Here is a 61,726-nt window from a genome sequence, read left to right as displayed (position 1 = left end):
TACCAGGAACACTGATAGTGCTGTGGGGATGTACAGACTCCACACACGGCTTCCTTTATTCCGAATACTTCTGTATATTCCATTCTGGTGAACATCGGACTGCCCGTGAGCCAGCAGTGTGTCCCAGTGCCCAAGAAGGGCAGTGGAACCCTGGTGTGCATTAGGAAGGGCACTGCCAGAGAGAGATGTTCCTGCCTCTCTACTGGTGAGGCCACATCTGGAATGCTGTGTGCAGTTCTGGGCTCTTCAGGACAAAAGAGACAAGGAGTTCCTGCAGCAGGTCCAGGGGTGGGCTGCAAAGATGATTAAGGGAATGGAGCACCTCTTTGAATACAATTTAAAGCATAACTGTAGTGTCTAATATAGTGACAGGACAAAGGGGAGTGGATTCAAATGAGAAGATAGTAGGTTTAGATTAGATATTAGGAAAAATTTATCACCCTTTGCTAAGGGAAATAAGGCACTGGAACATGTAGCCTGAAGAAGTTGTGGATGTCCCATCCCTGAAAGTGTTCCAGGCCAGGTTGGATGGGGCTCTGAGCAATCTGGTGCACTGGAAGGTGTCCCTGCCCATTGCATGGAGGCTGGAACTAGATGATCTTTAAGGTTCCTTCCAATCCAAATCATTCTATAATTCCAGCTAAAAGGCTCGTGTAGGGAAATACCCAGAACACACAGAGGTTCTGCTGGAATGTATCATTTACTTCAGGATGGTGATAGCTTCAGGAGGTCATTGCCTCTGCGGTGGTTAGCAAATTTCCTTAAGTTAACCATTGGAAAAATGTTTTTGGAAAGAAGATGATGGATAAAGAACCATCTGCTTTTTTTGCGATTTGTTTTGACCACTAAAATAAAAATCCCATTGCAGTTAATAAAAAGTGATGTTTTGGCCCTGTGATGGATGTGAGCACTCCAGTGTCAAGTGAACGCCATGATTACGGAGCACCTTTAAATGCCACCCTTCTGGGTTTTTTTGTTGGTTTTTTTTTTTTTTTTTTTTTTTTTTTTGACTGTGCAGCTGCCAACATCTGTCTTTAAAGCAGATGCTCCCGCCTGTTCCCCTGGGAGCTCCGTGGAGTCCACATGTCCATCAGCACAGCCACACGAGGATGCGATGCCGTGTTTCTATCGGAAAGGAAGGTGTAGCCAGGTGGGGTTCGGCTTCTCCCAGGCAACCAGTGACAGGATGAGAGCACATAGGCTGTGCCAGGGGAAGTTAGGTTAGACATTAGGAATTCCTTCACGGAAAAGGTGACTGAACATCGGAACGGGCTGCCCAGGGAGGTGGTGTAGTCACCGCCCAGGAGGTATTCAGGGAAGGACTGGATTTGGCACTCAGTGCCGTGATGAAGTTGGCGGTGGTGAAGTTGGACTCGATGATCTGAGAGCTCTTTTCCAACCTGATTCCGTTTGGGGCTGGCCTCTTCCCAACACTCCCGGCGCCGTGGCTGGAGCAGGAGCCTGTAAGAGCGCTGGCTGGCTGGCAGATGGATGAGATCCGCGCTTCCCGCTCCTCAAGCACGCGAGCAGCGACAGGACATGGACTTTTCGGCAAGGGAGGGAGGCGGGAAGCGCTTCCCTCGTACGCCAGGACATCTCGCTCCCGGCGCGGGAGCGTGAGAAGCCGAGAGCGCCGCGGCCCCGGCGCTGACCGAGCCGGCGGCGGCAGGGCCCGGGCTGCGGGAGCCGCGGGCAGGCACCGGGGCCGCTCGCAGCTCCGCGTCTCCGTCCCGAGGGCGTCTGTACAGTCCAGCTGCTCCCGGGAAGGGAATTCCAGTAAAAGGCTTTATTCTATGGAGCGGAATGTGCGGCCAGCTCCCTTCGATAGCTCAGCTGGTAGAGCGGAGGACTGTAGAGGCGCGGCCCGCGGGAATCCTTAGGTCGCTGGTTCGATTCCGGCTCGAAGGAGGCGCTCGGTTTTGCCGCGCGGGGGCGGCCCCGCCGTTACTTTTTCTCTCTTTTGCCGTCGGGAGCCGCCGCCGTTGCCGCGGGCGCGGGGGCGGCTCGCGGGTGCTCGCGGCGGGGCGTTGCGGGGCCGCCCCGCTCCCCCCGTCCCGGGCCCGTCACACCACCCGCCCGCCGGCGCGAGGCCCCGCCCCCTCCCGCCCGGCGCGCGGAGCCGCGTGCGGCCGGCGGCGGCCAATGGGGCGTCAGTCCGCCTGCGCAGATTCAAACGGCGGCTCGCGGGGGGGAGGCTGCGCGCGAGATTCGGGCGGCACCGGCCGAGCGCGCCGCGAGCGCCGGCGGCTGAGCCCGAGCGGCGGTGGCGGCGGCCGGTGCGCGGCGGGGGCCGGGCGGGCACAGGGCAGCGCAGCGCAGCGGCCCGGGCACGAAGGGAAGGAGGGCGGCGGGCGCCGCCGGAGCCCGCGGCAGCTCTGACAGCATCGGAGAGCGAGGCGCAGTAGGGGCGAGAAAGGGGCCGCTGCGCGCCCCGTCCTTGCGGGCAGCGGCCAGGCCGAGCCATGCCTGACGCGCCGGGGCCGGGCCGGGGCTGAGGGCGGCCGCCGGGGCGCTGCGGGCACAGCGGGGAGCAGCGGGCCCTGGGAGGATCCCTGCCCGGCCGGAGGCGTTGCGTGCCCCGCTACGTCCCTGCCCTGCCGTGAGAGAGGGAGCCCGGGCGGCTCGGGGGCTCCGTGCTGCGCCCCGCGGCCGTGGCGGCCCCCCCTATGGTGCGCGCCGAGGATGGCGGAGAGACGGCGCAGGTGAGTGCGGAGCGGGGCGCGCTGCGCTTTCTGCCCCCTTCCCCTCCCGGGCAGCGCTGCCTTCCAGGTGCCCCCCAGCGCCCCGGGATCCCGGCCAGGTGCTCTCTCCGCGCCCCGGGATTCCGGCCAGGTGCCGCCCCGCCCCTCACCGCCGCTCTCGGCCTCCTTCCACCGCCCCAGCCTCGGCTGTCACTGCCCACCTCCCTCCCCCTCCGGCACCCTCGCAGGTATCTCTTCTCCCGGACTTCTGGGCACCACCTCTCGCGTACAAATCCCGCCTTTCCCCTGGCAGCTGCTGTCACTTCTGTGCTTTCGCTCAGGTCGTCTTTGTTGTAGCTTACCTGGGCGGCGGAGCTTGTCAGTAACAACTGCGTTGTCTCCGCAGTCGCTTTCCGTGCTGGTTGTTTTCCTTTCGGTGGAGTAACACTTTTTCCTTTTCACCTCCCAAGTGGCTTTGGCACAGTCTTGGTGTAAGGTTTGGGCCTGTTGATTCTTTCAATACGTTCAATGCACCTACTTTTTCTTATCTGACATATTCTTTGACTGAAGGTATCACAATCTAGCCTGAAATATTCCTGCGAGATAATGTTTTGCACTAGAGCTCCAGGAGCTGCCCTAGATGGCTTTCACACATCTTTTGTTATATTGATATGAAAATGGGTGTGTCTTTGCTTTGTATTCAGAAGGTGGGTCTTGGCGAACTGTTTTGTCGCTGTAATTATTCTTGTCTTAAATCGGTTTTTGGAAATTTATAAAGAGATGTAAGAGGTTAGGATTGAGAAGGGAAAGGATACTCGGTGAGTTATCTATGGCATCTGGGGTTTGTTGTGAATGCATACTTTTCATGGAATTGGGGGTAGTTTCAAAGTTGCACGTTAAAGCTGCTGCTGTGTTTTCCTCCGATGTGGAAAATTGTAAGAGAATACTTTTCTGCAAAACTGCAACTAAAACAAGAAAGCGATGCTTTGGTGTGTTGTAGTTGTGTAAGCCACAAAGGGCTCTGCTTGCAGAGGCTGACTGCTGAAGCTGTCTGTGCTTTGCTGTCTCCAAGAACAGCTCAGAGAGAGCATGTTTCTTGGCACTCCTAATCGGCATTTTGTAGTTTAAGGGACTTTCACCTGTGGTATTACACATAGTAGTTTCGTTCTTGTCAAGCTTTAGCTTGTATTATCCCGTGGCTGTGGAGTGCTTTGATTTAATGATTGAAAGCACAGTGGGTTGTGGATAACAGAGGAAGGTTTGGTTAGAGATCGGTAGCCCGAGGCGGATGTTGTGTCAGTGTCTGATGGTATCTCCAAAACTAAATCTTTGAACCTGTGAGTTAACATAAAAGTGACTTCAAGACTTTTCAATTAGGTGTAAAGCAAGGAGAAAGTGTCATTGTTTTGCACCAAATGGTATTAAGTTTAATCTTGTATTCGTTTGATGTTAAACTGCTCTTGGTTGTTGCATTTGCAAGCATGATTTTTTTTTTCTTTTAATGGTCCTCAACTCAGAATTGCAAGGACAGCTAGCACAGAAAATACGTACTTTACTGTCACAGATGTCTTATTTGATGAAACTTGGTGGCTGCCTTCCACTTTGGTGCAGTAGCTGTTTCATAACTGCAAAATAATTGTCAAATGAACTGTAGCAATCCCATGTGTTCAAAAATCTTGTCTTTTTAATTGAAAACTTTATGTAGTGGTCCCAACCATTAATCTGGACTTGATTTATAGTCAATCATAGCACAAGTGTAAACAAGACTCAGGACTGGTGGTGGTTCAGGTGGAGTAGACTGCTTGCTCACAAACTAGTTTGCCATGCAGTGGGTTAGGAGGTGTTGACAAAGGACTTTACAAGAAGGCCTGATTTTAGTTATAAGTGAACTGTATGGCCTGTTTGATATGAAATGGTATTATGAGAAGTGTGTTTTGGTATTACAATCCTAAGATCCCTGAAATTTCTCAAATAACTGTGGATGAAAGAAAAAAGAGGAGCTGGTAGGGTGGTAGAAAAACCTGTTGCTTCTGAGTTTAAGTTATCTTTTTACAAGTCTTAAGCCACTTAATGCAAACCTCTTAAAGTCATTGTGTTTGCAGCTCTTTTAATTTTTGGAAAAGTATGGTGAAGAACTTGCTGTTGACCTTCCCACAAGTTTGCTGCCTTGTCTTTCAGTAACTCAGCAAAGTTTTAATTTGTTTATGTTTTACTGCTGCATCATGAAGCTAAGTAGGGCAAATGCAGACGTAGTGTAGGATGTAGAAGCAAGTGTGCAGGAGTTGGATACTTACTATCCTGTGGTAATGCCTTTGAATAAAATATGTACTTGTTGGCTAACAGACTTAATGGGAAATAACAAATAATGTGTAAGCAGTTTATCAGCATGCTGTGCTGATCATTGCATGTTCTGGAGAGATCGTCCATCAAATCTGTTCTTGACACCAGCACAGGTTAATTTCATTACTGGGGAAGGGGTTTTTTATACTTTTAATTGAAAAATTGAAGTAATTGTCAAGGATGAGCAGAAATATTATTTTTTTAAACCTGAATTTATGATACTTTCGTCGTGCTTTGTGCAAATAATAAAATAGAGAAAAAAATTCACTCTGAGACCGCTTTTAATTTAGGCAGCATATTTGGATGTCAGTCCCTTCTTTGTGCCTTTGCTGTAATTAATGCAGGGGCACTGCAGCTCTTGTTGGTAGACGTAGGTTTCCACATGTTTGAATTTATGCTGACGTGAGCCACTGACACAGAAGTTTAAGCGATGATTCCGTGGAGCACTTGCCTGTGCCGCCTGCTTGGAAGGCTTTGTTTATGCAGTTTGGAGTTCGGCATTTGTCCAGTAGATGGAGCGGGATCTACGCGGAGCCGCAGAGGTACCTGGCTGCCCTGCCCCTCCGGCTCTGCGCTCTGAGGATCAGCGCTGATGCCGCAGTTGGGAACGTATCTGTCTTCAAAGATTTGTATCCAATTCCTGTAACACTGAGGCAAGGCTTTTAGTCAAGTCAGGAACCCACTTAAAATCTCAATCTGAGATTTACTTTTTGACATTCTTGTTGTGTTTGCTTCAGTTACGGAGGTGGATCATGAATGTGTTTTGCAGTTTAGCAAACCAATCTATAAGCTCATTCATGTAAAATAAAGATTTAAAAATCTATTAGAAATACATGAGTCTTTAAAGTAGTTTTTACTTCAAATTTGAGTCGTGACTTGGAATAAGTTATCTATCCACTGTGTGGCCTTGAAATTAAAATTAATTCAGTACTTTGACATGGTGAACTGCTAGAGGCAGACCTTGTGATCATGCAGATTCCATGTCATTTTAGAACAATATGTGCAGCTTGGAAAAAGCTACAAGTAATTAGAAAAAACTGCTGTTCAGCAGTATTTTAAACTGTATTTTGGTTCTCTTCACTCTTCTGTTGTACTTTGCAGTGAGGAAGACGATGACTTTCAATATATGGATCATGACTATGAAGTACCACAGCAAAAAGGTTTGAAGAAGATATGTAGCAAGGTGAAATGGACCCGTGAAGAGGTAACACTTTTTTTTTTTTTTTTGCTTTAGTCTGATCCTTACCTGATCTTCTTAGCTCATGAAATATGTTATTATTTAGTATTGTATTGGGGTAGCATGTAAAATTTATTGGCTGAGGTTATGTCTTAACAGGATGAAAGGCTAAAGAAGCTGGTGGAACAAAATGGTACAGATGATTGGGCTTTCATTGCTAGTCATCTACAAGTAAGTTGAATCTCTGTTTCAGTTAAGTTCTCTTAATATTTATTTACTTTGGTCATATGTCTAGTTTGAAAATGAAGTGAAATAGGATCAGAAGCACATAATAAAAGCTATTTTAGAGGAGGCTTCTAAAATAGACTTGAGATCTAGCTCAAACCTTGAAGAACCTTATTGGCTCAGTCTTCAGTGAAAGTTTGAAATGATCAAAAATACATTCTGTTCACACTTGCTATTTGTTTTCATTATGGAATATTTTCCTTTATCTTACTGGTTCCATTACTCATGGTGGCTAGATCCACAAGCAGTTAGCAGAGTGGGTTGCATCTGAAAGATTGCCTGAAAGGAGGGGGATGAATTTCTTAACCACCATAGTTAAGGGGGCATGTGTTTTATTTATTTATTTATTTGTGTGTGTTTGTTGGGATTTTTTGTTTGGGTTTGAGATTTTTTTTTTTTTTTTGCAGTGATGACTGCTTGCTTCTCCAAGTTAACAGTAGAAAGTACTTACAACTAGAATTGATGTTTTTTTTTTCTCTTCTGAACAAATGTAAAATGTCTGCTGTAAAAACAAGGTAGAATATAAGGCTGGATATTCAAATATTAGAAATCAAAAAATTACACCTCATCCTACCTTTGAGGTTCCCACAATATTGTGTGGGATGATGTATGAAATTCCATTGTAAGCTAGAAAAGGACTTGAATTCTAAATGCTGAACAACTATAACTTTGCATTGTTCTCATCATATTTTTGTGCAACTGTGATGCTTCTGATTTTTTTCCAAGTGGCAAAATATAGATATCAGGTAATAAGCTCAAAACTTGTAAATTTAAGTCATGTGTAAGCAAATACATATTGCATATGTGTACATTGTTCCCTTATAAAAATTAGTGAAATAAGTGGATGACAGAGGAGAATAAAAAAAAATTTATATTAGGCTGCTTAAAAATACATTTGGTGATACTGATATGCAGGTGTAGTATGGAGTTGCATTTAACAAATCAAACAGTTTAATAAAAAATTCTCCAGCTAAAAACAAATAGTTCTGGTGGCAAAAGTCCTGTTGTTCAGCTGGGCCCAAGTGAGGCTGAAAAAACATTCCCCAGGAAAAGAGGAAGAAGGCATAATCAGGTGCCTACTGCAGAATCAAAGATGTTGGAAGGAATTTCTGCAGGTCATCTGGTTCACAGCCCCTGCTTAAGCAAGATCAGCTGGAGCAGGATGGCCAGGACAGTGTTTGGGTTTGATTATCTCCACAGATGGAGCATTCACAGCCTGTTTAGGCAACCTATTGCAACAGCCAAATAATAAAGGCTGGCATAATTCACACTTACCTTGTTACTGGTGGTCTTTTACGAGGAAAACCAAGGGTATCTTGAATTGTAAAGGCCCTCAAACTGTTATTCTTTCAAACCCTCATTTCTTTGTTGGAATATGTACAGGTAAACCTTCGCTTCATTCTGTCTGAACAAAGTGAAGATGGCTTCAAGATTACTCTCAAGAGAGAGAATGTAGCTTGTAATTGCTTTTGATTTTTTTTGTGGCTAAGGCAGACTGAAACGATTATATTGTTTCATTCCATCATTTGTTTGCTCTTCTCTCCAAATTGTATTATGATTTCAGAAATTTCTGGAAGATAAAAGCACTAAAAGGCCACAATTTAAAATGTTTTTTGTCAAAATGGTAACAGCTATTCTATATTGAGTCTGTCTTTTACAGCTTGTCTTTAACAGGAAATGATGATGTTTTGTAAAAAACTGTAGCGTGCTTTTTATTGTACAGTTATTAGTTATTACTTATATTTATTACATTATATATTATATATATAGTTTATTATTTATTATAGTTATAACTTACAGCTTGAAGGTAGTGTGCACAGTGTGATTTTGGGTGTTAGTGTTCTAGGTGGTTTTTTTGGTCCTGCAGACTGTTACTTCGTTAACTTCATTTTAGCATGGTAACACCTTTACTTGGCAGACAAGACCAGCAAAGCCTTGCAATGGATATTTGCTATCCAACAGCTTGCACTGAAGCAACAATCATGTCCCAGTGTTAAAAAAAGTATGCTGTCCTGGGGCAGGCTCTTACCTGCATATTTCTAAGCATTGGACCAACCCTTTCATATAGACAGTTTCTAGAAGGCTAAGTGAAGGTTATTTCTCTTTCATAACTGGGAACAATATTTCAAAAGATCCTTAGTGAAGCTACAGAAAAGCACCATCTGTCCTGACCAGCAAAAGCAATGTTGTTTAATTAGTATGTGTTAACTAAATTTGATCTAAATCTGTTTTTCTTAACACTCTAGTAAAGAGCTGAGAATACATTCATTTGGGATTTAGCAAAAAGTATATTCTTTTATTTGAAAGAAAAAGTATTTCCTTAAAAATTTTCTCCCTTTTTAAAGTTATAGATAAAGTAAAAAATAGATCATCCACAAAGTTCAGAGAATGTGTGGAGTAATGAGGACAAAAATAATAAAAATTTTTCTTTAAAGAAGAGTAAGTTCTGAATTTGATTATAAAGTTAGCACATTGAAGTAATTAGATTAGAGCTTCATGCAAGGTTGTTTTTTTTCCGGAGAAGAGTTTTTTATAAGCAAATGGAATAAGAAATAATAAGGGAGAATTTAACTATTATACTTAGAACAAATTTCTAAATAAGTCTTTTAATTTGAAATAAGCTAATAATTCATTCTAGAATATATTTACAGATTTATGTATTCAATAGTTTTAACATCTACACTGGTCTTCTACAACTGTTTCAGAATCGTTCAGATTTTCAGTGCCAGCATCGGTGGCAGAAGGTACTAAACCCAGAATTGATTAAAGGTCCCTGGACTAAAGAAGAAGATCAGAGGGTAACAAAAACTAATTGATACTCTGCTCTTTAACAAAATTGGCATATGACTGCTAAGAATATGTACTTTTTAAAGTTCCATTCCCATACAGTTGATATTTGATGCATCTTGTGACATGGATGCTTTTATTACATTATGATGTATGAGAAGAAAAAAATTCTGTCTTAAGTAGATATAATGTTTGGTCTGCTCAAGCATTTAATTTCCCATTAGTAAGATTGCTGGCTGAATTACTCTAGTTTACCAAGTAGAGGGGGAATCTCTTAGTAGCACTGAAGATCAAAGGTCTTGTTTACATCTTTTGTTCCTCAAACCCACTAGACTTGAAGGGATTGGGAATAAGGGAAGTTATTTCATAACATACTGTTACAACCCTGAGATCAGCTGATTTGGTTAGAGCATAGTGCTAATAATGCCAAGGTTGTGAGAGTGATCCCTGTATGGGCCACTGGACTAGATGATCCTTCTTGTTTCTTTTCAGCTCAGAATATTCTGTGAAAACATTTCTTTGTGTAAAGAAGATATCAATGTTTTAGGCCCCTTTTTTTTACCTTGTTGTTGTTAATCTGTAGTGTAGCCATTTGCCTGCACAGCCTGGGCTGCTTGGTAGGGAGATGCAAATACAGTTTTCCTGTGGTATTTCAAATTGGTTTCTTGTTCCTACTGTTTAAAACTGTTCTAAGATGTTTTAAACTACTGTTTGTCAATTTATGAATTTGGTCTTCCTGATCTATTTTCTTACACTTCTCATTAGTCTTTTAAGAAAAAGCTTCTACTTTGTAAAAACTCCCAACCTCCATTCCATTTTCAGGTGTAGAGGTGTGGTCTTTCCTCATATGAATATTATTGAAAACAGTCAAATGAAATGTCTTTATCAATTTCTATTTTGGTCTTTCCTGATGTCAGCTTACACAGTCCGTGGTAGAAAGGAAACTTCCAAATGAATGTTTTCATCAGTATACACTTATATTCTAAACACAGAGAATTTGGAGTTAGTAATTTTTTGATTTCTTGAAAAATCATTTTTAAACCCCCAAGTTACTGTCTGCCTCCTTAGGCCTAATATCAGTTGACTGTTATAATGCTATTCTAAAATGTGAGTTTATCAGTGTTCTCAGCCTTTGCTTAAGTAAATCAGATTTTGAAATTATAATGTGCTTTCATCTCTATTCCAGGTTATTGAATTAGTTCAGAAGTATGGTCCAAAGCGCTGGTCTCTAATTGCAAAACACCTGAAAGGAAGAATAGGCAAGCAGTGCAGAGAAAGATGGCATAACCATCTCAATCCTGAGGTTAAAAAATCTTCGTGGACAGAAGAAGAGGACAGAATAATCTATGAGGCTCACAAGCGTCTGGGAAACCGATGGGCTGAAATAGCAAAACTTCTTCCTGGAAGGTGTTTTTCAATTCTATTTGTGTTAAATGTTGGAATATGAAAAGTGCTCATCTCAGTACCTTTTCAAATCTTAACTTGTTAGTCAGAGAACATCTGTTGAGACTTATATCAAAACAGTTACCTTGATAGATGCTAAAAATCTTTCACATTTGATTTGTATTCTTAAAAATATGTAAAACCCATGGAAAGAGCTCTAAGGGTTTGAAGGTATCTTCAAATTCCTCCTGATCACTTAAAAAACCTCTGTAATAGAGCTGAACTGAATTACCTGCAAGTAGTAGTAGAAAAATTATTTGATATCAAACTTGATCCCAAAGTGCCTTCATTAATATGCATTTGAGGGTGACTGTCCTGATTTAAGATCTGATTTTCTTTTTTTTTTTTTTTTTTTTGTATAGCACTTGTTGAACTGAACAAAAAAAAAAAAGAATAACGTTCAAAAGTCCAGGCTTAGGAGCCATGCATTGCAAAGTTAGTTGGTTATCATGAAGTCTCTAAGTTAAGAATGAATTGTATTCATTGTTTGCCTTATGTTTCTTTCAAGTTTTGTTGCCAATTTCTGTGGTTGTGGAAAACAAAATTTTACTATGTGAGGAGTTTAATGAAATAATTCTTTTATCTTGTACTGTTAATAGAAATGCAGTATTAAGCTGTCCCTTTCTGAGTTCAATTTATGTGTTTGAGAGGTGACTGTCTAGCTGTGCCTAAGGCATGTCAGCATTTGTTATCTTGGTGTAATGAGGGATGTGTGGTTAAAAATTTTGTGTTTTGCTTAAATGCACAATCTGTGGCTCACAGTAAATCCTTTGGAGGAATGAGAAGAGAATGGGCTGCATCTAAATAGAATTTCAGAGAGGGAAGATGAGTTTGACAGATGAGTTCCTATTTACTAGCTTGTTTGTTGTCAATAAATCTGGCACTCTTAGCTAAAGACTGCTAAAGATCATAGACCTAGAAGATTTGTAGAGTCCAATAATAGGTGGGATGAAAAAGGGGAATACTTCTTGGAATCAACCTTAAGAATGGGACTTTAACCAATTTTTGTTACTGTGTCCCTCTACCTAAAGCTAGGAATAATAATGCTAATATTTTAGGCAGTAAGGCAGTTTTAGCCTACTCTTGACTTAATGTTTGGTGTTGAGTGATTTCAGCCTGCTTGTTGAAGTGCATGCCTGTTTTATGCTATCCATGAACAAGGTCATGAAGAGGTAGTAGGATGTTCTTCCACGAATTTGCAGATGAAATGCAGGGTGGGGCTTGCAGGCTGTCAATTTTAGAAGAGATGTCTTCCTGTGGCAAACAGCAGCCTAAGTGCCTCTATTATGCTGTGGGATAGTGAGGTGATTGTCTTAGCTACATGTACTGCAAATTTATAGCAGAGGGGTAAGTGTGTGTTCACTACATTATTCCAAGTATTTAAGAAAAAAGATTCCCCCTATGATTACAGTCTGAACCAAGGTTTTTTCCTTTTCTTCTTTTAATTTCTGGTACACTTGAAGTTTAGTAGAAGTAAGTTCTGAAAAGAGTAGCTTTCTAGTCATTATGCTAAAACCCTACTGATAACAGAACTTTGTCTAAGCTGCTAGAGCTTTCTGGATTTGTGGCTTCAGATTAACTACTGTAGAAACCCTTAAATTGTGTCATATATTAGATTTTGAGATCTGGAAACCAGATGTTTTATACTTTCGTTTTAGGACTGATAATTCAATTAAAAATCACTGGAATTCAACAATGCGAAGAAAGGTGGAACAGGAAGGATATTTGCAAAGTGTTATAAAGTCTGAAAGTGCTAGTTCTGCTGAACTTCAACCCCAACCTTGTCTGACTATGGAACACTTGCACACTCAGAATCAATTTTATGTGCCTGTTCAGACACATGTAAGTTCAAAATTTAGAATATTAAGTATTTCCCAGTTTCAAATAATTGATTTAGTTTGGAACAAGAAACAGATCTGAAAGATTGAAGATCTGTTGTGTATTTTTGTGATTTTATGGCAACTCGGGTTTTGTAAACCATAGTTTATGTATAATAAACTAGAGATAATTTTGTAGCCTCCTTTTCTTGAGGGTTTCTAAATTTTTTTATGCTTTCTTAGATTCCAGCATATCAATATGCCTCACCAGAAAGCAGCTGTCTAGAACATGCTCCATCTTCTTCCAACATAGTTCAGGTAAATTGTTAACAGCCTTCATAAATTAAAGAGAATTTGCTGCATAATATTATTCAGTAAAACTAAAAGATGTGTATCTACAAAATGTCTGTTAGTCTTTATCATTCACCTAAATTTATATAGATTCCTCTGCAAGTATGCTTGCAAGTGTAATTGGTTGTTTAGGTAGGAAAAATGAAGCCCTCTTTGTATATCCCAGAAACATGTTTGTGCTTATTTCTGATAGACATATGGCTTAAAGCGTAGTCTACTTGTTAAATCTCCAGGCTAAATTGTGACTTATATTAGTATTACCTATCTTATGAGAGATTGAAAGACAAGACTTTACTATCTACAGATATGTAATAAATGTAACTACCTGGAAATCCCAATTTACTGTGACTTACACTTCTGGCTCATTAGATCTTCTTTCATTAGATTTTCTTTCTTTCTTACTGATAAACATCTTTCAGTTAGTTGAAGATGCTCTTTTGTATAATTCTAAATACTGAAGAATTAAGAAATGTTAAAACAAATAGAAATTGGATATATTATTTCTTTTTGCTTTTTTGGGCTCGCTTGGAATATATCTTCTCATGTGATGCAGAATGAATTATAGATCTTGGTTTCTAATATGGCATCTTGGAATAATTCTTGTGAATTTGGAATTAGTAAAAGAAGTGATTTGACACAAGGAATAATACATGTTTTGTTTGTGTTAGAGGAATTCTGTAGAACTTTCTACCTAAACTGAAGTTTCCCCACGCAGGTCATCTGTTTCATGTTGCATTTTCTTCCCTGATAATGGTATAAGAATACAAGTCACAAAAAAGCCTCAAATGGCTTTTGGCAGTCTGGATTGCTCTACACAAAAAAGTATAAGATACTTTCTGCTCCTTTCTGCTCTAAACTGGTGATAGCATATATCCTCACCTACATTTACAGCAATAATGGAAAGTATTGAGGAGTTGAACAAGCAAATTTATCAAAACCAAATTATTTTTTTTTTCTGATAGTAGTGGTTGCTTGTATAAATGCTGTGTCAGCAAATGCTGATTTGAAACACTTTCTTGCATGCTTAGTGTGGATAAATAATACAAAATTGTAGAAGGCATGTAAAAACAAGCACATAAACTGGTGTGACAGCACTTGGTTCTATTAAGGATAGAATGTAGTGACTTGAGTTTAGAAAGTACTTTAGCACTCTGATAATTTACTGACCATGTTAGAATCCAATTAAAATACCACTTTACACACCACTTTAACATCAGATCCATCTCCTGATAATTGGAGTTGTTTCACTTGTGGGTGACTTCTGTACTACAATATATGATACGACCTGTACAGTTCTGTTCCCTCTCTGTGTGGATTAGTGTTAAAAATACAGCTGTGTTATAATACAGAATCTTTACTGTGAAGAGGTGGTGGAAGTGAAAAATAGTAATGGCTTCTTTCTTAAATTTTTCAGCAGCCATTTATTGATGATGATCCTGATAAAGAAAAGAAAATAAAGGAACTTGAATTGCTACTTATGTCAGCAGAGAATGAAATCAGAAGAAAACAAATGTCTTCTGTAAGGATTGCAGATTTCTCTAAATATTTGGATATGCATTACTGAGGTTAATCCTCAGAAATTCAGTCATGGTTGTGTGGTTTAGTGTGGTGTTTTTTTCACCTGACCCTCTAAAACCAAATCTATGGCTGTTGCATTGAAAAACAAAAATCTATATATTAGAACTGAGACAACTTATTTTTAGTGCAGTTTTCTAAGCTGTGAATGCAGCAGCAAGATGACCAGCAATTTGGCAGTTCCTAAGACCTCTTATTTTAATCCTCTTTCAGGAGGTGACACATTTGTTACTATTGCCATTCACATTTATGGATCACCAATGTTGATCATCTGCTTAGTAAAGAAAGGTGAAAAATACATGGGGTTTGCCCCATTTGATTTCAAAATGTCCTGTAGATTGTATTTTCCTCAAATTTCAGTGTGAGTGCTTGCAATACTTAATATCCACATTTGAACATGACAAACACTAAATAAATATGCACTGTGCACAATTTGTGTGTGAATTCAGTGGAATTTCCCTAATTCTGTGGAATTAGGGTGACTTAAAGATGAGTCACTGATTTCCTCAGAGGGCTGTGCTTATCAGACACCTAACTAACCCAACCATACTGATCACTAGTTTAGGTTACAGGTGAACTTCAGATTTTATGTGGTGGTTTGTCCCTGGCATTCTATTGAAACAGTGCAGTTCTACTTATCTAGTAGAATCTGGTTTGTTTCTAGAGTTCCAGCAAAAATTAAAATTTGTTTCTTGGGTACTAAGCAGTCTACTGAAATGGGGTAACATTTTAGAAGTTTACTTGACTATTAAAATCTGCATTAATAAAATCCAGATCAAACAAGTAGTATTTCACACTCTAGAAACATTTTCTTATTTTAAAATTAGAAGTTCGGTGTTCTGTATTGAAGATAACTTAATAATATACTGGTGTCCAGGTACGCAGGAAACTTGCATCAGAGATGGCTTCCAATACAGCCCATAATTACCTAAGTTGTGTGTATAAGATATGAATGTGAGGTAAGATAAAAATCTTAAACAATTTGAGAATGTTGAGCATAATAATGTAAAGAGAAGACTAACTTCTTTAATTGAAACAGATAATTAGTATTTGAAAATGCCAAAATTAATAGTTATGCTTAGTGTTTCCATGCACTACTTTTTTTCCACCTTGCAGTCACATAATTGAGTCTTTTCAGCCTCTAAGTTGAAAAAGATTAACGTGTTTCTTCTTCATAACTTTTTAGCAAGCTGGAAGCTTGTCTTGTTGGTCTGGAAATTTTATCATGGAGGATTGTATGCCTAATACACTAAGTAGCCTTGAGGAACAAACAAGTAATTTCTACAGCATGGATGAGACCCGCATCACACCTGTTCAGCAGAATTCACCACCTAAGTATTTGGGTGTAGAAGCAAATAGAATGTTAACACCTCTACAAACCATTCCAGAATTTGCAGAGACACTAGATCTTATGGAAATTGTAAGTTTGTATTCCTTGTTCAAAAGAAGTGTTTCATTAGGAATGTCAACTTACACTGTGTGTGTAAAGTACTCTTAAAATTACCTTATTTTCTATTTGTCTATAATGTCTTCCTTATCAAGTGCTTTATTACCTGTTGTAGAAGAATTGTGTTTTAAAATATCCAGTGTTTTATGATTGCATGACAGACACAGGGAGAATAATTCAGTATATGGCTTGTGGAGGTAGAGGGCTGATAGATTGGGTTGGACACTCTGAAGTAATCTTGGATAAGCCTGCTTGTGTTTTGCATCTTGCCCATAGGATCCGGTAGCATGGAGTGATACCTGTTTTGAGCTTTCCGAGGCTGTTGTATCCCCTGTCAAGCCAGCTCCAGTAAAACTAATGCGGCTTCAACACAGTGAAGGGGCTGCCGACTGCCAGTATAATGTCGGCGTTATGCTTGATGGCAAAAACCACAGCAGCGTCAGTGGGGATGAGGAAACAGTTTTTTCAGCAACCTCAAACTTAACTAAGTTCAGCAATCCACCTGCTATCCTGAGAAAGAAGAAGAGATTGCGTGTTGGGCAGTCCCCGGTTACTGACCTGAACGATGGCTCATGTAACGACGGCGTCAACGTTGCGCTGAAGCGGACACCAGTGAAAACACTACCATTTTCTCCATCACAGGTGAGTGCATTTTTAAATATGGCTAAACATGAAGACTGTCGTGGGTGGGTTATAAATTGTAAGTAGTACATTGTAGCCTAAATAAATGTCAAAAAACTTCTTAAAACATCTGTATAACGGTAAATCTATTAAAAATGTATCATTAAACAACCTTTTGTTTTGAAGACTGATGGGGAGGGCAGCAGCAGCAGTGGCAGCCTCTGTCTCAGCTCACACTTTCTCATGCAAATAATTGTTGATAGAGACCTTTTGTGTCTGTGACCTAATTAAGTAGTAGGGGGTTTAAGAAGAAAATCAAGGTTTCAGCAATAAGTGTAAGTCAAGAATACAGTATTGGGATTTGTCAGTAAAAGTCTTTCAGATATATGTATATAATTTGGGGATCTTTGCTGTTAAGGGCAATGGTGAGATTTTGAAAAATGTTCCTTTTTCTTTTTTCCCTTCTTGTGCTTAGTTTTTCAACACTTGCTCTGGAAATGAACAATTTAACTTTGAAAATCCTGCATTTACGTCGACTCCAATCTGTGGGCAGAAAGTTCTTATTACGACTCCTCTACACAAGGAAATGACACCACAGGATCAAAAGGAAAATGTAGGGTAGGTTTATTACATTAAGAATCTGGTGGGGTTATTAAATTAAAGTTTAATAGACGTGGGGTAATGCTATGGTGATCTCAGTACTTTCAGATTAATGGTGGTGATATCTGTTGTGTAAATGAAGGTATTTTAAAACGTTTCTTAGATTAATTTTATTACATTGCTAATGATAAAATATTAAAATGCTTTTCTATGCTTGAATAGTTTTAGAAGTCCCACAATGAGAAGATCTCTTTTGGGTTCAACACCAAGGACACCAACTCCTTTTAAAAATGCTTTGGCTGCTCAGGAAAAAAAGTATGGTCCTCTCAGACTTATGGTATGTGATGATACTGTTTGTTTTCTTCTTTGCTGAAGTTTAAATGCCCTCTTGGTTTTCAGGTACTGTAAGCCTCAGGGTGATCTTAGAAAGCATTTTCTTATCCTAGAGAACAACTAGAATGTGAATCAAAACCTCTTTGGATGTGGTTGTTACACTGCACTGAAGGATAGAAGTCTAAAGGCATTCTCTTCTTGAATAGCAATTTGGTACATATAATCATTTGATTCACAGTACTCTTAAATGCATCAGTTTCATGCTTGTGAATTGTTTTAAATTTGTCTAGCTTTGCTAACACTATATCTCTTAAAAGGTGGTTGCATAATTGCCTGAAATTTTTATTTTAATACTTTAGGATTCTGGTTTTTCCAAAGATAAATTTTAAGTCAGAGAATGAATGGGTATGGGTTCTATAGCTGGGTAATCTGGTAAGAGCAGGCTGCTGTAGATGAATATGACTGACCTTATTATTTTAAACAACTTTCACATTGCACTTGAAAAACTGCATTATCTTTGAATCCTCTGGACTATGTAAGAGCCAAGTTGTTCTTTGGTTTTGGTTCTTCTACAGTACTAGGACTGAAACTAGATGTTTACCACAGTGTGATAATCTTGAGTGGTGTTTGCTGTTTTCTTAATCCTAAATCCCAAAATTGTAGAATAGCAGTTCATGATCCTCTCATTCTACTGGCTATCACACTTATTTTGGTTTTGTTGACTATGGATAATGTTACCTTTTTTTGTTAGTTTGTTCCAAATGAATTAAATTTTTGTTCTCTTCCTAACCTACCTAAGGTATGTTAATGCATAATAACTTTTGGAATTCAGGAGACATATGCTTTTCAAATTCTGAAAAGATTCCAACCAATATATATTGACTGCTTCTTTTCTGCAAACACAGAAGGTAGCTCAGACTTTGCCACAGGGCTTGGCACCATCTGTGTTACCCTATAGATTCACAGTCCCTCACTATGCAAATGGAGTGGTTTGGCATTCCTGTTTCTGTCCACTATTAACCTCCTGTTCAAAATCAAATTTTGAGGGCTTAAGGGAATTCTTCTCCTGTTGGTACACAAAGGAGCCATCTGTATGGCTTCTGTGAAATTCTGTACTGTACTTAGAACTATCAATGTCTTATTCAAAGATTTGTGTTAAAATTGGTATAAATTCTTTTCACAACAACAGTTACACATTTCTAGTACAGTTTTTACTATGTTTTTATGTGTGTGTATATACATACATGTGTTTATGTAAGTATTTAGTATATATGAATTATTTGTATCCCTTTTATCAGCGAATAGCCATTTGCTAACAAGTAGCTGGTTTTCTTCAATGCTACCTTGCATTTTTGGGGCATTGTGTGCATATATATGTTTTATCGGGATAAAAATAATGTGGAGTAAAATGAACTTAAAATGATGTTCATAGCCCTGAAATGTAGCCCTGTGGTTTTTAACTACAGTACCTTAGGTGCTTTCTTGCTGGATTTTGCAAGATTTCTTTTCTAGCCTACATTAGCTGAAAGTAGAATGTTGTGAGAACTGGTCACTAATAGACTTCCTGTATTTTCTTCTTCAATTTTAATTAATGTTTAGTCACAACCACTTGCCTTCTCGGAGGAAGACATTAGGGAAGTTTTGAAAGAGGAAACTGGAACAGATATATTTCCCAAGGATGAAGATGACACTTTGTATAAAAACTGCAAGCAGGAGGTAATATGACAATAATAATTTCAAATAGGGAATAACTGATTTTAAATAATATTTTACAATTTTTCTCTGAAAAATGTTTATTTCAGCACAACTTTTCTAAAAAAGTGAGAAAATCACTGGTCCTAGATTCACAGGAAAAGGAAGAGGTTGGAGCCCAGCGCTTGACAGAAGATAATAGTTTAGATGTACAGGTAAGAATTAAACTAAACTAACTTAAGAGCATAATTGGCAGCAATATTAATATGGGACTGTGTATTTTTTGTTCTGCCCACTGAAATAATTTTTTGGATTAAAGTTGCTAGATTACTATATCTGGAACATGAAAAATACTTTCAGTTTGAAATACTGTTTTAATACTGGGCTTGAATTCGTGCATGAATTTTTCCTTTCAGCCCTTCAGAGTAGGTTAAATGTGAATGCTTTACAGGTTTGTAGCAAAGCTGTTTCCATGCTGGTTACCTATAAACTTTAGCATACACAGCATGCTGAAGCTTTCTGTAACATACCAGGAAGATGACATTTGCTCCTGTGCTGTGCATGCTCGAGAGTCTGGCAAACATGTTCTGAAAATACCTAATTGCATATTAGGCAGCATGTTTTTCCTGTTTCACATAGTAGGGGAATACTTTTAAGAAATACCAAGCATGTAAAAGATTAAATTTGTGTGTTTCTTCTGCCTAAAGGAATTTGAATACTTCTGTCTCAAGAACCAAGACATGAAGAAATCAGATATGAGGCTATTTTGATCCTTACTTCCTTTATAAAGAAGCTTAATGTTTTTTCAGTTGAGTAATTGAATAGCTTAGTCTTGTAGGAAAGCTTCTTTCTAATGAGTTCTTAATGCATGTATGTGTTTAATGCTCAAAAGAGTAAATGTCTGTGATTCTTATTAGGTTTAAGGCTATATACAGGAGCCAAGGTCCTTAAAAAGACTGTGTAAGGTGCTTAGGTCATACTCCTTTCTAACTGGTTTTCTAAATTCCCTTCTGAAGTGCCTCTTAGACTCTGTGCCAAGCCTTGGTATCTTTCTCCTGGGTATTGGGCCCTCTGCCACCTAGTGGGAATTGCCAGCTTCCCCAGGGAACATCTCTTGGGAGGAGCAGCAGTGCTCCAGCCATTCCAGTCATGACCAAAATACCTGCTCTTCTCTTAGTGGTGTCTGGTTATGACACATTGTGTATCACTGAGTCCAGGTTAAGATTCATCATGTTGAGGTCTGTTAAAGGCTAAGGGCTGGGGAAAAGTTGATTTTCCTTCATTTTTGTAAGGAATGCTGGTGCAACAAGAATATTCATTCCTAGCAGAGAGATTGGTTTATTTTTCATTTTTACCACTATCTTTAAGCAGAGATTGTGTGTCCATGTGATGGTAATTTAGTGATAAGGTTGAGGTAGAATAAATACTTAGAAGGTTGATTAATGCAGTTTAAAGGGATGTTTTTGTAAGCAAGCAAATATTTATGCCAGTGTTACTGTGATCTAATTTTTGGTCTCTAAGATTGACATATATCTGTCTTCCACTTTTGTATACTGAAGCTGGATTAATTTCTTTTTATTGCCGTAGGCATTACCAATATATAAAATTCTTCTTAAATGATCCATCCAGTGCTTATTTCAGTTTTTAAAGCAGTTCCTCCCCCTTAATATGATGTGATATTACTTTTTTGACTCTGGTCTGCTTGCCCTTACTTTCACAAGAGTTGTCCTAGAGGTCAAAGTGAATTTTTTTTTTCTTTAAAACTATTCTATAGTTGCCACTTTATCAAATCTGGTTTTTAACAAAGTGTATCAGAGTGGTGTGGCTTTAGAGTAAAGAAACTGTCTACTCAGTGATACCTAAACCATGCTAGCAGCTGCTTGTTGTACTATGCTTGGTACTGACTGTGGATCCCAGTATGGACCAGGCTAGTTCTTCATATACTGTTCACTGCATTTTCTTTTCAGATTCATTCCTAGGGTCTTTCTGATAGTATTTGCTTTATTTACATTTTGGCTTCTCTGACCACAGCAGCTGAAGTCTTTCTGTATTAATTACTAATTATTATTCCTGTTCCCTACTCTCTTTTTTGTCAATAGTCAAAAAATGCATATACTACATCTTTGTTAATGACACCGTTGTTGGAAATACAGGACAACAGATGTAACCTGACACCAGAAAAACAGGATACAAATCCAACAAACAAAGCAAATGCAGTAATTAAGAAGAAACTGAATGCATGTGCTACAAAAAATGTCAAAATGGAGAAAGCTCTTCAGGTCTGGATGCAAAGAATTCTGTTAGTGGGTTAACAAAGAAATTTTGTATTGTTTTCTCTTGCACTAACGTCTGGAATTGTTGAAACCAGTGATCCAGTTTCAGTGTTTCCATGATTCTTATTTCTTGTAAATTGGTAATTTTTCCGCAGTGTTTATTCATAGCTAAGTTCTTTAAATACAATCCTGGTGTTTCACACATTGTTTCAGTGAGGCAAGCTGATGTTTCACTAAGATGTAGATTGTGTGGGGGGAAGGAATAAAAAACAGGGTAGGGGAGACCTACAGAACAGGCTTGGGTGCCCAAGACTAGGAGTTAGAAAACTTGACCTGGTGTAAACTACACTTCTTTAGGACTTTAGTTTCTCGGATTTCTCTGGTGCTTACTCTTCATAATAAGCCCGGTGGGATTCATTAAGCAGAGTTCATCCACAGTTTCTGTTTGGTAATTGTTCTTGTAACATCTGTATATTTTCCATACTGGTAAAACCATGCAACCTAGTTTTTCCTCTGTCCTGATCACCAGATATAAGAAGAGATTCTTTGGCCTAACTTTGGACCAATTCCAGTTTGTCCCACAGGGAGTTAATGTATGAAGTATTTTTATCTTCTCAGAATACCTACCACTCTGTATTAAAACATTTAGAAAAAGCCCAAAAGTCAAGACACTTGGAGCCTGATCATCCACATTCTACTTAATTGCTGTAACCATGATGTTTTTAAGTAGAGGGACAACAGTAATACTTTCTGATCTTTTCTTATGAGGAAGAAGAACAAGTCATTTAACTGATATTAAAATTAAAAAATAAAAAAATTGCTGTGAATTGCAGCAAAGGTGAATACATCTATCTGACCCAGAAGCGTGGTCTTTGGAATACTTAATAAAAGAGCTTAGTCATAGTATACTCAAAAATATTTTCATTGAACCATCTTTTTTCCTTTTTCCCAAGAGAAATTCCCTATCAGTTTTGTGTCCTCTCTAACCCCAAGTCCCTTCCATGAATCAAGTTCTGCTAAATTTACAGAGAAACTCAGACAGCTAATTTTCTTTGTCAATCAATATGTGGAACTGATCCTTGGGATCAGTTTCTAGCTCGATGTGGGAGGGGGAGTATCTTGCATCCATCATCATGCTACAATCAGCCAATGTCAGCTCCAATTTGGAGCTGAATCAGCTTGAGATCCAGTGCATCATGTGAAGATGTAGGCTTTGCTTCATGAAAAAAGCAGGACTAGGAGCTTAAATATTCTTCTGTTCATAGTTGTTATTCCCAATTCCTTTGCCATTTCTAGGATCTTCCCAAAAATCTGACCATTGTTCCATAGTTGCCACTTGGTTCAGTAAAGTTCTCCACAGTCTTCTTTTCCAGCTCCCAAATCATTTTACCTTCCTTGGTGTCTCCAGACAGCTGTCAGTAATGTGTTTTTTCTGCCTGTTGAACTTAGCACATCTAAAGAGGAAGATACTCAAAGAAGTGATAACTGAATTAGCTTCACTTTCATGTATTAATTGTTGAACTGGTTAGACTCTTCATTTTGTGTGTTAGAACTTGAAGCATAACTCGGCTGCTCTGCTTTGGAGCTGGATTAAGGGGTGGTGAGGGAGCTTTGTCACAAGCTTTAGGTATTGTACTGTAGAACTAAATCCTTCTCAGTAAAATATACCATTTCTAGGCTTTAATAATTTATTATTCCTCTGAAACTTTGTATGATAATTGCTCAAGTATTTTAGTTTCTTAAAAGAACCTTTTTAACAGAAGTTTATTTTGCGCAGCCAAATCGTGACTGGGAGGCAGTTGTTTATGGAAAAACAGAAGACCAGCTTATCATGACTGAACAAGCAAGAAGGTATCTGAGCACATACACAGCTACCAACAGCAGTTCGAGGTCTCTGATACTGTGATGGTCACTGCAGCTGACAACCATCTCTTTCCATTGGAACTGAAACAATGTTGGAGGCATTTCTCCTGCAATACTTGGGAATTAAGTCTTTGAGAGAGTCTGCCAAGGGAAACCTTAAAGCTACCTTAAAGCTTCCTTTCTTCTTTTGACTGACAAAGAACAGACATGAAGCTCTTGCATGCTTTATGAAAGGATACTGCAAACAGTTCTGCAATGAATTTTTTAGATATTAAAAAAGTAAACCCCTAAAATATAAAGAAGGGTAAAATACATTGCAGTACTGACAACATACAGTTTTTAGGTCTATTTTTCATATTTATTCTTTTGACTTGCATCGCTTTTTTATCTGTTAGAGCATTTTCAACATAGAGTAGGTTTATAGGTTGTTACTGGTTTCCAAATGAGCAACATACATGACAGAATGTGCTTTTGCTTATGTAGCATTTTTCTAGTATATAAAGAAACACAATGGAAAGGAGTACAAAGGAAGGATAGAAAGTTGCACTACTAATTTTTTTTGGTATGCTGCAAAACAATGAAATTAACTACAGTGTTAAATATATTTATTTGCAAATGGTACTAGAAGTAGGCAGAGGGGGGTGAATTAAGTTTAGTGTAAAGCATCAGTATTTTCTTCATAAATCTCAAAATGAGATGATTGTTGAATGTATTGTACAGTATGTAGGAACAAGCAAAATTTTGTAAATTGGAAAGGAGTCTGTTTTTATAATTTATTTCCATTTCAAAGCTTAAATGTAGATATTTATATGTATGCAGGTTGTCTAGAGGCCAATGTTGTTTCCTGTTAAAACAGCTAAAATGAAAAAAGGACAAGTTTAAAATATATTCAATAGCAGAAGAAGAATTACAGTGGTGAAGTGTAAAAATCTATACTGTATGTTACATCTACATAAAGATTGCACTATAGCCCTAAAATCATGTTGGTCTACAACATAATTACAAGGTATTCCTGTATTATACAGCAACTGTTCCTGTACCTTGTTTAAATATATTTAGAAAGAAATGGTGGGGTCTTACTTGTGACTGAGGAGTACTTTGTCCTGCATAGGAACTAAAAACTAATGCATTTTCACTATATATATTTTATTCTTTTTTTTTTTTTTTTTTTTTTTTAAAGAAACTTGGCACCTTGGATCTCAAAACAATTGTATCTGCACTTAACTTTGACCATTATATACTGACTAAATGTTTGAAGAGCAAAGAGAACATTCTTTTATTTATGAAAAAATCTTTGTCCTTATTTAAAGGTATACAGGTCACAACACTTGCTTTAGTTGCCTATTTTAGGTATTTGCACTTATTTTATGTCTTTATTTTTGATTTTGAAGGAATGTTTTGGTTTGCTTTTGTTGTAGAGATTTTTATGTAGTTAATTTCGAGCAAGTTATAATGGAGTGCTCTCAACAGATACTGACAAGTAAATAGAATTGTACACTGTAGTTTTAGTTATTTATAATTCAAACACTCTTCCTCTCCACTCCCGGGTGTGCTGCTACAGTTCGTGGCAGAATCGGCTTGCTGCTATGAGAGATGGAAAGAGCGAGCATCATATGCACTGTATGTAAAATTACATGATGTCAGGTTCTCTAGTTAACTTTATGAGATCAACCAGTACTATGCAGGGTGTGGAAAGTTGTTCCTAACACTTTAATATCAAAGATGGTAGGGAAGAATTAATTAATGGAGAATTTTCACATGATGAGCGGCACAAGGAAGGTAATGGGTTCTTAAACTTTTTTTAAAGCATCTCAAAGCTTATACAATCCTTGTTTTTATGAGCTTTTTGGTATTGGCTCTCATAGTAGTAGGCTCAAACATTTTTAGCAGTTTTTAATTCACATCAAAATTTTAAGGGGGACGGGAATCCTATTATAAACAAGGGATCAGAAAATGCCCATCATGCCAGGATTATTCCTCACCTAACAAAATTTAGAGGAGTCAATTGGAATTCTTGGCAGTACTAGATTTAGGTGTATATGACCAGAATGGATTTAACAGCAACATATAATGCTGGAGACAGCATTTAATTCGTAAAAAATGAAGCCAGACATTAAGACAGAATTACTAGAATCTGGATGGTATATTGAAGTAGAAATGGTATCATCAAAGCTACCTATACCAAGTTTAAGCATAGATTTATGGTAAGTAGTAATAATTTGTGTTGGTATTGGTTGGATCGTTTAGTTAACTCCTACTTTGTTGCTTTAGCAGGAAGGTTTTAATCTTTCATATGTCAGGCATCTTATTACTTTTTGAATGTTGTGTGCATTTGCATTTCTTTCAGTTTATAGGTAAATTGTACATGCAGCAGCCAAACTTGCATGAAACCTAATACATATTACACCATATTTTTGTTCTGAGGTTTGACATAACGTGCAACAAATGCCTTGTTTATCTTAGTTTTTGTTGTACCACAAACTTTTATGTAAGAGAATCTCACAATACAGACCACGTTAATGTCAGAAATAAAGCATCTACATACCAGGTTGCTGTAAGTGTCTTTTGTTTGAAAACTGTAACACTCAGTGCTCATTAAAGCAGCATCTATGTATGTGTGCCTGTGGAACTGCAAGAGGCCTGTGTTTTCTGGACTGGTAATCAGTGGGTTACACAGCAGGGAGTCCCTGGCAGTACCTGCTTCAATCCCATATGCATGTAAGCCTCCTTGTATCTAGTTCAGTTTCTATTTGTCTCTCAAAGCTGTAACAAATTTTTATGTGTAGAAGACAATTTGAGGAATGAATGCTGATCTTTTGTTACATTCCTTTCATTTGTAGGGTAGAAGTATTTTAGTATGTGTGCCTGAGGTTTGGGAGGTAAATGCAAGTGTAAGCTGTGTGGTGTGATTTTATTTTTTTTCCTCTCCTAAGTGGTTCTCACATAGATGTATTAATCTGAGTTAGTGTTAGACTTAAACTCTCTTATTTGGATACAAACATGGGTATTCAATGCAAAATTTCCATTTCCCAGTTTTGTGACAGTATAAATGACAAGGTAATGTGTTGAAGGAAAAGGACAAGAGGGACTTCACAAACCACTTCTTCAGAAACAGGTCCTGGTAATTTGTATCGTTTAGCTTCAAGCTGTAAGAACAAACTCTTAGCTGTTATGGGGGCTTTTCTGGGGATTTGGCTGTCATAGCCACTGTATAATTAACCTGCAGACATGCTCATGTTTGCACATATGAAGTGTTCCATCACTTGGGACAAGTGTGGTGGACTGACTGGAGCTTTTGTTTGTCATGGCTGGATGCTGCTGTCTGAAATGGGGGCGAAGTGTAGGTAGATGAAAGTAAAGTCCAATGATGTAGCAAGTTAATTTTTCTGTGTTGTCTTTCCTCAGAGAAACAAAGTAGAGCAAATGGACAGCCAGTAAGGCAGGTTTGGCAGGAACTACAAGCTTAAGTTTTATTATATGAGAACTCTTGAAGCTTTTCTTATGGGTCTGACTTTTACTTGGAAGAAATGTTCTTTAAAGAATTGATTGGTAAGAATAGTCCTAGTTCCTACTGCTGTTAATCAGATTTTACGTGAGAATGACTCTACTAGATTTGTACCAAACTAGAATTGATCCAATGCTGTGAGTGAATCAAGCTTTGTGAAATAAGGGTTTTAACACTGAATATTAGTGGACCAAGGTTGCACCATACTTACGACTGAGAACTTAATGCCAACAAGAAAAGTTTTGAAACTGAAATAGGTTTTTGCATTTCATTTTTTGACAAATACTCTGATAAATATTCAATACATAGAAAATACATGGATGTCTTCTAATGCTAGAGCTCATTTAATTTTTTTCATAAGTTTCCTTGACGTTGGATAAGCTGAAGCTTTACAGGCTTAAATGCTTACTTTCATGAGGAAGCTGTGGATTACTGTTTCTGAGCCAGCAGAGCCAAAAGATTGGTCCCTCTTAAAACTGCAGCATACTGGTGTGTGTGGCTTCCCCTGGAGACAGCCAGCTTATCCCTCGAGTGGGTTGGATTCCTGCCCTGCAGCTGAAGGGAACAATGGGATCCTTGTAGTTCTGCTACTATGATGTGTTGGAAGAGCAGGTAAGCTTTGGGCATTCATACACAATCTTACATTTTTCAAAAATCCAAATGCGCATACTGTATCACCTTAATGAAAAAACCACAGTAGTGCAGCTTCTGTTTGCATCTGGAGTAAGAGATGTGCAATGTGGCATTCTTCAGTTTCAGCTTCTGTTGGTGGTGTGGTTTTCTTAACTTCATTTTCTCTTCTGCTTTATTGCTGTGTGTGTTTTTTGTGAGGTAGAGAACTGAGACTTCTGATAGTGCCCACTCTATCACCCCAGTGATGCAGTTGCTATTGCAATGGGATTTCTGTCTACCTGCTATTACGTTTTACAGAAATTTTGTAATTTGGGTTTATTTTTAGAGTCCTCTGGATTATTTACCTGACCTCTGATTTCCTGTGTCATCACACTTTCTGATTACAGAGAGGATTCTGATGGCCTCAGTGCCAGCAAGATGGGAATGGGTTGTGTTGGCTGGCAGTGATGGACACATGTGACTGTCCTGTATCAGTCTGAGGGGAAGGGGTTCTTTTCTTTTTTGGAGAGGGAGAGTTCTGCTTACTTAGCATCTACTTGCTTGCCCACTATTGGGCAGTTCCTTGGTCATAGTTACTCCTTGTAAAAGTGATGTTTGGTGGTTGCACAACCATCAGAGTTTCAGAGCACCACTTGGACTGTTGTCCACCCTGCTTTAAAATGGTCTGTTTTGACCAGAGGTTGAGGAATATTTGCTCAGCTTTCTGAGGATGTCAAGTTCTTACACCAGCAGGCATTAAATAAAAACCAAAAAATTATCAATGGGACATACCCATTGATGGAGCAGATGAAGAAAAGTCAGAGAAAAGTGCTTATTGAAGACTTCTAAGCAAAGTATCTCAAAGCTTTTGCAGGAGCTGTCTGAACAGCACGAACTGTGCCAGCACGTTAGGTGGAAAGACGGCTTTGTACACCAGAGCGGCTGGATCTGTGCTTCCATGTGTGTGCAAGGATGAGCTGGCCTGCGCTCATCTCAAAGCTGAGTGGTGTGCGGGCAGACAGCGTCCTTGTTCGCCTGCTTCTCACGCTGGCAATCTGGTGTTTGTGGCAACTCGTGTCCGGCAGGACTCGCCCCGGCGCCGGGGCTGGGGCTGCGCAGCGAAGGCGAGGCGTGAGTGTGCCGAGCGGGGCGAATAGCCCGATAAACCCGCCGCCGGCGATTTACAAATGAATGGCACGTTCTCCTCAGCCATACGGAAACAGGGGATCAGCGCTGTCTGCAGGGCCCGTGTCACCAGAAGTAGGCCAGTTTGTGCGTCGTCCTGCGCTGGCAAACGGCCAGGCTTTGTGTGCTCCAGACACCAGATGGGAAGCAATTATGAGTGTGACAAGCGGGTCATCTGGCAGACACTCTGTGGACCTGCTGCTGCATAATTTTTGGCGGGAAGAGGAGAGAGTTTTTCTTTTCTTTCCCCTGCCCCCCGCCCTTTTTTTTTTTTTTTTTTTTTTTTGATTGTTAACACAGCATCTCCTTTAGCAAACTTTCAGTGACTGGGTATGGCGCATCCTGTGTTTGCTGAGCTGATGCTCCTTTTGTGCCTTGTGGTGAGCACTCTGGAGTGCAAGCATTTTCCCCTGGGCCAACAGTAAGGATGGTTATGCCTGTGTTTGTACATTGTGTAGTTTGCAAATACTGGCCTGCAGTGCTGGCACGGGTGTTTTAGCCACTTGGCCAGCCAAGCTGGGGCAGAAGAGTTCCAGCGCAGAATAGGAGAATGAAGGAGCCTGGAAGTTCCTGCAGCATGGACCTGGTGGTCCAACTGAGAGAGAAATTTCTAATCTCCCTGTAGGGCCAGGTGGAGGGGGTGGACCTTTTGGCAGCTGGGGCCAACATGGTTTGTCCTTTGACCATAGTCACTGGCCTGTGAAAGGGGAGTTTTGTGACCACGGACAAATCAGCTTAGCTGGCTCCAGCTGAGTGTGACAATGAAGCCCCTGGGCTAAGAGCCTGTTGCTAATTGCATTGGGCAAATGTGCAAAACATATTACATCTTCCATTGCTTTTGTCTGGCTGGCTGGGGGAAAATGGCAAACATGGCCTGGGTCACCCAAGGTCACCCTTTTCAGGGCGCTGTGGAGGCAGCAAAAGGGGCTCCAGTGGTCCTGGCCCCAGACAAGAGAGCCATGGCTGGCTGGCAGCAGATGAATCTCTGCCCACAGAGCTCCTGAGGAGCTTGGTGACAATGTGTGACATCTGACTCCCTCAGCAATGGCTCAGGAGCAAACATGGGTAGTAACAGCACCTCAGGGGGAATTTCGCTTCACCTGAAATGCTCCCATCTCATATATATAGTGAATGGTCCTCAACCATGTATCTGTAAATTGCTGCACAATTTGAATCCTCTGGAAATCATATTCAGTAGAGCTTTTAGGGCCAGAGCCAAAGTTAGTTCATGACAGACACTGTCAGCAGTTCTATGGATGGTCCTGTGCAGGGCTGAAAGTCAAAATCCATGATCCTGGTGGGACCCTTTCTACTCAGCATATTCTGTGGTTCTATAATGTTTCCTGCTGGTAAACATTTGCCCAGGAGTCATCAGGAGCTGTGTTAATAAACCAGTCTGGCCCTGCATGGGTTAGTGCTGTGTTCCTTACCCTTGGGATAAGACAGGAGTAAGTATCCATGTTTCTCTCCTTTTCAGGTTTAAATGAGCAGGTAGCAGCAAGATGAGAAATGTTGCCCTGAAGACAATTAGTGATTGCAAGCACAATTTCAGGGAAGAAGCACCTGCAGCCTCTAATTCTGCTCAGCTTTCCCAAGGTTTGGTGCCAGGCTCTGTGGAAAGGGAGGTGCGAGCACCCCAGTTCCAGCTCAGCTCCCTGCCCCTTAGCAGCTCAGCTCTGCAGGTGGACAAGAACTGGATCTGGCTGTCAGCAGCAGTCCTTGTCTACCTCATCCTTTTATGTCCTTTAACTCCTTTGAACTAGAGACTGCTTGCATTCATAGCAAAGGCATGCTCTGCAAAGGTGTTTGGAACCAGCTCTGCTTAAACAGTCAAAAATGCAAATAATTAAAAATATTGAAAAAATTCACCATGGTTGTGCAATGTCTGACTATGGCAGGATGGGAGAAAAAGATAATGCTGATTTAGTTAAAATCTGTAGAGCTAAGTTAGCAGGACCACCTCAGTTGCCAGTACATCTGTGTGTCTACTGAGTGTTGATATTAGATGCCATGAAGTTTGGAGCTGAACCCACCTGCACACTCCCCTAAAGTTCAGGTTGTGGCTGGACCAAAGCACTTGTCATTGTACCCTGGTAAGTTCCCCTCCCACCCCCCCCGGCCATTAGGCTTTATTTTTATTTTTTAAATTTAATTTTAAAATATTTATTTTGTTTTTAATATAAAATCTAAGAGATCCTCTGGGAGATGTTTTTATGTGTAATGAGTGGGTAGAGAATATTTTCAGGCAGAGTTGTTTGCAATTTTTTGTCTCACAAAGAGTGTGATGGCAGGATAGAAGTGACTACATTGTATCATGATGCTCACGGACCACAGTTTTTCTTCTGTGCATAACCCAGAACAATAAGTCTTTCTTTACAGAACATGAATGAAGCTATTGGCTACTGATTTACTTAAGCAATATGACAGCTGCAAAGCAGGCGGAACATAGATCTCGGAGGGAAGAAAGAACTTCAGATACCTCAATAGCTTTACTCTGCAGCAGTGACCTTCATTTGCTGGGTTAGGTGCTGCACTTGTTTCCTTGCTGTGATCTCATACCCAGCAGCAGTCAGCTGGTGATGCTGAAAACTCTGTTTGGGTTTGAGTGGGAAAGGAGGGGTTTGGTTCTGAAAGTCTGTGAGGGTTTGAAATGAATGGGGGAGGTGAGGGATGCAGGCACTGCCCCAACTCTATGCTGCTCACTCTGTCCCTGCAGTCCTCTGGGGCACACAGGGCTCTTACAGACCTGGCCTGGAGCCTGTGCAGTGGGAAACTCGTAAATATTTAATTTTTACTTTGAAAAGGTGGTTTAAATACACACCTGGATGCCTTATAGTACTAGAAGGTGTAGATGCATTTGTGGGAATATTTTCTTATCACATTGCACTGTGTAAAATGTTTTCTGTGAGGAATTTTAATTACCAGACCATGCATTGGACCCAGCTGGCGTTTGTGCCACGTAAATAAAACATAGAGACTCAGAGGTGGCTGTTCATGAGGGTGCAGACACAAGGGCTGTTTTTGGTGTGCTGTCCCTGCCTTGCAGTATGTGGCACACGAGCACCCCCGGTGCTGCCCATGGGTCAGTGCACAGCCAGTCTGGGCTGGTGGTGACAGGCAGCCTCTCACTCAGCTGTGTTTAGCCTCAGGTGACACGTGTCCAGCTGTCCTGAATGTTTATGGAGCAGCAATACAATAACTTTGCACAACACTCTTTCCAACATATGATGGAAGTACTTTCATTTCCCAGCGTGTGACATCATCTAGGACTCTGTGCCTGCACTGGTTATCCAGATGTAGGAACCTGGATAATAGCAGTGTGCATTTAGCTGCTTAGATGACTTTGTGCTGTTTCCTCTTGGGAAATGAAAGGAAATAAAGCAGCTGCTTTTGCAGTGGGTGATAGTTTGTGGTAGGGCTGCTGGCTGGGAGAGGGTGAAGCCGGATGTCCCCTGGCTCAGTGCAGGACACCACTGCACTGTCACTTGGGAGCAGGTGCTGAGCCACAGGGGAAAGTGTGAACGTGTCAGTGAGTGGTTTTGTACAACACCTCCCTCTATGCAGCAGGTGTGAGGCAAGATCTCCTTGATCATGTGAAGTGTTTCTCTGTAAGGCAGCTCTTGTGTCCTGTGTACAGAGGGCTGCTGCAGGGCTCATGCATGTGCTACTTTCCCTCTGAAATAATCTGCTTAAACTAACAGCCCTCCAGCTGGGAGCACAACTAGATGCTGAGGAGGTGACTTGGGAGTTTTCCTTCTGTTGTGGGTTCTGTGGCAGAAGTACTAAAGGGGTTTTGGTACTGACCTGATGATTTCTAGGGACAAAAGTGATTGCTGTAACTGGGTGACCTGACTATTACATAGATCTGGCTCCATAATCTCATTTATCTCTAACTTCACCCCAAACATATGTTAAATAATCTATAATGGTGCATCAGAAAAGAGATTAGAGGGCAGAGGGCTTTTTAGCATTTGTCAGATCCTGGAGAAAGGAAGTGTTTGAGTTGCCTTGAGTTCTTTCCAAAAATATTGGTCCTTGTGGAAAGTATCAAGTCCAAAACTGTGAGCAGCTAGACACAGACTGTGCTAAATTTTGCACTGCTGGGTCCCTTTTGTGAGGACAAGTGTTCTCCTCTGGCATGAAATGAGCTCCCTCCTCTGGAGCCTGGGGAGAGGGCTCAGTCCCAGAGGTTAGGACTGGTCAGAGCCTGCTTCAGCATTGTGATGACTGCCTCGTGTGCTGGCTTTGTGTCTCAGGTGAACTACTGAAAACTGACCTGTCCATGGGCCATCAGGAGCTGTGTGTTAACTTGATGCCTGTTCTACCTGAGTTTTGAAACTCACTTTTCCCTTTCTTATATTAACAGTCATTGTTGAAGTTTTCAGCTCAGTGGCTGTGATGCAATTCTGTGACTTTATAAATACATGTAGGTTTACCACAGCAGAGAAGTTTTGTACCCTATTTTTAGGCACTTGGATTAACTGGAGTAGATTTCTGTTTTGTTGATGTCTGCTTTTACAGAGCCTTTAAATGTCTTGCAGAACAGCAATTTTCAAGCTTGTTAATACCAAAAAGGTATTGACAAGCTTGCAAATTGCAAACTTATTTCTTGAGAGAAATGCAGGTACCTGTGAGTCAGAAGACAATGGTGCCAGCCAGGTTAGCTGGTGACATAGCTCCCACATAGATGTGAAGATGGGGCCTGTTTCTGAGTAAAGCAGCATTTACTTCTGCACACTTGAGTGGTTGCCTGTCTCTCTTCTCCATTACAGGATACCCAGAAAGGAAGGGCAGGATTTTCCCACCCTCTGGGAGGAGCATCCACCACTGTGCCACACCTCTGCAGAGTTTCTGAAGGGTTGACAAACCCCCAAAACCTGGTTATGGACCTGGACAATGCAATGGGGTGACCAGAAGGCTGGGAAAAACCTGTGAAGCTGACTAGTCAGAGCCATGCTCGGTGTCAGGACAATGCTGCTGTGTGATGTGTGCACTGGTAATTAACACAGTATTCCAGATGCCTGCTGTGGGGGCTGCTGGGTAGTGTCAAGGCTGCTGTAAGCCAGCTGTTCATGGCTAAAAACAAGAGTTGTGTCAATAAGCCATTTCTCTTGCTTTTGCACTAAGGTTGTTATCACCTGGAACAGTCTTCCTCTTTACCCTGCTATCTGTACAGAGCTGCTGGTGCCAGCTTTAGTGACTGGACTGGGTGAGGAGTGGTTTTTCTGACCCTTTATTGATGGGGGTATTGATGGGGCTGAGGCTGCTGATCCTTACAATGCTTGAATTTGGAATGTTTCCACCTCTACTGATCCTGCTGATTCAGCTTTCACTACATGAGCCTCCAGCCCAGCAGTAGGAAGGGATTTTTTTAACCCTGGGAGCTTAAGCTGAGGGCATGGGCTGGATGTGTCCAGCTGCTGTGGCAGGTGTGCAGATGTGGCCAGACCCTGTTCCACACGTTTGCTGCAACAGATGTGTGAGCATGGCACTGACCTGCCCTCCCTGGCACAAGGAGATGCAGGGGGCTGGGAATGTCATGAGCCACAGAGGATGGCACAATGGGCCAAGTCCTTCTGCTCACAGGCTTCCTTGGAAGGGATTGCATGGCTGTTTCCACTCCTTACCCACAGGGAGGATTGATGTGGGCAAGATGGGTGCTGGAGTGGTGCCAACCAGACCGCAGCTGTTCTGCACAGCTGGGGTGACTCCTCTGTCACACTGTCCCATTTCTTTAGGTGAAGGAGGTCAGGGGAGGAAGGGCATTACCTGAGGCACTGCACAGCCACTGAGCATCCCTGCTTTCCACATGGAGACTCTGTGTCTGGTGGGAGCCTCGTGCCTGGCTCTGGAACAGCCTCAAGACAGGGTGCATGGGTCAGGTGTCAGCTGAGGTGTGTGCAACAGTCAGAATAAAGGTTCCCTTGCAGCCCTGCAGGGTGGATGACAGCAACCTTCATTCACAGCCTTGCCAGCCCCACATCAGCTTTGCTTTGTCTTTTCTGCATGTGGCTGGTGCACTGAGGCACAGCATGTCAGCTGCTGGCAATGTCCATGTCAAAGAGTTTGTCCATGGAGAAAAATTATTTGAGGCTTATTTCTTCTTTTTTTTTTAATTTTTTCCCCTCGAATATTTGTGTCTCTTCAGCTAGTGGGATGACCCACCTCCAGTACGTTGTTGTCAGCTAAACAACTTGGTATTTCTATTTGTAAATTATTTAAAAAAAAATTGTTAGCCAGGCTTGGATTTTCATGTATTGCAATTGAGACTAAAGGATTAGACATTGTGAGAGTCTGAATCCTGATGAACACCATTTATAAGAGTTCATTATAGGTAAGTAATGTGAAACCTGATCCAGACTATAGTGTCCAGTTCTGAGTCTCTGCAACATAAGAAAGATTTGGATGCAATGGAGCAAGTCCAGAGGAGGGCCATGAAGATGATCAGAGGGCTGGAGCATCTTTCCTATGGAGAAAGGCTGAGAGAGTTGGGATTGTTCAGTGTGGAGAAGCAAAGGCTCCTGAGAAACTTTAGAAGAGGATTCCAGTACCTAAAGGGAGCTACAAGAGAGCTGGAGAGGGACTTTTGACAAGGATATGTACAATTAGGACTATAGGGAATGACTTTGAAATGTGGAGGGTTTAGATTAGAGATCAGGAAGGAATTCTTTACTGTGGGGGTAGTGAGGCAATGAACAGGATGCCCACAGAGATTTTGGATGCCCTATCCCTGGAAGAGTCCAAAGACAGGCTGGTTTTTAGCAAGCTGTCTAGTGGAAGGTGTGTCTGGCCGTGACAGGGGCTTGGAACTAGATGATCTTTAAAGCAGGGCTGTAATTTCTGAAGTTTTTGTTGTGTACTTTGGTCCTTGTTACTGAGGCAACATCTTTGATGAGAAGACTGTTGTTTCCTGAGCCCAAATTCACTTGTGCTGGCACATCACAGGCAGAGTGTCTGGTTTTGCAGCATCAGCTCCACACACGGCTGTGCCCAGGGCTCACTTCACCCAAAAGTGCCTCGTCAGACAGGGGTGAAGAGCTCTGCATGCTGCAGGGGCCTTTGCATGTCTCTTCTGCTTTATGGTCCAGTGAACACCATTGTCCCCAAAAAAGGGAGCATCAGACAAATAGATTGTGTGCTACCTCCTGCTGTTTCGCTGCTATGCAAAACATGACGGCTCAGTAGGGAAATATCAATCTAAAATAAAGCAGAGTCAAATGTTAGGCAGGTGAGTCTGCAGGGCAGGAGGTCTGATGTGGTGAAACACCTGGCTGGGGTTGGAGGCTGCCAGCAAGTGTCTGCATTGATCTGCCACCTTTGGGCCAGCTCTGAGGCCCTGTACACCCCACATGGCTTATAAATTAAAGGCTGTTAAATACAATGTCTCTTTTAGAAAGGACCCCAACCTGATAGCTAAGAAGAAATGCATCATTCAAACTGCTTCCATTTCATCCTGAATTGTCCCCTTTGTTCTAAACTCCTGGGGTTTTCTGGACCTTCATCTCACTGAATTAAGTATCCAATTCCCTTTCTTCCTTCTAAATACCTCAGTTTTTATATTAGTGATTTGTGTGCTCGTATATTTAAATATGAGTTCTGCCACTTAGAAGAAGTTTTGAGTACCACCTAGCTTAGGGTGGTAATAACCACCTAGGTTAGGGTTGAGAGAGTCAAAGAGCCTACAGCTCCAGGAACATTGGGGCTGGAAAAGGCATGTCAAGGTGATCTCGTCAGGGCCCCAGTATTGCTGCTCCTACATCTTTCTAATCTGGACCACCCATGGGGATGGGGACCTCAGCCCCAGTGGCAAAATGCCCTGAGGGTTAGGTTTAGGCTTCAGAGATCTAGGGAGCCTACAGCTCCAGGGACCCTGGCACTTGAAAAGGCATTACAAGGGTATCAGGGCTGGCACCATTGCCAGCTCCACACTCTTTACTCTGTGCCACCTATGGCAGTGAGAGGCTCTGGCCCAGGGTCAAGCTGCCATTAGGGTTAGGCTTAGGTTTGAGGCAGCTCCAGGAGCACTGGGGCTGGAAAAGGCATGCCAGATCACGCTGCTCATATGTCTTCTAATCTGGGCCACCTGGTTTATTCTGAGGATTTCACACAGAATTCTTCCCTGTGCTAGGCTTGGCAGAAGCAAGAGGCAATTGGTCGCAAGGCTGGCAGAAGGGAATCTCCAAAAACTGCTGGATGTTTTCCCCTGGACAAGTTAGAAGAAGTGGTATTACAATGGCAGGACAAAATGTCTGAGAAACCGAGGGCAGGGAAGTGTAATCTGAGCCTGAGCACACTCCCTTTAATTGATACAGGCAGGGAAGAGAGTGTGTGCCAAACAGAACAGGGGAACTGGAAACTCCACTCCCTTGATGTGCACAGGGGAACAGCAGTTTGATTTATGTTGCACTGCTCACTGATAATGGAAACTGAGACGTCCATTGATGGCAGCTCCTGGACCCAAAAACAAATTACTGACATTTTTAGGGGACACTGGGGCTCAGATATCAGCCCTGACTAAAGATGCCACTGCTTGAGGAACTGTCCCATCCAAAGGGCCTAGTGAATGTGTTAGGGGTGTCCCAGCCAGTAACTATCATTGCAGTTAGCTATCATGACTGCTACCATGGCAGTAGGGGAACTCCCTTTAAGTTTGCTGGGACTGGATGTACTGAAAGGGAGAGCTTGATCTTGGCATGACAATCTGGGGTGCCAGTGGTCCTTTGGAACCACCAGCCACCGAGTAAGACTGCTGCAGATGGCCCCAAATCTTATGAAAGATGTTTTGTATGATGCCATTGTAGTGGGGGGATCAACATCCATTTGCCTTTGTGTATGGGGGCAACCATATACCATATACAAGCATTCACCCACCTTAGCTCACCATGTGCTGGCAAAAGAATTGGAAAAGATACCAGTGGGAGAGTGAGTGAAAATTTACCAGTAATTGATGATATAGTCAAGGAGGCAATCATAAGGAGGAGATTGGGACTATGTAGAACAAAATCATTATCACCTCAAAGGTTTAGCATTTAGCTGCTCACTTTTGAATCATCTCTAGAGTTAATGCTGAGATTCTAAAAATTTCTAATTGTGTCTATTTGACATCTGTATTGTTTGTAGAGTTTCTTATCAGGGAGTCTCATCTGAGAAATCTGATTTGTTTCAATTTTTGTGTGTGCAAGTTCTGATATTGCAACTTTTCTGGCTGAGTAACTTACAGAAGTGAAATCATTCTGCTGATGTCAATGTTTGAGTTTAAATATTTTTTGTATAAGGTGTGTGGTTTTCCCTCAAATAGTGATGTGTCTGTGATTGACTCTTCTGGAAATCCTGATTGCTACAGGGCCTGTAAAGTGAGAGCAAAAGGGGAAGAAAGGTGGGCAAGGTATATCTGTGGTGTTTTTTTCATGCATCAGTAGGAATTATTTTATATATTAGTCTAGGCTACATTCACTACAGTTTATTTAAATAAAGTGGTATGCAAATCAATTATGCATATTTTAGTGAGTAGCTCTACCACAAAGATGGTTTTGAAATGGTGGGGAGAAATTAGAAACTTCTTTTGGGGGGAAATGAATTATAAATGACTGTAAGTGGGATGGGTTGTTATCATGCAGTCTCTTTCTGTCAGATCAGTGCCCTAGTCAGTCTCTAGTTCTGGGGAATGCTAAATTATAAATTGACATGAAACATGTCTGAAAAATGCATTTCCTGCCAGATGTTATAAATTATGACAACAGGCTTGTGTCTGGTAATGCCAGAGGTGATGCTTTTGGCTGCACAGTTAACAACTTCTGTCTTGGGTGGAAAAATGGAAAAGATCACTTATTTTTGTAATCACTACTTCACATTTTTCTGATGGTGTGCTGGAGTCAACCTAATGCAGCTTTCTGTACAACTTCATCTGGAAAATATATTACACATCCACATCCTCTTCCATAGTATTTTTAATGCATGCCTAAAGATCAGGTATTCACAGAAAAGTTCCCAGCAGAGGCCAGGTCCTGGAAAAAGTCTGTGCCAGCTCCTGTGGTGTGGACACTCACTGAGAGAACACTCCCTGGCTGCTCATTCTAAACATAAATGGTGTCTGTAATGAAAGAGCCAGAAATGTGACAACTTTTCCCAGAGCTGAGTGACTGTGGGCAGTGCAGCAGGCAGGGAATGAGTCACCCTCTAACAGAGAGCTGTGAAGTCTGGGTTGGTGGACCATGCTCACACCATTTGCTTTGTTCCTTCTATCCTGAATTCTTTCCACTTGCAGTCCTGAGTCACCTTCCCTAGGCTGGGCTCCTGTGGTCCTGTGCCATCTACCTCAGGCTAGGCTCTCCAAAGTCAGGGTTGTGTTTGAGGTAAGTTCAGTGATTTTTTTTGACAACTCGATTTGCTTTATTCTCTACCAGAGCCTTAAATGCCTTTCAGAAGTCTCTGTCTTGGCACTCTGATGGGAGGGAGGTGACACAAACATCGTGACTGGGGTGTGCTTGAGGTCAGATGTGTAAAGGTGCATCTAACTGCTGACAGTGCCAGGGCTTTTCTCTGCACACCTAATCATAAAATGGTCCTATCACCTGTAGAATACTGGACCTGCTCACAAATACACTTTCAGGAAGTGATGAACAAAGTTCATGTTCTTTGCTACTTTTTTCAGTACCATGCACCCTCCTTTATTTGCCACTAAATGCTTCCCAAAAACTCTTAAGTCTCTGAGACCCATATATTACCATATATTGCTACTTGTTTATTTTGTTGTTTGTGTTTTTTTTAAGAATAGAACATACTTTTAAATCAATAAATACCAACTACAATACAAAAAAATCTCCATGGCAATTCCTGGAAATTAAATATGCTTCTTGTAAATAACTCCTTCTCTTGTAGATCCAAATTATAAATAAATAAATAAGAAAAGCATAAATACACATGTCAAGACACAGCAATTATTAAAAAGAAGTATTAATCATCTCCATCTTCATACTGCTCAAAGCTATTAATTAACAAAATAAATATTACTACAATGCAACTTCCTCAACAAGCAAAAGTCTTGCAGCACTGGACTGTGAGTACTTTGTGGGCCATGTTAACTACAAGGGCAAGTACCACAAATGTTCACTCTTGATTACACCTAATTCAGTAAATGGAATTTGCCAGTGTCTGTCCATCATCCTTATTTTTCCTTTTTTTAGGAAATGACACCAAAAAAGAGAAGCGGTGATTGGTCTTCTCCCTACTCTCTGAATGTATGTACTGCTATGCAAGGGAGCAGTCCCACTGAACTTACTAGGTTTACCTATATGTCTAAAAGTACATGCAAGGGTTTCTGGCAGGAGTTCTACAGGCTGAGGAGGGGGCTGAATGTGGTTAGTGATATTTGTAAAAACTGTTTCAGGAAACTCTTGACCATGGCTCCAGGTTGGCTCAGTCATAGAGGATCTGACATTGGCAGGGTGAGGGTTTTCAGGCTATTGCACAGGATCAGTGTGCCAGGCTCTAATTTAAAAGGGGGACCTCTGTGAGAAACCTGTTCAGATGTGCAGCCTTCAGTGGGTGCCAGTGTTGCTCTCTCATGGCAGAGCAGAGAACACAGGGTTGATACTGCCAGCATGTGGTTCACAAGGAGCTGTGTCCTCCTGCTTTCCCGGGAGCAAGAAATAAAAGCAGAGCAGATCATCCCTGTCTCAGGCTGCTGGGCCAGAGAAGAACTTTTACCCTTGGTAATGAGGAGGGAAAGTCTGTGTGGTTTTGAGGCTCAGAGTTTTCCTCTGACCAGTTGAGCACCTCTGAAGGAGGAGCCTGTGACTGAAGCAGTGACAGACAGCTGGACAGGAGGGTGACAGAGGTATTTCATGAAGGTAGAGTGCCTCTCTCTCCTTGGCAGACTCTGGACTGACTTGGCTCTAGCAGCATGAAGAGCCACAGTGCCTTTTAAAGTAAGAACTTCCATCCCCATCCTACTACCATTTCCACCATGTCCAGCCCTAAATATGTTTTCCCTGTTGCCCTCCTTGCAGTCATCATGACTGTATGCTCTGTAAAGCTACTGGCCTACTCCCTTTGTTTTCCCATTTTGTGAACTTTGGTTGCTCAGGCTGTCAAGCTGCAAACCTCTCCTGTGTGCTGCTCCATCCTGCTCAACCCAAGAAGACCTGGCAGTCTTTCCCTCCCATTCAGGTGGTCCCTTGGTACTTCTGACCAGGGCCAGCTGCCCTTCACCACCATGGCATTCTCTGTGATGGCATCTCAGTGCATTTCACTGCACTGGCTGCAGGCAGGCAAGTTTCATATGAGAGCTCCTTCCCTCTGCTGCTGTAATAGAGTCTGACTTTTATTTTTAATTTACGCTTTGGTGCACTGGCGGTTAGATTAGAGCTCACCATTACTATAAACAACAGGAGATATGCCTCATTTAAAGATGAAGTTCTGTATTTAGGGAAACCAGTGTTTTTTTATGATAACTAGAGGAGCACTCACAGAAGGCAACTACTGCTCACGACTAATACAATATTGTCCATAACAGTGGTGAAAACTTTTTTTGTAAAACTGTTTTGTCCTTTTTTTGAGAGAAAAACTAAAGAGGACATTACCAGAAATTTCTAAATTGGAAAAACAAAAAAGGGGTGAAAAAATTTTAAAGCAAATTCCTTTAAATCTACCTATTCATAAGCACAGGTCTCTTACATGCAAATATCTTATATTTAGTTACCTAAATTTGCACCATTTACATACTTTCCTTCCTCCTAGTATTTTGTGCACTTAATGTAATATTCTTTACCACATGGGTAGAGGGTAAATTGCTGACTAACTTTTCACTTACAAGCAGGCTCTAGGGCAAAAAGTGTCCATTGAGGTTACCGTGTTGCTCATAGCTTGATCTGGCAGGATACCTTAAAACACAAATCACTTGTCACATTACAAAGTTTGGTATTTTTGTTTGCAAACTTGCTCAGTTCTGGCCCATTGTTTTAGAATTTTTGCATCCTTTACTCCTGCCTTGAAACATCAAAATGGAAGGAAAGAGATATTTAGGATGTGTCATTCAGCCAAGCATATCCCAAGATGAGGTTTTTATCTCATGATATGAGAGGGGAAGGACGACAAGCTGTGGTGCACAAGTAGATCCTTGGGATTTAATGGCACTCTGTAATCAGTCTGTTGCCTTGCAGAAATTCACAAACCTCTTCATAGGCTTCTCTTGTTGCAAGTCCAAGCTCAGTTAGACAGGGCATAGAAAATGTTGAATGGGTCAGCAGTAGTCTCAACATTGAGTCAAAATGTAAATCTAGTGGGATAGTTGGGATTTTAGTGTAATGCAACAAGGAAAGGCCATTGAGTTGCATCATATTCACCATTTTTACCTTTGTTAGCCTTTCTCTCACTGTTCTGAGGCAATGGCATCAAGTAATAAAAAGGATATGATTTTTCTGGATGATCTGTGCTGTGTCTGTTCCCTCATTGATCCTAAAGCACCTTGTCCTGCCAAAGGAGCTTCTGCCTTTCCAAGGGATGCCGAGCCTTTTCAGTCTGCCTCAAAGGCACTGTTTGTTGCCCCCAGGTACTCTGACTTCTTCTTGTGCTTCATCCACATCTTCCTCAGGAGGCTGGGTGTCCCGCACAGGTTGCCTCCTGTCAGTGGTAGGGAAGCTTCTGCTCCTGGTGGCAGGGCCAGGTCATACTCTGTTGTCTTCCTCCAGCGTTGCCTGTGGCTAACAAATAAAACACAAGGTGTGTACAGAGTTGTCTTGGGTTGCAATACAGGATGTGGCCAGAAATGTGTGTTCTATCCCCATCTGTTGAATCTCGGTCCAGCAGTGACCCTTATCTCAGTGGCACACACTATCTGCTAATGGGCCATCTTTAAGACCAGGTAGGGCAATCATCTTTATCTTTTCCACAACCCATCCTCCCTCCAGGAAGATATCATCTGCTGATGGGCCATTGAGTCCCACTGTGTGACTGATAAAATTACATCATCCCACTGGGACATGCTCCAGCCAGGGGAGGAGCCAAGCCTTTCCTACCTAGATAAAACCTGAGATTTTGGACAGCAAGATATCATCTTTCCACTGGATTCCAGAGGAAAGTTGGATCTTTCCACATCATCCCTTCAGAGGAAAACTGCACCTTCTACAGGAGCACTGCTCCAGCTGAACCACATCTGCCACTGCAGGAGGATGCAGCCACCATTTAATGGGACTGCTACCAACACCCTGACTGACAGGGTGTCAGGCTGTATTCTGACTCTGTCAGTGTTTTGGGATTGTTCTTTGTAATACTGTACTTCTATTTTAATTTTCCTAGTAAAGAACTATTATTCCTAATTCCCATATCTTTGCCTCAGAGCCCTTAATTTCAAAATTTTAATAATTTGGAGGGAGTGGGTTACATTCTCCATTTCAAAGAGAAGCTCCTGTCTTTATTGGCAGATAATTGTCCTTCAAACCAGGAGAAGAATGCTTCTCCCTGGCCCTTCTTCCCTGCCGATGGCCACCGGCCACTCAGAGCCAAGAGATGCCTGGATGAGAAGGTGTGCCTGTGCCTGGGATGGGCAAGTCTGGAATGGGCAGGGGCTCTGTGGGTCAAGGGGCTGGGATGCTGCACTGCCACCACAGCTTGGTGCCCTTGCTCCCTCACTGCCGGGGGGACACTCACACAAGGGGATGGGCTGCAAGTGGATGTACTCTAAGTGCATCCTCTCTAGCAATTGCCACCCAACAAGGAGTGGGGGGATTGTCCAAGGACAGAGCTGGAATCTTCCACCAAAGCCCCAGGGACCACTGGCAGTGATGAGCTCTCCTGGCTGAGGGGAACTTACACCTCTGTAAGAATGGAGTGTGAGGACACTGACAATGAACTAGTTACTGTCCCTCGGGTGACAATGGTGGCATCTCAAATCCCACCCAGATCCATGTCTGGGTTAACAGCCTGTTGATGACTGCATTTGTACTATGGTCAAGTTGTTACTTAATTGGAGTTTAAGACCTATTTTTTTTTTCTTCAATTAATTACATTTTCTAATTACATTTTAGGGGGAAAATGCTTCTATTTTGAATTATGATGGTTTTTTTTCCTAGTGATAAAGTAGAGCTTTAATGAGCACTGAGACAGCTGTATAAATGGCCATGGCTGATAATAAAATTATCACAACCTTTTCCAATCTCTCCCTGCCTTTGAGGCCTGTCTGGAGGGTGGGAAGGGACTTACTCTTCCAGAGAAGAGCGGTCGCGTGTGGGCGAGCCCGTGACAGCCACAGCTTTCACTGTGATGTGGGCAACTGGAGATGGAGGAATCTGTGGGAGGACAAAGCACATCGTTAGGAAATGCCACTGATGAGTGGGGACACCGGTTCATCTGAGGAAAGAGGCTGTTTTAAGAAAACCAATAAATGCTGTAAATCTCTTAACAAGAGAAAGCAGGTTAAGGATTTGTCTGCCCAGCTCTCACCCACACAATTACCAGTTGCTCACGTGAATATTCTCACTGAGCTCAGCACTAGACTTGTATGAGCAAGAGTTACACCTCTCATCAAAGCAGGGACATTTTATCCCCTAGTTTTTATGTTTAGCCTCCTGAGGCTTTGTGCAGAGTGAGCATCCTGCCTCTTGCAGCTCCCCACCTCTACAGCTGCCTGGGAAGCAGATGCCTCAGCCATCACAGTTCCTTGAGCACTCTGAGATGTTTCCCTGGTTTGTTGCGTGCTGTCTGTGGTGTGGGGGCACCCTGGTTATGCTCCAGTTCTGCCATGGCCCCACAAGTGCCTCATCATCCATTTCCTCCTTGTCTTATTTGATCATAAATTGCCTGCCAGAACTGAGTCACATTTTCCCATTAACAGGTCTCTGAGAATAGCATATCCTCCAAGATGGTAAGTTAAAGTGCAAGTTGCTCAGAAATAGAAAAAAAATGTGAGGTGATCTCATTATTTCAGGTAATAAGCACACTTACTGGTTTTACTAGCAATTCTGAAAAAAATATTCATATTATTATCACTACCACGTCTGGTCTTAAGCTTTCTAGGGCTATTTTTCTACTTTTCCTAGGATTAATCTGAGACTGGGTACATTCAGGTGTGTTTTTCAAGTATCCTAGAACTTAGAGATGTTTGAAATCACTTTTGTAAGCATCCTTTGAAGTTTAATTGTGTAGGTTCAATTTGATTCATTACACTGAATGATATTAGTTTTAACCATCCTTTTTTATTATTATTATATATTATTTCATACTATAGTATATAATATATATAATATACTATAAGTATTATACTGTCATTTTTCTTAAGTGTAGCCTAGCTATCAGCTAGCAAGAATGCTTCAGCCATCCAAAAGAGCCCCTGAAACCATACCATTTCAACAGCATGATCTGGTGTTGGCCAGAAACTATTCAAAATAATTTTTTCTCTTTGAAAAAAGTTGTTTTTTATTAAATGTAGGGACTTTGAAAATTAGGGGGGCATTGTAAGACAAAGAAGGGAGTGAAAACATTTTAGTAAGGGTGAGTAATTTTTAATCAAAATATTTTTTCTGCCTATTAGATAACACAAGGGGGTTTCTATGATAATTTCCCCATCAACTCTTTACTTATGTTTCTGACTTTGGAGATTATTGTGTCAGGTTGACATTCTGGAGAAAACATATTATTTGATGCTTGTCCCACTTGAGAAATTATTTTTTTCTGAATTTGTGAAATTCTCTGAGGGACAAAAGGTTAATTTCTCCCACCTCTTGCAGGTAGGTGAGCATCCAGAACAGGAGCCTGCCTGTTTCTGTCCCACCACTCTCCCTGGCTCCTGAGGGGCAGATCTGTGTCCTGTGCCAGTCTCTGCTCCCAGCTAAGGGATGCTCTGGCATAAATTATGTTTCAAACTTTTACAAGGGCTGTGAAATCTGCAGGTGCTGCAACAGACAGTTACTGTGGGACATGGTGACAGGAGCAAGGTTTTACAGTGCATTGGTAGCTATTCTTGCTCTATTTGCTTACCAAAGATTTTCTGTCCAACAGATGATTATAGGACTTGGATGACTCTTGCTCAGTAACTCCCACTGCAAAGCATAAGAAACGTGATATTAGGTGCAATTATCTCATTGGCACAGCTTGTATGAAAAACCTCCTTCCATGCAGTGAAACCCAGATATGGACAGAGCCCAGATACAGGTTATAGTTGCACCTGATTTGATTATAGCCAAAAGAGCAGAGTGATCATCTATTGTGATGTCAAAATAAGTGATTGTGGAACTGCTTAAGTCATTCTGGAAAGTCTCTCAGCTTGCTCCTGGACTTTTCAAATGAGATGACAAGCTGCTCTCAGCACACCAAGCTAAGTGGGAGCCCCTCCTCTCTTTGTAAACACTCGTGTCTCTACAAAGAGCCCAAATGCTGCTCCTCAGCCCCCACTGCAGGTTTGTCCTGCCTAGGAGGTCATTCTCTCCTTTCTGTATTGCTCTGTATTGCTCTGGAGAGTTATTTTAACGTGGGCAGAGATGTGTGCTATGTCTAGCCTGTCACAGGGATTTCCACATTTCTGCCTGTGACTGAGTGACATCTCTCTGCTGTCCTCTACTCTGAAGGCTACCTTTCACTTTCAAGTAACTGCTCATCTGATAACTTACCCATGGATAATGCTCACTGACATTCCTGCTCACTGTGCCAAGAAAATAAATGAGTGAGGGATGCCAGATTTTTTCATGAGGCCAAATCCTCCTATCTGGCTGTGGGAATGTGAATCTACTGCTGTGACCAATGGAATATAAATAATAGCAGCAAATATGGAAAAAGCCAGCGTGCTGCTATAATGCTGTCTCTAGCATGACTAGGAACTGTCTCCTCCTTCTGGGGGCAATATTTGACTTTGATAAATATCCTAACCAGCTTCCTGCTCCACCCCCCTCCAGTAATTCCATTAGGTACCTTACTGTATCCCTCACGTCAAAGTTAATGCAATTACCTCCTCTCATCTTGCATATTAGGTACTAACAGTATTCAGCAAGTGGATCATCACTGCTTCAGCTAATGCCCGTATTTTGTCTTTTTATTTGGTTTTGTTTTCTCTTACTTTGTCTGATTCTTCCCTTCAGCCCCTTTTATTAGATACAGAAAATATTCTTACAAACTTTTAGAAAAATGTCTAAGCAAAAGGAAGTCCTCAAGGCTTCAGGTTTGCAGTAGTTGCCCTCGGGGCAGTGGTTTGCTGGATGCAGTGTGAATTCCACTTCCAGAAGTGCCTTTTCACATACTGGAATGGACTGTCCTTCTGCTTTTTTATTTGTGGAAGATTTCAGATGGTAGCAATAAAAGCTCGAATGACCTCATCTGTGTTCTTTTGTTTGTTTCTTTGGTTTTTGTTCTAATTTATACTTAGAAATTAAGTTCTGCCTACTCATTTCCCTTTCTCCCTCTATGAGACCTGTTTCCCTGTTTTCTGCTCTTCTTTTTAGATTCCTACAGCTTTTCTCTTGTTTGTACTTATCTTGTTTGCATCCCTCACCTCCCCTAACAGCAGAGACCAGCAATCCCTCCTTTCTGCCTCTCTGGCTCTCTGCCATCCCTGGACCCAGCCCCAGCCACTCCTCCTGTCCCTGCTCCAGTCCTGAAGCTCCACTTCTTTCTTCAGCCACGTCTTGGCTCTCCTGAGGTCTTTTTGAGATCTTTTCCTATGGTCCCAGGCTCAGTTTTCTCCTTTCCAGTTTCCCAGGCCCTGTTCTTGTCTGGTTTGTGCTCTTAATGGGATGTCTTATGTGCAATGTGGCTGCACAAAAGTGATGTGAGGAACATGCACCTACATGGACTTTCTTTAGAGATTTAGCACCTTTTAACATCTAAATTTCAATTTCTCTTGGAAAAACATGCCATTTGGGATTTCTTTAAGGACATATGACTTGTCTGCATCTGGGTGATTTTTCAAAGGAGAGCAAATGATGTGTTTTTGATTAAAAAGGCCATCCCATGTGAAACTGCACAGCCCTGCTCCAGCTTCAGTCTTCCAAACATAACACACCAGTGTTGGAGGAGCTGAATGGCCACTCTGTTTATGTTTACTCATCTCCTTGGTTTTGTACTGGCAAGCTCTATTTTTCCTTCACGGTTTCTCACAAATATGCTGGACAAGCTTTGGTTGCCAAAAAATCAGGTCTGTGGCTGACATCCAGAATCTGAAAATCCATCCCAAATGATGAATCCATCCCAAATGATTACATTCTGGCTAATTTTAAGCAACTGAACAGGGATCTTATATAATAAGATGACACAGGCAAAGTCAGTAATTTACAATTTATCATCTGTAAAACATTGTCAGGAAGTATTTATGGCTCTGAATAAAGCCAGTTTATGATTGAATTGAGCAATGCCATGGTCATTACCTCATTAATTCCACTGGATATTTTAAGTGTGGAATTATTCTCCAGGTATATAACAAAGTGCCTGCTTTGCTGTGGACTGGAAGAGTGCAATGTCTAAAGGTGTTCTACCGCCACATAAATAATAATATATAATATATAATATATAATATATAATATATAATATATAATATATTATTATATATCATATATTACATATTACATATTATATATCATATATTACATATTACATATTACATATTATATATTATATATTATATATTATATATTATATATAATATATTATATATTATATATTATATATTATATATTATATATTATATATTATATATTATATATTATATATTATATAATACAAATTCTAATGAATATAAATGTTAATATAATTAATACTGATAAACAAAAAAATAAAATAATGAAAATAATAATAATAAATGTTAATATAATAATAAAATAAAAATAATAGAAAAAATAAAAAAATAATTATAGATAATGAATAATAGATAATGAATAATGAATAACTGTGGACTCACCGTGCTGGGCAGTGCCCTTGGCAGGGCAGGCTCCCCGCTGCCCACCCTGCAGGCAGCCCCCTCCCCGTGCCTCCTCCTCGCCTCTTGCCTGGTACAGCACATGCAGGAGCTCGCCCTGGTGTGGCCCCCGGTCTGATATGGCCACCACCTACAGGAGAGAGACAAACTGTTGGAACACAGAAGCCTGGCAGTTTTGAGCTTTTGAGCTTTCTGACACTGACCCCGAGGTGAACACTGCTTTTGACCTGAGGCCTTGGAGAAGGCTTCCAATTTGAGATATAGAGTCACAGGTGTGTGATTTCACATGGTGAAAGGTTTTGAATCTGAGGTTTTTAGAATATAGTAATAGGTATGAGACAAGATGGAAGTTTTTGGGTGCTGTCTCTTCCTATCTTCTTCTTCATGATTTCAGGTAGCAGTTTTTGGTTGGATAGTTAGTGCTGCACTGAGGGTCACAGAGGTTTGGTTATCAGGTCAAAAGTATAAATAATACAGGTGTTAGTTCTTTATTGGATTGTTTAACTTTAAAAGACCTTGTAGCTAGCTAGAGTCATTCTTTATTTTGCTTGCTTTTAGCTGGTAGCTAGAAGTGGTGCAGAACTCTTTGTACTTTAGACAAGATTTAATAAACTACCAAGTCTGAACATGAGAAATTCGTGTTCTTCGTGTTTTTAATCCTGACTCTGAGTGAAGACAAAAAAAAAAAAAAAAAAAAAAAAAACCAAACTGAGACAAGCCACTAATTAGGTGGTGCAGTTAACCCTATTTACAGCAAACCCCCCCGTTACACCTGGCCCTAGGGATTAGGTGGTCTGTCCAGGTCATGGGGGAGCTGAAAGGCTGCTTGTCCTTCCTACTGCTTTGCTGTCATCTGAAGGGGATTTTGTCAGGTGGGGACTGCGAGATTTGTGGGATTTTCTTTGGCTTCAGCTTCTGTGCTGTGTATAGGAGTATGGGAAAATCCTGCTGGGTCTTTTTGGGACCCAGTTGCTTAGTTGCACCTTTTTGTATTCTCCTCTGGAGACTGAAGTGTTCCACTTTCCAAGCTCTAAATAGGATATGCCTCTGAGACAACTCAGATTTATTTTCTTATTGCATCACATCTTGGACAATCACTCAAACTTATGCAATATAAATTACAAATTCTGTTTCCTTATGGTCTCTCTTGTCTTTCGAACTTACATATTGCACTCAATAAGTGATTGCAGAGAATATGAGGCAGAGAGGAATTGTGCTCCTAGAGATTAATTTTCACAAATATTTGCTCACACAGACAAAACTCACTGACAAAGTTGCAACTTTGAGCATCAGCCCCCCTGGTATCTCAAATAGTCCCAGAAACAAAATCAAGTTCTTTTCCAATCAATTACAACTCAGCCATGGCACTCACTGTACTGCCACAGGCAACTGAGGAGGCAAGGGCTAATCTGAGTTTGGAAAAACAGGGATACACCTCAAAGGAGTGGATTCATCAGGACTGCTATCCAGGATGGTCTGGAAAGAGTTTTCTCAAGAAGATCAAAGTTCTAACAGCAGGGACAGAGTGTTTCATACTTGGTTGGCTTTTTAAAAATTCTTCCCTAAGGAATTGCTGCTGTCATACAGAGGAAAACTTAAACAGGGTGAAAATCCAAACCAGCAAGGAAACAAGACATGTGGCAACTATTCAGACTATTTCCTATTAGGATTACTGACGACTGGTTGCTGTCTAAGTGTTTTAGATATAAACATAGTCATTTTGTCTCAAGACTGAGGCCAACCACTGGCTAGCCTAGTATTGGCATAGAAAAAGCCTTAATTCTGTCTATTGCTCTGCCTTCTAACACACACTCAAGATAAAAACAAGACCCTATTCAAGCATGTCCCCTCAAGTTGTCCATTTCCTCTAATTAAGTGTCAATTCACTTTGCCATTAATCCACAATATTCTGCATATATGATTTCTTACACAGACATAACAACACATGCTAAACCCATGTTTTCCAAAACAGGAAAGAAGAAAAACCCCAACCTTATAACTTTTAATTCTTTTATCTCCATGTGTCCTCAGGAGTCTGGATAAGACCTAAATTCTACTGGCTGGTAGGATGAGAAGAAACTGCCCAACAACAGGCAAAAGTGCTTCTGGAAAAGGCAGGTAAGGCAACCAAAGCCTAATCCAAGGCTAATCCAGAAATAGGGGCTTTCCCCTATTTCTGCGGATTTTGACTCAGCCTAACATGCTCCATGTGCTGTAAACTATTTAAAGACATGCCCAGTGTTCAGTTAAAGGGACTACTGTGTCCTTGAAGACAAGCACATGCTAAAGGAGGCTGCAGCTGGCTCCCAGCTCTTCTGACCACAAATTTGGAGCTGCCAACAGAGCTGAGCCTCAGCATTGCTCTGATGTTTCAGAATGAGAGTGATGCTGGTTGTGAGGCCTCCTGTTGCTGCTTGAGCTGTTGGCATTGGCTCCATCCCCACTGCTCCTGGAGCAGTTCCAGCACCTCCCATCCCTCTGCAGCAGCTCCTTGCAGGCTCCTGTGTCCACACACTGCTGACCACACAAACCTCACAAGCTGCTCTCCAGAGCATCACCCCCTCCACCACGGTCACACCACTGGGGACCCCTGTCTCCAGGACTAATATGATGAGACTGTGGCTGGCAGGGGTGTCTAATGACAGCCCTTGGAGTCTGCCTCGTGTGAACCAAGATCTCCCAGCTTTCAAGGAATGCCACAGAGCTCAGCTTTTCCCACCATCTCTGGAAAAATGTCCAGTGCTCTTGGTCACTGCTGGTCAGTCTTTGCTGGTGTGTGACAGAAAATGTCATCAACCCTCTACCACTGAGACACCTGAGGTCACTTATTTTGCATTGTCATGGAAAGAGCATTTTTGGTAAGTAGGATGCTGGCTGCAGTCACCTCTAATCCTGAAAGTGGCTTATTTGATCAGTGTAAACCACCATGGACTTGAAACTTAACATTCTGCCTACGTGTTGCACAGGATGAAATACAGTTTGGGGAAGAGGAAGGATTTTATCCTGATTAATAGCAAAGATTATTTAGGCACAATGTCTGTGTTTTCAAGATTCCTTGTTACATATGATGTCAGTAATGCCAAAATGCCTTCAAGCAGCAGAACCTGTGTAAATAAGTTGCAGTGCCATTTTCCATTACTGGAGACAACAGTGTAATCTCTATAACACATTTTTAGCTAACATCTTTGCAGCATTTGGTTGTAGCACACTTTGGGAGTTCCTTATCTCCTAATTCAAGATTTCACAGTGATTTTGGCTACCTCACCCTTTACTGTAATATGCAAAGACTTATCTAGGTCAGGAAACTAAACCTGCTGTAGCTCGGTTTTGATCTAAATTGGAGCTGACATTTCTCTAGGGTACCTAGGGTAAGGCAGAAGGATCAACTGGGAGTCACTTTTCTTTTCTAGACATACCAGGAAACTTAAATCTGTGCAAATGGCAGAGTCAGCCAAACAATGCAGAATTAGCAAACTGCTGTCTAAAAACCAACTGTTTTTAGAACCTGTAAATCCTTTTACCGGTCCCGTTTGTTTGCAGGATGCCAACTCTGAAATCAGAGCTCAGCAAACTCTCTTTTTATGCACTTTGCCATGCACATGAGAGCACTGAGGCCTGACATATCCAGTGTTTGCATTAGCTGTGTTAGGAGGGAAGGGGCACAGAGGACACAGGACGGTGGATGGTCACAAAGAGGCTGTTCTAACCATCCTGATCCTGGACTTAAAATCCTGCTGCCAACCAACAATCATCCAGAAAAGGTGACAATTAAATATCTGGCTTTGGATAAAACTTTGAAAATTAGAGTCTGAACAACAGTGTGCCTGTTAGTGGAGAAAATTTCAGATTTGAAGAGTTAAGTTATTTTGATGGCCTATTGCTGAGCTAATTTTTAATGTGACAGCTCTAGCATGCACAGGGGTATTTCCTACTTTCTTGCAAAGTAGACAGATACTGGTGTCCAGACAGCTTTTCCACCCAAGGGATTTTGGGGCTAGAAGAAGAAGAGAAGGGAAGGATCTACTGTCACTGGAAATAACTATTAATATGGCAATAGGAGCTGCAAAAACACATATTGGTGAAACAATCAGCTGAAAAGAACAGGGGCTTCCTCCTTTCTGGGATGAGTTCTTGTATGTGTTGGAAGTTACCCCCCACAGTCAGTAATTTGAATGTTGAATCACTTAATGCTACACTGCTTGAGTATTTCTGCTGTGAAAAAAAGGTCTGGCAGATGTCCACGTTGGTTGCTATTTTTGTCCCTGCTGAGGATTAAAGTTGTGCATCCACTGCAATCACCAGAGCAGAAGATTTTGTGTTAGCTGAGGCATTTCTACAGCTCTGACTGCAGGTGCAGATGTAAAAGTGAAAAATAAACAATCATTCTGCGACTTTTCTGTGGGTCTAGAAATTGGCAATCACAGCTTCCTTACAGGCACATCTATTCCAGTATGTGCCATTTACTTCAGTGCTTACTGCAAGCAAGCTGCATCCCCCTGAAGAAGGGGAAAGTCTCAGAGCTGGCTGTGCGATCACTTTGGTTTGAGAGCCATCCTTGTTTTTTAGCTGGAGCTGCAGACCATTCCTCAGGCTTGGTGTTCCCACTGCTAATATGATGCTGCCTGCATCATGACTAAGAGCCAATCAAAGGACAGCCTTAACTGGGGTCAGGAAAGCCCCAAAGGAAAAAAAAAAAAACCCAATCCTCTTAAAATACAGCAACAAAACAGGGACTTTCTTATGTTATTTTCTTAGGCCTTTATGAGTACAGTGCTGCCACAGCAGCTGATCCATTCCAAATTAAATATTAGATGCTTCCATTTAGTAGAAACAACTATGTACTGAGATTTGGAACAAGATAACAGACACATACTTTCCCTTGATTTTGATGTAAGCCAGCTGAAATTTTTCAGCTGAATAGTTCTATGCGAAATACTGTAAGAAAAAAAAAAAAAGAAGATAAACTCTCTGAGCATTGGTCTTTTCTGCTGTTTTTATATTGCACGGAAAACAAATTATACCAAAGGTTTAACAAATAAAAATGGAGTATCTCAAAATGGCTTATTTTGAGTAACACTCCAGCAGTATGACTCATCTTCCTTTGGAATGAAGAGTAATTTTGAAATCTCAGCCTGAGCTATGGAACAAAACCAACCAAACCAAGACTGTCACAATTTGGGAAAATACACATATGCACAGTTTCTACCCAAAAAAATGACAGACATGTTACTGACTCTTCCTGGGGACCACTTCAGGTGTCCTGTGACATATTGGGATCCTGTGATCTGCTTTAATAACTAAAGGAGAGGGTAGGAGTGAATGTAATGTGGGTTTTTTTTGTTTTTTTTTTTTTTTTTTTTTTCCAGTGCACAGATAAGTGTGGTAAGCAGGAGGACCTACAGTTCTATGGGGAGATCAGGGAATCAGGAATACAAAGAAAAGGCTCTCTGAAAATGAGGATGGATCTGGACATGGAAAAAGGGAAGGCCCTGGAGCTAAATACTTCAGCAAAGTTCCAGAGAAGAGACAGGTCTGTGGTGAGAAGAAATGCTTTGGCAGAAGAGTGTCAAACATGTAAGAAGTGCTTTGATATGCAGAAGAGACTGTCATTCCTGCAAATCAGCTATAAGGACTGTGGAAGGGGTTGTGGATGGGTCAAGTGGATTTAAGGAGGGAAAACCATCACTGAAGATAAGAAACCTCACACCAATGTGTGAAAGCACCTGAACTTGCAAGACATTCACTCAGAGCATGACAAATGTTCAGTTATTTTAGTTTGGGGGGGGGGTCCCTCATCTATAGGGATGGGGTAAAATTTACTCTGTGCCCTCTGCACTGAGGATGAGGTGAGGGCAGGCAAGCACTGCTGGGAGCAGGGGACAAACATTCTCCCTGGGTCTCTCAACTTTTAGGGTCAAATTTACAATCCATTGCTTGGTGTTTTTCTCCCAAATTCCCTAGGATACTGGCTACTTGATTAACATGATTATTGTTATTACTTGATTAACATTGGTATGATTTGCTTACTTTTCATTCCTGCATGTCTCTCTGGACTTACTGTGAAGACCCTATGGAGAATAATTAAATCTATGATTCCTTCAGATGGCCAGTGTTTTTAAGCCACTATGTTAATTTTCACTGCCTCTGCATGGCAAGACCATCCTTTTCTGTTACAAAGCACTTCTGTAAATAAACTGCAGCTTTACAGAAACTCCTGTTACCCACCCCACTCCCTCCATCAGACACAGATGCACTTCTTTACCCTGGAAGATCTGCTTCCCATTCACCCATAGCACTTTTAAGGGTATGAGTGGCTAACTAGAATGTAAAAAAATAAAATTGGGAGAGGAAAGGAGATTTTTCTTACACTCTTAGTTAGGATGTGCTGCGTAGCTTTGGCTCGTCTTCGGGCAGGACTACATGCTGCAAAAAGAAAAACAGAAACATAGTCAGGATGCTGTGGAGGTGGACATGTGCCTCCAAAAGTCCTCTGTAAGAATTCACTGGGGGCATGGTGGGAAGAGGAGGAAGAAGAAAGGGTTTAAGGAAGATTCCATCTGAAACAATCCAAAAGAAAGTCCCTTTTGATGTGATGTCAGAGACCATGCTCTAGCTATACAATACAGAAATTCCTGGCCACAGGGCCACAGCCTATCCTGAGTTCCTGCACCTCTCCCATAGGCTTCCAGGAGGAACACTCCTTCTCCTTTCTTAGTTTTGATCTGGCCTCCTGCCAGTATTTCAGTAGGAAATGAATAGTGTATACATTAACTTGGAGACTGATGATTTTATCTAGTTAGGAAATTTATCAATAAACTCAAACTCCCTCATGGGATTATTTCACTTTTACTGCTGCATGATGTCCAAAGCACATTTGGGCTAAGCCTAATCTTTTCTTTTTCAATCTTCAAAATGACCTGTTCTGTTCTTTAGCTTGGGACATTTTGCTTAAAGTCTGTTTCTCATTTTTATTTCTTAGACCCATGGAGACAGCAAAATGATAGAGACCCTGACCAATAGACACACGGCATGCCAGGGCCATAAGCCAAGCTTTTGTCTGGACTGGGGTGATTGGTTTTGGTGATGGCTTCAATGGACTAAGTGAAGGCACTTTAAACTTTTATTGAGTTAGACTTGAAACTGGCCTGAAAGACTGTGATACTCCCAGCTCTCCCTCTCATCATATCTTCCCCTGCCTTGTGTTCAGGCTACTGGAGCTGCAGGATTTCACCACCAGTGACAGAAACAGGCTTGCAGAAAGCTGCCAAATGTGGAGAATTAGCTCCAATTCTAAAGGCTGACCCTGGGGGCAGGGCACATGAATGGAGGTTTCCTATTCAGGCTCTGTGTATAAACCAAAGGCTTTGAAGAGCCAGGAAGGTTTGTTACAGGATGAGGAGTGACTCTTACTCCCCAGGTGAGCTTTCCTTCATGTTGTTGGCATACATTTACTTGCAGTGCTTATCACTGCCGTGTATTACTGTTTGCAGTATTTATTCTGGAGTAATTTTTTAAAGAGTTTTGGAGCTGTGGAAGTAGCTGAAGGTCATCCAAGGCTGCTTGTTACTGCAGCCAGACTTCTCTCCTCAGATGGCAGGAATAACAAGTGACTGGGTTTCCAGGGCTCTGAACAAGCAGAGCTGGCAGTGACACCCAAGTCACTCTTCCTAGACAGCCTGTGTGTGTCTAACAGCCATCCCTCCACACCCCAGTGAGGATATAAGCACTGAGCATTAGGAGCCCACTGGAGAGGATATTCTGGCCTGTGCTGTGGCTGTAGTGAAACAGGACAGGAAAATGGAAAGGGTCCCTTTGAGCAGCCCATTGCAGCACAGGGCACTTCCACACTGAGCTCATCTCAAGTAAGTTATCTGCCTGCCTAGAGTGTGCTGAGCTGTCAGCATGATTACAGTCTGTTCTGCACGGTGTGGTATCCTCAGGGATCCTTACTGTCTTCTCCTGCAGGTCACATTTTATATTTTAAACCATGGTGAGTGTGGGATGAAAGCCAGACAAACACAATGAAGGTGGTTTGGGTTTTTTCAAACCTAGGAAAATTCTGTAAGTTGTTCTTGAAGCTGTTTCCATTACCTTTACTTCTGGAATTTCACTGTGTGAGGACTAAACTAATTGCTCATAAGCAAAACACTCAAATGCAGAAAAGTTTAGTAATACAATGAAATATCTTCTTGTCTCTCTGGTATTTTAGGTATTTTACCACACAGTGTAAGGAACGCAGTTTTTTAGAGATTTCTACCAGAAGCAAGTGCTCTTGTGCTGTTATAGTTGCAAAAGGACCAACACTTAAATGTGCCTAACAGTAATAAATGTTCCTGCTTTCAGAGCACATATGATCCACAGTCCCTCATCCCCTCTTGTCTGCCAGAATGAGTGGCAAAAGGCTCACGGGGGCTGAAGAAAGGCAAGGCATGAAAGGGCAGTCACAGCACCAGCAAACAGGCAATTACTTGAATAGGCATTGAAAGAAGGGTGAATCACAGAGGTAGCCAGGAGTGACCCACTTGCGTGGGAATACAATGGCAGGATGCAAACAGTGGGGCTGCGAGGCTGTCCCTGCAAACACAAATTTCTGCAGAGAGCTGGCAAAGGGAGAGAAGGACGAATTCTTGCAGATGATGTATGTGGATTTGCCTGCAAAAGGATGTTTGTATGTGCAGCCCAGATTTCGGGCAAGAAATACAATTACAGTGATGGTTCACTTTGTCATTTCCACTTATATTCCAAAATTAAGCAGCTGAGAGCTCATGCTTGCAGCTTGCAAGTAAAGATCTGATCTGGCCCCACAATTTGTTTTCCCTGCTTTCCCCTGCTTTCTTGTTGCTGAAATATGCAGCCATTGAGTTTAAACTAATTTGTTCAATCAAATGCAGGCTGGGCTTTGTCCGGTTCTTACTCTTCATTAGAAGCAATTAATGTTAATCATGCATTCATTTCCAGGGCATGGCTTTGGAAATGTTCCACTTATTGAGCCAGCAGACTTAAATTCAACATTCATGCACTTCACCCACTTCTAACTGCTCGCAGAACTTCATTCTCTTTTCTATTACACAGAGAAGCCACACAGTTGCAAGCTGTCACTTTAGCAGTTACCTCATAGGTATAGCAACACCGACTCCAGATCTCCCAATTTTGCCAGAGCAGAGGTTTTACAGAGCCCCAGTATTGAAGCACCTGCACGGATTAGGTAGAGAAAGCAGCAGCGAGCGCTGGGCTGCAGGCAGAGCACGGCACAGCAGAGCAGATGAGCTGCTCTCTTCAAATATTTCCCCGCTGCTACATACCCCATCCCTCTAAAAGACAACACCGTAGCAGTTGTTAGATTTTGATGTACTCACATTTGGAAGAAATCACAGTGGTGAAAACTTCTAAATTTTCATCGCTGCAGCTGTAAATCTGGTGCATTTTCCACCTCTCCCTTACTGACTGCCTTTCAGCTTCATGCAACTGCTCTGAACTTCTGGTAAATAGGTTTCACTAATCCAATCTGGCTCTGTGATCATTGTCCAGATCTACAAAGGACAGACTGATGCTGTGATCTCATCTCATTCCATATTCTTCATTGCAACATTTTCTGCTCCCATCTGCCTTTCTATGAATAATATTAACACAAAGATTTAATTTAGCCCTTACTTAAGCCTCTACTCAGATAGGACCATTTTATTTTACATTTCCTTTTACCAGAGTGGAGAATCCTCTGCAATAAATAGCTAATAATTAAAGTCTAATCTACTGGCAAATGTTTACAGAAGTACTGCAAAGATATCTGAAATAAATTAGGTTGTGTACTTTAACACATTTAGCATAAAAATTTGCTCCTTACATGTAATAAGGAGTTGATTCTAGGTGTATTATGAAAAGCATTTTGTGCTTTACCTTTTCATTCCATAAACAAATACTGTAATCCTGGGTTTTTCAAAGTAAAATTTCAAAAAGCAAATGTCTAAGAAAGGCAGATGTGCATAGATCTCCTTGCCCCCTACACATCTGTGGTTGGAAGGGGAGGAAAGGTGGTTCAGTCATAGATGGGCTTCTGACCTGATGGCTCTGGGGCCTAATCCCCTATTTATGCACTTCAATAAAGGGTCTTCTTGCCAAAGCTTTAAATTTCTTAATACTCCTATCAGAATTTGCTCCTTTCCACCTCTACAAATATCAGCCCCCTCAACTTCTGGTGACTTAATGCTGCCATGGACACCCAAGAGAGAAAATTTTGGCTTGCAGGCTCCAACAACCGATATAGCTGGAGCACTTTCAAGTGTGAATAATGATATTAAATTATATCAGTCTAATGAATAGCCTTCATTACTACCACGTGTGTGTCTAATTAACACAAAAACAAGTGTTGCCTTCTCCTATAGATGTCTGCCACCAACAGTCCCAGATGGAAAGTGCCAGTGACCATGGGCTGTCACTGTTGAACGATTCTTATTTGAAATAATAAATATTGGTCAAACACACATCCTGAGCCTGGAAGCACTTTGGTTGAGTGGAAGGTGTGGCTGTTTCAGGAACGCAGTGAGCGAAGAGAAGCTGCTGTCACTTGTCACCTCCCAGGGCAGGCTCCTGCTGTCCAGGGGCAGCAAAGCCTCTGCAGGGCTGGGGGCATTGTCCCAGGAAACCGTGCCGTGCTCCAAGCAGGCAGTGGGACAGCAATATAATCACCCCAAAGTTCAATTAGTTTTTGATTTATTGCGCCACATGTTCTGCTTGTATGACTGATGTCATTAACATCAGGCTCGGCTGGCGCGTTCATCTGTCCCTGCCCGGTGCCTCTGAAGGAGCACGCACTCAACAGATGGGGAGCTGCCCGGGTGCGAAGGCAATTGTTTACCCCCCTATTGTCCCTGTGTCAAGCAATCAACCCAAATCCATTACCCACCGAGAAAAAGATCAGCGCACCGTCCATTCAGCACTGAATGGGGCAGAGGCGGTTATGCAGGAGCCTCTAAAAGCTTTCAAAAGAATAAAAAATAATAATGAAGACCAACACTGAATAGTCGATTAAAAAAAAAAAAAAAAAGCTATAACAAATCTAACCCACCCTTTATTTCACCTTCAGATATTCAGAGTCCTATGAGAAGAGGGGCACTTTTGGACCTAAGTCATTGTTTTCCTAATTCTAGGTATGACCTACAGATATTTTCAAATTATAGATGGGGTTTAACATTAGAACAAGTACTGGGTTCTTCATCCTTAGGGGGCTGGTGGGATGTGGAAACTGAAGTGAGGCTCTAGAGCTGATCACCAGCTGGCATTCACTGCATTATGAGGCAGGTAAGCTTTGGACACATTTTTACAAGGCATGGGATGCTTTGGGGACAAATCACTATACGGAAAAGGCACTCACATCACTTTCAGACAGAAAAATAGGGCTCAGGAAGACAGATACAAGATGTCTCATCTGGGATCCTCATCTGGGAATGAATTCTCTCCATGTCCATGAAAAAGAATTGGCTTAATTTTGTCCAGATCTTTCAGAGTAGTTGAGTATGAATACTCAGAGTTTTGCATGAAACCTTAATGTGGCTTCAAGAGAAAAACTGCACATATTGGGTTACTTTTTTCTACCTGTGTGGGAGATATTTTGGGCAAATGTCCAATGTTGGGTTTAGCTATGAAATTGGCGTAATTATGTCTGCAGGAAGTGTATACTGCACAAGCTCTGCTGCATGCTGCAGGCTGCATGCTAAAGAAGTGTAGGCAGTAATTTTAGCCTTGGAGAAAAAACTCTCCACAATGTCCAATCTAGGAATTGCAGAGCCGTATCAGACAATCTCACATGGTATCTCCTTCCAGCTCCCTACTCACTTAGCAAGAGTCCAGTCTGTGGTGGGAGGAGAAGACCAATCTATTTTTGACTATGATTTGGTTCTCCAAACTACATAAAATGTCTAGAAACCAGGCTCAAATTTTTTCCTCTCTACTAAAGTGAGGAATAAGCTATTAACTTAATTCACGTGGTGCCACTGCAGCCATGAGAAGAGCTTAAGAAGTTTTTGTCCTGGGTTATATCTTTGACCCAAGGCTCCCAAGTGAACATGCTGAATCCAAATTCCTCCCTGTGGGCTGTGATGTAGCAATTTTTACCAAATGCCCACTCTTGGTGTTCATAGTAAAGGATGAAAACATTTCCTGGTGCCAGAACAAGGTTACCAAAGGTAAGCTGGGTCAACTGAGAAGGAGGAGGAGAAGGTGGAGAAGGAGGAGGAGAACTCCACACATGAGAACAGATGTATGCTGTTTGACAAAACACACATCTAACCTTATCTGCAGGTCTGGGAGAGGGAAAGTATTTGATTCTTGGGAATATGGGTAGAAGAGAGGGAAAGGAGGAGAAGAAGAAATGTTTACTGAGGCTGAAAGGAAAAAAAAACAAACTTGAAAATAGCAGAAGTCTCAGCAAACCTTGTAGGAATGGCAGAAAAATCCCATAAACTGGTTAAATGTCCCTCTGGGGAGTTGGCAAGGGTGCTTTTTCCAAGGTCTTTTTCTCTTATGACATATTTTGAAGAAACAAATGTAGTTGCTTGTCCTGTTTACCAAGTATGTCAGAGCTGGTAAACTTGAAAGGAATCAATTTAAAAAACACAGTTACACTGTAGTTAAAACTTTGAGTTATTTAAGATAAGAATCAGAAACCTCAAGACCTTATTTATATATCCTGGCCTCTGTGAACAAATGAATCCCTTTTCAGTGCAGTATTCTTCCAGTGAAGTTGTTGGAAAGCAACCTGATACTCTCAACATGTGCAAGGGGTATTGCCAAGGGATTCCCTGGCCCAGGGAGGACAAAGCTCTTCCCAAGGCAGGTCTTTGGCTTCTCCCTGGATCTTGTACCTCTTGCATAAGAGGCAAATCTAATCTGTACTGAGCCACTTGAGCCTATTTCTTACTGTTAGCTGGGCAATATGATAAGGATAAACCCCAGGTATTTTTGGAGTAGGATTGTGAACCAGAGGGATGCGCAGATACCCATTTAAAAATAAGATGGGATAAAACTGCACATGCATACTGCAGACATCTACTCTAAACCACTTCTGGATGATGCAATGCAAGCAGCATTTTTTTTTTTTTTTTTTTTTTTTTGGTGGAAGAAAAATCGCTCTGTTTCAGTTTAGGGCCACAGAATTACAACTGCAAATAACTGAAAAGGAAAACCAACCAAAAAAGCAAACTATAAGGTGAGCTTCTCGTACATAATCTGCTGTTTTCCTCTGAATGAAAG

General features: G+C 41.4%; 2 protein-coding genes across 5 annotated transcripts; one reads left to right on the top strand and one right to left on the bottom strand.

Moving 5' to 3' along the window:
• Window positions 1-2,382: 2,382 nt before the first annotated feature.
• On the top strand, window positions 2,383-25,832 carry MYBL1 (MYB proto-oncogene like 1). 4 transcript variants are annotated; one of them, XM_079300061.1, is made up of 16 exons: window positions 2,383-2,702; window positions 6,123-6,225; window positions 6,358-6,429; window positions 9,189-9,281; window positions 10,457-10,677; window positions 12,372-12,555; window positions 12,774-12,848; window positions 14,296-14,400; window positions 15,643-15,876; window positions 16,180-16,545; window positions 17,000-17,142; window positions 17,347-17,461; window positions 19,057-19,173; window positions 19,260-19,364; window positions 21,249-21,428; window positions 23,200-25,832. In XM_079300061.1, the coding sequence occupies exons 1-16, from the start codon at window positions 2,683-2,685 to the stop codon at window positions 23,326-23,328; spliced, it is 2,262 nt and encodes a 753-aa protein (XP_079156187.1). In that variant the 5' UTR covers window positions 2,383-2,682; the 3' UTR covers window positions 23,329-25,832. The 4 variants fall into 4 exon arrangements, with proteins under 4 accessions (XP_079156187.1, XP_079156184.1, XP_079156186.1 ...); XM_079300058.1 differs by having other exon boundaries at window positions 2,540-2,702; window positions 14,299-14,400; XM_079300059.1 differs by lacking the exon at window positions 2,383-2,702 and adding an exon at window positions 2,803-2,929.
• Window positions 25,833-39,318: 13,486 nt separating this feature from the next.
• On the bottom strand, window positions 39,319-59,443 carry VXN (vexin). Its single transcript, XM_079302219.1, has 7 exons — window positions 59,382-59,443; window positions 57,838-58,011; window positions 54,849-54,904; window positions 48,464-48,611; window positions 45,559-45,620; window positions 43,786-43,871; window positions 39,319-42,287 (listed from the first exon to the last, which is right to left on the bottom strand). The coding sequence occupies exons 2-7, from the start codon at window positions 57,902-57,904 to the stop codon at window positions 42,101-42,103; spliced, it is 606 nt and encodes a 201-aa protein (XP_079158345.1). The 5' UTR covers window positions 57,905-58,011; window positions 59,382-59,443; the 3' UTR covers window positions 39,319-42,100.
• Window positions 59,444-61,726: the final 2,283 nt, after the last annotated feature.

This window comes from Erithacus rubecula (assembly GCF_903797595.1).
Source record: "Erithacus rubecula genome assembly, chromosome: 3".
In the NCBI taxonomy this organism is placed as follows: Eukaryota; Metazoa; Chordata; class Aves; order Passeriformes; family Muscicapidae; genus Erithacus; species Erithacus rubecula.
This window is presented reverse-complemented; position numbering and strand designations above follow the sequence as displayed.

Bases quoted from the DNA above. Each gene is read 5' to 3' on its own strand.
- VXN (XM_079302219.1), bottom strand. From the start codon at position 57,904: ATGCACCAGATTTACAGCTGCAGCGATGAAAATTTAGAAGTTTTCACC. The intron at 54,905-57,837 runs GTGAGTACATCA...TTCTTTTTGCAG, and splicing joins CACTGTGATTTCTTCCAAAT to CATGTAGTCCTGCCCGAAGA. The intron at 42,288-43,785 runs GTAAGTCCCTTC...TTTATTTGTTAG, and splicing joins GACCGCTCTTCTCTGGAAGA to CCACAGGCAACGCTGGAGGA.
- MYBL1 (XM_079300061.1), top strand. From the start codon at position 2,683: ATGGCGGAGAGACGGCGCAG. The intron at 9,282-10,456 runs GTAACAAAAACT...TCTCTATTCCAG, and splicing joins CTAAAGAAGAAGATCAGAGG to GTTATTGAATTAGTTCAGAA. The intron at 10,678-12,371 runs GTGTTTTTCAAT...CTTTCGTTTTAG, and splicing joins GCAAAACTTCTTCCTGGAAG to GACTGATAATTCAATTAAAA.